General features: G+C 35.5%; 4 pseudogenes; 2 read left to right on the forward strand and 2 right to left on the reverse strand.

The window, feature by feature from the left end:
• Nucleotides 1–32,786: 32,786 nt before the first annotated feature.
• Nucleotides 32,787–33,857, reverse strand: LOC126001176 (charged multivesicular body protein 5-like; annotated as a pseudogene).
• Nucleotides 33,858–40,865: 7,008 nt separating this feature from the next.
• LOC126002309 (uncharacterized) lies at nt 40,866–40,965 on the reverse strand (annotated as a pseudogene).
• A 5,691-nt stretch (nt 40,966–46,656) lies between these two features.
• LOC126002476 (uncharacterized) lies at nt 46,657–46,781 on the forward strand (annotated as a pseudogene).
• Nucleotides 46,782–61,390: 14,609 nt separating this feature from the next.
• On the forward strand, nt 61,391–67,043 carry LOC126001787 (serine palmitoyltransferase 1-like; annotated as a pseudogene).
• The last annotated feature ends 5,046 nt before the right edge of the window (nt 67,044–72,089 follow it).

The following is a 72,089-nucleotide window of genomic DNA, read 5'->3' on the forward strand; positions in this document are numbered from 1 at the left end:
GGCTTGTTCTATAAATAGTTCCCAAACAACCAGGGATGGCAGGGATATAGAGACTAATGAACTCTTATTTATTACTGGTGGAAAAATAATCTGACTAAGCCTCTGTAGAAACAATCTAGAGAATTTGATCCCTGGCCTCCCATATGGTCCGCCTAAGCCAGGAATGATTTCTAAGTGCATACCCAGTAGTAACCCCTAGTGTGAACCGAAGTCCCCTTCCCCCCCCAAAAAAAACATTAAAATTAGAGCTTAAAAAAGTCCCTTAGGCACCTATTCTTGGCATCTAATCTCGGAATTTATTTTATAATTTATAAAGAGATGCACACCTGTTTTTGCTTAAGCACTATTCACAGTAATACAGGTCTGGAAATAACCTAAGTACACCAACACAAGAATAAATAAGGAAACCATAACTTACCATTCATAATAGCAAAATGGAATGTTACAAGAAAAGACCACCATAAAAATCATACTACACTTTGCCATAGTTAGAATTGAAGGATATTATACTATGTGTATCTAAAATACAATATAAATATGGATTTTCTCATTCTTTTATGGGGTATAAGAGAACAAAGCAAGGGGCCACTTTCCTTTAATTTGGGACTTAAGAGTCATTTGTGGTAGTGCTCAGAGGATTCTACAAAATGGAAATTAAACTCAAGCATTGTTTTTGAAAAACATTTACTTCAGCACATTATATAAGACTCATTGGTGAATTCCATGATTAAGTTGATAGTAAATATAAGAAATTAAGTTAAATTCTGTGTGATTGTTTTTCTACTGTGTAAAACCAAATTTTTGTGAAGACAGAAACTAAACAATATATTTCATTGCATTCTATCAGAATCATTAACAGACTATGAACCATAGAGCTAATTTCAGAGATGTTATTTTTCTTTTATGGAAACACAAGCTATTTCTTATTAACCTATGTTGTCTACCACCAATTATAAAATGACTAAACCAAGTTTAGAAAATCTGTGGACATCCAGAAAGAGAGGGATGATTGGATTTATATTTCAAATAATATGGAGATAGGCCATGATTAGAGCTGGATTTCTATTCTGATGAGAAAAGGGTGGACTAACCAATATGAAAACAATGTTAGATTTATAAACTTTACTGGAACAAGCTTGATGTCAAAATGCATTAATTACTTGCAAATGTATATACATTCCCATTGATATTGATTTTTTAATAAAATAATATTCGGGGAGTTGGGAAGATCATAAAGAGAATATAGTGTTGGCCTTGCATGAAGTTAACTGGAAATTCAATACCCATGTACCTTATAGGATTTCCTTGAACTCCACCAGTAATGATCCCTCAGTGCATAGTCAGTTTTACCATATGTGGCCCCCATTTAAAATATATTGTTTTATAGCAAGTAGAGTGAATAACTTAGTTTCATTGTATCATTTGAAAACATTTTATAAGCATAAAATTATTTTCTGTTTCAATCTTTGCATCACCTTTTCTATTTTTATATAAATTTGTCTCCAATAATTCTAGAATCAGTGGGAAAATCTAAGTTCCATTTATTTTTTGGGAATATAAAGCAAGTATTGATTGATTAACCTACACTCATTCTTCCTCCCCCCTTCTCAATTTCTCTTTCTCTATTAAAATGCTCAAGAACAATTTTCTCTCACAAACACATGTATATACATATTGGGTTCTGTAATATAACAATTAATATAATATAAAATAATATAACATAATAAATATAATATATAGTACAATATAAATAAAATATAAATTTAGTCAACAAATTCTTTGAAAATTGACAGGATCAGTGGGTAGTAATAATATTTTAATATAAGGTTCATAAAAATTTGATCAATTTAAAAACAGTAGCAATAGAAATTGCTTCATTCTGTCTTAAATATCATATTACCAAGTCCACACATAAAGATATAAACAAAATAATAGATATCAGTGCTATGTTATTTTACTTTTGGTACTATTATTTTACATAAATATTTATTTGTTTAGGAAGTAAGACAGAGGAGGACAGAGAAAGCATAGTAGGTAGGGCATTTTCTTTGCATGCATCCAACCTGGGTTCAGACTTCAGTATCCCATAATTTTTGAACCAGGAATAGAGACTGAAAATTTACCAGGTGTAGCCCAAGAAAACAAAAACAAAAAATAAGATAAAAAACTTATTAAGGCAAAGACTCTTTCAAAACTGTATACATATAAATAAGTTCACCTATATAAAATTCCATTAATAATTAAAGTGTAAGGGCCAGAGAGATAGCATGGAGGTAAGGCATTTGCCTTTCATGCAGAAGGTCATTGGTTCGAATCCCAACATCCCATATGGTCCCCCAAGCCTGGAACGAGTGATTTCTGAGGATGGAGACAGGAGTAACTGCTGAGCGCTGCCAGGTGTAACCGAAAAACCAAAACAAAAAAAACAAAAAAACAAAAAAATTAAAGACTAAATCTATCTCGAAAGAAATAAAAACAAATCTAAGTAAATTGCTATATTCACCTAATAATACTATTATGGTATCATTCACAGGATTATAAATTCTTGAATATACATTGAAAAATTAGTAAGATGTCTTGAATTACATTTTATTATTTTTCACTATTAAATTTATATACTTATTATTAAGTTGAATTTATTTTCATGCAGAATAGTTTATGTGCATGTAGATAGTATGAAACATTAAAATACTCAATAATATTAGTATTTTTGGAGAATATTTGTCCATATGCCAAAATATGTTTTTTATTTTACTATTAAAAGCTTACATGTATATAAGTATTTTATTTTGCAACTTCATATTTAAATATTTCTAAATTATATATTTAAATAGACAGTAAGTTGGTGCTTACAGAATATGAGTGTTTCTTTTCATGAAATACTACATAGGTAAAGATAGAGGAAGTTAAATGCAACATTACACAGACTGTATTTTGTCTCTATTTTATTTGTGTTGAATTTTTTCTTTATTTTTTATTTAATAGTATGCACTATGATTTTCAATATATATATAATGACAAGATTTTATGTATTTCCAGCAACAACACTAGTATTTTGTTTCTTTAATAAAATAACAGAGGACATTTTTTTACTTTGAATGAAATTTGAGTCAAAAGTCCACTGAGAATGGTTGCATGCAAGAAGTAGGCATTGGCATGAATTTCAGCAATAGAAGATTCTAGAAAATGACCTACTTTAGAAAAGGGTGAATGTATACTTATAAATTAATCATGTGAAAGAATAAACTGAAAAGGTCTAGAAATTATTTTAATGTAAGATACATTTATATACAAGTTAAAGAATATAGTTTCATGAATTACCATCTATATACATGCTTCAAAATATAGTTGCTATTTTAAACTCAATTTAGTTGCTATTTTCTATGCCAACATATTCTCTTACTTTTTCTCATGGGCATACCTGTGTGGAATTTCATTTTCACTAAATCTTTTAAAACATATTTTTTTCTGAAACAGTTCTGTACAATTTCACAAATTGCCATAGTACAGCAATTAGAAAATTAAAGTGACTAAAAATGTGTTCAATTTCTCTTTAAGTACAATTAAATAGGGCCAGAGATTGGACTTCTCTTGAACATATTCTGCATTCTAAATTTAACCTGCTAGGATTATACCTGAATATTACCATCCTATTTAACCTTTTGAGGTATGGAACTTGCCAGTTGGTCAGAATTTGGATTTCCATTATAAAAAATATCCATTACAGTTTTTTATTTATATTACAGACTGCATATATAAGGATATACTTTCAGCCTAATTTCTTTCAGACATAAAGGTAAAATAAATTCAAGAAAGAAAATCAGGCTTTACTTCAGATTTAATAAAGAAGCAATACACACTTAATTTTTGATAAATTTCTAATTCATTCTAAAGAATAAATTCATTAGAAATTGCAAAATCAAAGTCTCATCTTTTTCATTCAAAACTACCTCCTGCTTAAAATGTATACAGCATATTAAAAACTAAGTAGACTATTAATATGTAATGCAGTTTTGATGGGAATTTTAATATCCAAATAGATAAATTGTGTTTATTCAAATTTATAAGTTGATATGTGTTGAAACAGAGTGCCCAATCAGTAGAATTGTTCAGTATGAAATGCAGTTTAGAGATGGCATAATAAAAAAAGTGGATGAGGAAGAATGAGGAAAAAAGGCAGCTCTTGAAGAGAGAGAAAAAAATAAGAGATAAATATATTTTATGGAGGACCATACCTGGCAGTATTTGGGAGCTATTCACAAAGATGCTATAAGAACTCTGTGTAATATATTTGATGAAAACTAGACCTCACACATTCATAGAATTCACAACAACCCTTTTATTTATCTCCCTGACTAGCATAAAATATTTTATGGTAATAATTGAAATAATTTAAATACATATATATATATATATATATATTTACGAAACAGTTAAAACTATTAAGTTGTCTAACTCATGGCCTATAATACTCTTTGTTCACATATTTGACTTGAAATATTAAGTGTTTAAAGTCAATTATTTATTTAATACATTAAAGATAATAACTTATTTATTTAATTAGGAAAGCAAAAGTCAGTGAAAGGCTTTTTTCTGATAACAACTTATTAAAATTACATGATGTATCAATTATTAAAGGTTAATTAGGTCATTGTTTTTATTAGATAACAGCATAGTAGAAGAGTTAAGACTGATTTGTAGTACTTTGGGTTTATGTTAAGTTTACTTAAAAATTGTTAGGTGACAATGGCTTATATTATTGAAAAAGTTAAAAGCACTACAAATGATATTTTACTAATTGAAATTTACCCTGTAGGTACTTTTGAACTTATTATTTTTCTTGAATGCACCAGAAAGTATAAGAACAGTTTTGTATACCTTATATCATCTTTGAAATAGAAATATAAAATTATATAAGACATTGTAAAAATGTTGAAAATTGTTGATGCTGGGTCGATATATTATCAAAAATGTATAGGAGACTAAAATTTCTCCACCTTAATCATATATATTAGAACTAGGATCATTATATAAAATTAGCAGTCTATGCTACACTTTCTATAATTAAAAGCTTGGGAGATGAGAAGAACTTCAAAAAACCCATGATCTGTTTTAGTGTTTGATATATATCTTGTAGTATTATAGAATGTTTCTTTAGTAAAAACACTGTTTAGAGAAGAAATGTTAAGTACATTTTCAGATCAAAGGTCCCATTTAGCTTCTGGTTGTTCATAAGGGAAAAATTGAGGGAATTGGACAAGGAGGTAATAACCAGTGATAAAGAAAAAAGCTCTACAAACAAAAACATAATCATGCATTCATGCATACAAACTCTTCGCTATTATGTTAAAAACAATAAATTTTTTTTTGAAAAATAAAATTAAAATAGCAACCACAAAATCAACAAGATGTTAAATGTATTGCCTAAAATTATCTGTAAATAATATGTAGCAAGATGTTTAATTATATTCAAAATGTAATTTAAAGAAAGTGTAAGAATAAAATGGATCAAAAATAAATATTAGTGATTACATTTATATTGTGAATGTAAATATATTTAACTGTATAAAATGATGTGCTGTACAACATAAAATTACCTTAATACAGTGTAAATTAATTCATAACACAGCAGATAGGGAGTTTGCCTTGCCCGTGGCCAAACCAGGTTAAATCTCCAGTATCCCATATGGTCTCTGGTGCCTTGCAACAGTGAGCCATGAGTAATTCCTGAGTGTTGCTGGGTGTGGTCAAGAAACAAAACAAAACAAAAATTATAATTATAAACAAAAATACAGAAATTACACTCTGGATTTAAACTGTTTTTACAATTATGACACTAAATAGCATAAAATAATAGACCCAGAAACTAGTGAAACAGAACAGTCAACTAAAATTTAATTTCCTGAATATGTGGGCAACTAATATTTGATATTGTGCCTAGTACATCTATTGGAAAATTATAAACTGTTAAATGTTGCTGGGGAAATTGGATAAGCATAGGTAGAAGAATGAAATATTTTGTATATATATATATATTTTTTTGGTTTTTGGGCCACACCCTGTGACGCTCAGGGGTTACTCCTGGCTATGTGCTCAGAAGTTGCTCCTGGCTTGGGGGACCATATGGGATGCCGGGGGATGGAACCGCGGTCCTGTCCAAGACTAGCGCAGGTAAGGCAGGCACCTTACCTCTTGCGCCACCGCCCGGCCCCATATTTTGTATATTTTTAAATAAAAATCCCAAATGTAATATAAAATGTAAAAGAATAAACAGAAACCAGAGGTTCATAAATATATCTATGGAAATCATTTATTGATATGACAAAATAACTAAAAGTAACAAGTGGTAATATATTACAGTTAAAAACTTTTGCATAATCATGGAAATGACAAAACCCAAAATTAAAAGTCAACTTACAGAATGGAAAAATATTTGAAACCCATAGCAGATAAGATTTTAATATTTATTTTATGTAAATAATCATTAAGACACAAAATGCAATAACAAAAGACACTGATCAAAACAAACAGAATATAGTTTTGAGATATGATGCTTTCTAGCAAGCTCTTCACTTTACTTTAATCCCCAGAATATCATATGCACTCTTCTCCTCCAGGAGTGATCCCTAAGATCAGAAGTCTGAAGTGAAGGTCTGGGTAATATCAGGCATGACTCGCCCCCCACACACACAAATCACAAAACAAAACAACAACCACCAAAAACCAAACAAACTAAAGGAAGAATAATTATGGCATAATTTTCCAAAGACAGTATCTAAGTGCCCCAAAAGGAAAATCAAATATGTTCACCCGTAAGAATTACAAAATTTTTAAGTCTCTATTAGATCATGAGATGTGTTGGAATTGTTAACATCAAAAATAAAAACAGCAATAAATGATTAGGTGGATACCGGGATAGGGAAAAGTTTATCACATTTTGATAAGAGGATTAATTGGTTCAGCACATATTAAATATGGTGCAGCTTTTCTTAATCTATGTAAATCAAAATAGATTTTTTTTAATTTTTATTTTGATCATAATGGCTTACATATCTTTCACAGTAGTATTTTAGGTACATATGAACACTGAATGAGGGGAATACCCACCACCAAATTTGTCCTCCCCCCATTCCAGTTCCCTTTCTGCAATCCCCCCCCCTCACCACCACCACCCCCCCCAGGCTGCTAGATTTTAAAAAGCATCTGTATTGTTGTGTTTACTACAGTGTTCACAAGACACAAGATACAAAATATCATATGAAATGAATGGATAAAGGATGTGTAACTTCCCCTGTTTACCAAACACACAAAGACACACACACACACACACACACACACACACACACAAAGCCAACAGTTGATCAAGAAAGTATAGGAATCTAACACATAGCCAAATACCAGTGGAAGAAGAGGGAAGGAATAACAGGTAATCTAGTTTATTTAATTAGCTATTTCAAATCTAGCTGTAAAGATATCCAATGAAAATTGATTATGGGAATCCTGGCATAGGAGATAAACAGAAATCCCCAGCTAGGAATCTTTACTTTTCTCTAGTGTTGCACTTACATTATTCATTGTAGTTTTCTTTTCTTTTCTTTTGAGAAATTTTTATTTTTATTTATAACATAGTGGATTAAAAATCTTTCACAGTAATATCTTAGGTACATAGTGACATTGAATCAGGGGTATTCCCACCACCAATGTTGTCCTCCCTCCACCCCTGTTCCCAGTATGCATCTCATCTCACCTCTTTTGACCCCCAGCAAAGGACAAACAGTGGTCCCCTCTGTGTCTAGCTTGTTGTAGATTGGGTATTGATTCTGTTGTCGTTGGCTTTAGATGTTTAAGTCTGATCATTTTTTATTTCTACTTGATGTTCATAAGACTGTTTGGTCTTTAACATTTGAAACTTTCTTGCACATCTATTAGACTCAAATTTATAAGACATTAAGAAGTAGAAGCCTCTGCAATGAATATAGGTGTAAGGAAGGGATTTTTGTGTTGTATTTTTGTGTTCCTAGGGTATATTCCTAGGAGTGGTATAGCTGGATCGTATGGGAGCTCGATTTCCAGTTTTTGGAGGAATCTCCATATCGCTTTCCATAAAGGTTGAACAAGATGGCATTCCCACCAGCAGTGGATAAGAGTTCCTTTCTTTCCACATCCCCTATTTACCATAGAAAGACTCTGGAAACAACCAAGATACCCTTCAACAGACGAATGGCTAAAGAAACTGTGGTACATATACACAATGGAATATTACGCAGCTGTCAGAAGAGATGAAGTCATGAAATTCTCCTATACATGGATGTACATGGAATCTATTATGCTGAGTGAAATACATCAGAGAGAGAGAGAGAGAGAGAGGAAAAATGCAGAATGGTCTCACTCATCTATGGGTTTTAAGAAAAATGAAAGACATTCTTGAAATAATAATTTTCAGACACAAAAGAGAGAAGGACTTAGCTCACCTCATGAAGCTCACCACAAACAGGGATGAGTCTTATTAGAGAAATAACTACATTTCGAACTATCCTAATAATGAGAATGTATGAAGGAAATAGAAAGCCTGTCTAGAGTACAGGCGGGGGTTGGGTGGGGAGCAGGGAGACTTGGGACATTGGTGATGGGAATGTTGCACTGGTGATGGGTGGTGTTCTTTATATGACTGAAACCCAAACAACACAATCATGTATGTAATCAGGGTGTTTTAATAAAAAATATATTAAAAAAAAGAAGTAGAAGCCTCTTAAACTCCTGCTTGCATTTTTCATTTTCTCTGTACCAAAAAATTTAGTCTTTGTGTTGTCTATAATCCTCATCAGTTTCTATTATGTAATAATGTTTAGAAATGGAACCATTTTTTTTCTTTTTGCAGTTTGAGAGGCTATTGAGAAATTTCATATGGTCAACCTAGTTAAACCTAGGTTTGGCATCCAATATGATGGCTGGCATCCAATATGATCCCCACAACTTAGCTGGAAGTGATCTTTGAGAATTAAAAAAATTCCCATCATTCTAACATCAGTACATTTTTATACATCATTCCTTCAATTACATGAGAATTAAAATATAGAAAAATGCTTTAGAATTTTAAAGTTGTTCTGGAACTCTCTAACTTGTCAGAAAATACATTTGAATAACTTAAGCTTTGATCATAAAATATATGAACACACAGATGGTAAAAGCACATCTGTATCAACAAAGTGATGTTTATTTGATCTCAGATCTTGCATGTCCAGAAACTAATTACTGGTTCTATAATTTAAATATTTTATAATGCAATACATTAGGCATTTAAATACTGAACTATTATCAATGATTAAATTATATTTTATTTAGTCACTGATTTATCATACTGCTGCTTCTAAGGTTTCACTGATATAATGTTCCAACACCCACTCTCCTCTCTATCACTTTCTTCTTTTTTCCAATAGTATCCAGTGATTTGCACGTTGGCCCCCTCCTCACTACACTGTCTCCCCATCATAGTAAACTCAGTTTTGTGAACCAATTTATCAATTCTGATTTAATTATAATAACTACTTACTGGTATGGTCTATATATGGATATATATTAATTTAAAGAAACATGTATTTAGATATATGTATTTGAAGTAGTAATAAAACCAAAATAGTTACAAGAAATTATGACTATTTTCACTGATTCATTACCAGCTGTAATCACTTTTTGATTTTGTTACTTTATTTAAAGAAGGTGCATCAGAGTTGACATAGTTGACAACACATTTGCTTTCAGATAAGCGAGAACAAAACTATTTAAAAATAATAGAAAGAAAAAAGAAAAAAAGAGTAAAAAGACCATTTAAAAAAGGAAAGTAAAAAGAAAAAGTACAGAAGCAAGCACGTACATTGTGAAAATGATTACAGCTCTAATGAAGTAATTAATACAATGGTAAGGTTTATTAAGATTTTGTTAGCTTTTCATTGTGTTAAACTGGTGTGTTCCTATAGGGATGACAGCATCAAGCAAATAAAGTTGTCCAGCAAGTTAAAGCACAATTACTATACTGAGGCTTTTAGGTGCATCTTCTCAGCTGCCAGGCCTCCCAAAAGAAGGAGGACTTGGGGAGGGGAGGAGTATGCCTGCACTCACTCCAAAAATTCTTGGCGATATCAGCCCAAATACCAGACTACCTGGAGTTTGGTCAGATTGATGTCCCTGAAGAGAATAGTAGGGGAGTTAGAAGCAGAGCCATTGGCAAAACTGTGACTCAGAATTGGATGCAATAGGAGTGGCTTCAGCAGGGCTGGGGCTGACCCACAATTCCCTCCTGAGTTGGTCAGTTTTCTGCCTCATGGCCAGTGTACCCATGATTTATAAAAGAGTCAGTCTATGAAGTTTGCCCAGTGTGAATATCTCTAGTCACCTTTTTAAAATTATTAGTCATCTGTCCTCTACTATTTACAATATATGTGAATAATTATATTTCATAAACTAACCAGTTGAAGGTCATAGTTACACACTGTGTGACTTCATCTAGGGTCTCTAATTTTAGTTTAATTGATTTATTTGTTAATTGCTTGGTTGGTTGATTTTGGGGGCTACATCCAAATGTTCTTAGTTATGACTCTTAATTTTGCACTTAGGGATCACTTCTTGTGGGCCCTGGAACAAGATAGAGTGCAGAAGTGCTGTGTGCAAGGCAAGTTCACCTGGGTATATTGTAATTCCAGCCTCTAAACTAGACTTTCTTAAACCTTTTCTTAAACTTTTCCTGTGTCATTTTTGCTTGAGAAAGTATTAATTCCATTAGAAGGGTCAGCCTTCATGACTCTATAGAAGAACAATAAACTTTAAAAGGTCCCACTCTAAATAACATCAGATTTAGGTGAGATTTTATCATATGAATTCAGAAAGACATAACCCATTATATAGACAATAAACCTTCTATACCATAAGAGATATGTCTGTAAGACTATGGCCATTCACTTAAATTCATTTTTCAGCCATTATGATCAAATTATTGTCCTTCAGTGGCCTTCACATAATTCTCATGATTCTTTGCTCAGTTTTTTTCTCCAAATGGATAGATAATGTAGAGCAGATTCCAACATTGCATGAGACTCATATAGATCTTCTAATTATATATGCTGACTCTTGCAGTCTGTATACATTATTAATTTTTTCTTTTTAGTAAGAAATGCATTGTTAACTCAGTTAAAATTTTTTATTGTACCACTTAAATGGTACAACATATGTTAAGATATATACAATATATATTATATATACAATAATATATACAATATATATTAAGATATATTCCCATGAACTGTATTTCCCCAAAAGTTTTAATTAAATTATATTTTAATCTTAAGAAAATCATTATTTTAACTAAACCTCAGTAGATTATTAAATATCTTTTCAATATTAGAAAATATCTTTGGACTTTACTTGTGAACAATAGTGAATGAGATCAATAATATTTCTATTCTTCTTCTTACTGTTGAGTTTAATTCCCTTTGGTCTTTACTTCCAATGTTAGATCGTGGTCTGAGTTCTACAATTGACATATAATTCAGTTGTAGAAAAACTCTGGCTATTTTCCTATGTTATTAGTTGGTTCTGTAGCTTTGAATTTATTTCTTTCTTTGAGTAGAATAATGCTCTCTTTTCTTTTTTAAGTAGGTTTCTCATGGCATTTAATCTGCTTTTCAGTCAGTCCATATAATATGTATCCAAGAGTCTTAGATCTAGAGTGCCAGTATATTAACATGGATTGATCACAAATATCATTTAACTAGAAGCATAAAATCTTAGAAATGGTGAATTAAGAGGAAGATTTCCTTCATTCCATGTCTCAGATAATGAGTTGTAAAATATATTTGACATTAATAATGGAGAAAATCTATTTAAGGCTATATAATTTAATTGTTAATTTGACAGAAATATGATAAGTATATTTTTCATATATATCATCTATTCTATACATTTATTCTTATTTTATTTTATTTAAACACCTTGATTACATACATGATTGTGTTTGGGTTTCAATCATGTAAAGAACACCACCCATCACCAGTGCAACATTCCCATCACCAATGTCCCAAGTCTCCCTGCTCCCCACCCAACCCCTGCCTGTACTCTAAACAGGCTCTCCATTTCCCTCACACATTCTCATTATTAGGACAGTTCAAAAAGTAGTTATTTTTTTAACTAAACTCATCACTCTTTGTGGTGAGCTTCCTGAGGTGAGCTGGAACTTCCAGCTCTTTTCTCTTTTGTGTCTGAAAATTATTATTGCAAGAATATCTTTCATTTTTCTTAAAACACATAAATGAGTGAGACCATTCTGCATTTTTTTTCTCTCTCTCTGACTTATTTCACTCAGCATAATAGATTCCGTGTACATCCATGTATAGGAAAATTTCACGACTTCATTTCTCCTGGCAGCTGCATAATATTCCATTGTGTATGTGTACCACAGTTTCTTTAGCCATTCGTCTGTTGAAGGGCATCTTGATTGTTTCCATAGTCTTGCTATGGTAAATAGTGCTGCAATGAATATAGGTGTAAGGAAGGGGTTTTTGTATTGTATTTTTGTGTTCCTAGGGTATATTCCTAGGAGTGGTATAGCTGGATCGTATGGGAGCTCGATTTCCAGTTTTTGGAGGAATCTCCATATCGCTTTCCATAAAGGTTGAACTAGACGGCATTCCCACCAGTAGTGGATAAGAGTTCCTCTCTCTCCACATCCCTGTCAACACTGTTTATTCTCATTCTTTGTGATGTGTGCCATTCTCTGTGGTGTGAGGTGGTATCTCATCGTTGTTTTGATTTGCATCTCCCTGATGATTAGTGATGTGGAGCACTTTTTCATGTGTCTTTTGGCCATTTGTATTTCTTCTTTATCGAAGTGTCTGTTCATTTCTTTTCCCCATTTTTTGATGGGATTAGATGTTTTTTTCTTGTAAAGTTCTGTCAGTGCCTTGATATACATTTATTCTTTTCTTTTCTAGGAGTCATGGCCATTCTTGTCACATTTAAAATAGTATTAGAAGAAAACTTATAACAGTTTCTCTGTTGAGTACACACCAAATTCTACATGAAAACCTGTATAAAGTTATGAGAATACTAATTTATCATTTTGAAAAGAACATTTCTTTCAAAGAACTATGTTTGTTATGATTGATGTTATGTTTTATTTTTATACTTTGATATTTGGTTTGGATGAACATTAAGCTGATTTCAGGATTTGAACCTGGATCTGTACTCTGAGATCTCTTCCAGTGATGCTCAGAGAACTATGTATGGTGCTAGAGATTGAATTGCAATGAGCGTTATATAAAGCAAATACCATATTAGTCTATTCTACTATTCCTTCAGCCCCCATATGGCATGCCATGTTTTAAAAGGCAGATTTATTCTGTTTAATTCTCTAAGTAATAAAGCAATAAAAATTGTAATGTTTATGAAGAACAATTTCATTTCATTTTCAGGTATTATTTGTTTCTTTGTTTTTTTTTGTTTTTTTTTTTTGGCTTTTGGCTTTTGGGTCACACCCAGAAGTGTGCAGGGGTTACTCCTGACTATCTTCTCAGAAATAGCTCCTGGCAGGCATGGGGGACCATATGGGACACCGGGATTTGAACCAACCACCTTAGGTCCTGGATCTGCTGCTTGCAAGGCAAACGCTGCTGTGCTATCTCTTCGGCTCCTATTTGTTTCTTAATAGGCCCAATTATTTGTCATATTCTATAGCTGTAAACATAATTGCTTATAATTTGAAGAACCTAAATAGTTCAAAAGAACTAAATTTGTATTTCAATGCTGATAGTATGATGAGAGAAATCAAACTCTTAATTATATACTACTAACTACTCACTTAATTAGAACCTTGGGCAATAAACTTTTACACATACCAATTCTTGATTGCTTTGCTTAAATACTTGGGTGTAGAATCTAATAATTTCCATATATAAATGTTGATCATATAATTTTGTTGACTGCTGAGTGTTAGGATTCTGATTTATGAGATCTAAACTTTTCAGTTGCAATTCCCTGATGGGCATGTGCTTCCAGATTATTGAAGCCTCAGTCTCATTAAAATTTATTGTTTTATATTATTCTTATTTATCACATCTGAATATTATAAATCTTCTTTAGATATGTCATGGGAAGAATCCTTGTTCCTAAAGGTTGACAAAGTTTATTCTTTTAAAAAGCAGTAAAATATTTTTTAGGTGAATGGCACATTCATCATCAAAAGGTCACAGCTCCAAAATGGTATGGAGATGTTAAGCTTCGGGACTTTGCTAAAATATTGCTCTCTATGGTAATACAGGAGTGTCACTGCAGAAAACAGTAAACATGTTTTGTTCTGTTTTGTGACTCTTATGTCAGTAAATGCTGAAAAGGACATTTAAATATATATATATATATATATATATTTAATAAAAACCTTTAGAATCAAAGAAAAATACATGATCTAAGAAACATTAAAATAAAGGTTTTAGAAATTTAGTAAATTTATGGTAGTAAATATAAAATATAGTGCTGGTTAATTAATCTTTATGTATACCAATATATTTATCATGTGATGTCCTAAATATGCGACTACATGAGTAAGTATTGACAAAAGCACTATTATTTTTATTAAGAACTGGCTTTTGTTTTTTTTCCAATTTTTTTATTTTATTAATAATTTTTATTGTTACCAAGGTCAATTACATGTCTTTCACAGTAATATGTTAGGTACATAGCAGCATTGAACCCAGGGCATTCCCACCACCAGCGTTGTCCTCCATCCAACTCTGTTCCCAGCATGCATCCCATATCCCTCTCCTTTGCCCCACTGGGCTGCTAGTATAATTGGTCCCCTCTGTGTCTAGCTTGTTGTAGAATGTGTATCGATTCTGTTGTCGTTGGCTTTGAATTTGGTGTTTAAGACTGATTTTTTTTTATTATTTCTACTCAGTGTTCATACAACTGTTTGGTCTTGGTACTAACCATTTTTTTCCCCTCAATTTCTGAGGCAGAACAAGTTGATTCAAGTTATGTGGTTCTGTTTGAAAGAAAAAGAAAAAGAAAACAAAAACAACAAAAACCACAAAAAGCAAAAAACAAACAAACAAATCTAAGAGGGGTCCATTGAGAGGGTTATAAATATCAATTTAAAGGAAAAAAGGGAAAAGGAGAAAAACATCTCAAAAAAAAAAAACTCAAAAAGCACCACCACAATATACTTCAATATAGGCAACAATCAAGCCTGAAATAAAAAGGAAAAAAAGAAAAAGAAAAAAATGTGCTTCCTTTTTTCTCTCCTCTTTTGCATAGGCACAGTAAATATTGGGAAGATTAGAAATGGAATTCCCTTAGCCTAAGAGATACAGGGTTTCTCCACCCTTGATGCATACTGTTATGGAACTAATATAACTACTGACTCCGTACATAGTCTTTTACTCTCCCCTAGGTTTTTTGGTAGTGTCTGGAAACTTTCTGCTCAGTTGTGAATGATAATATCAGGCTTTTGTAACTAGAAGTCTTGGTATTTGCACAGGTCATAAATGGAGCCTAGGATAGAGTCTTTCTTTACGGTTCTAGAAGTACTGTTCCAACACTGTTGTTTTAATCAGTCTTCTGTAATTAGTGGTCTTGGTGTTTGTAACTACCCTAGGAGAAGCCTAGGGATAGAGTCTTTCATTATGTATCTAGAAGTTGCATTTGTCTCAGTCAGACCTCTAGAATTAGAGATTTTGGTTATTGTACAGATCAAAGGCCAAAGCGTAGGCTAGAGTCTTTCTTATTGGTCCCAGGATAAATTCTGCCCAGTCATGGTTGTCACAGTCAGTCTTCTGTAGATAGAGATCTTGATTTTTGCACAGATCAAAGGATAACATATCTTCTGATTTCATTTTATTGCTGGTGATGAGGTAAGACAACCTGCTCTTAGATCAAGTTGTTGCCATTTCCTCATTGTCAGGATGTCATATCAAAAATGGCACATGTTGGTGTCAGAGCCATTTTAAGAATGTCCCAGAGGGAGTTTGGTTCCTGAAGTTGTTGCAGAGAACTGTGTTGGTTCTATATCTGAGATCTAGGGATCAGTGTTGGATAGTCATAGTCTAATCACATAGAGTCTAAGTTGAAGCACTACTATTTTTGATAATCAATTTCTGAATCAATTTATTTGCAACCTGATGACAATTTATGTTGTCCACATTTCTGAGTTGATATGTTCTAAAACATAAATGTGATCATTTTATTACCTTTAGATTATTATAATCTACATTAATACTTTTGAAGATAAAGTTAAATTATTTGATGTTCAGATATTCTAATAAACATAAAATTATGTGAGATAAATTAAGCTGTCATAGGCAATGGTGTGAAGATACACATTTTAAAATATCCACGACATTACATATAATAGGAGTTGAAAATATGTCAGAATTATTGAATCAGAATCACCATGTGAGGACACTGGCTACAATTTCTTTTCTTTTTTGTGGGGTGGGGGGAATCACACCCAGCTGCACTCAGTGGTTACTTCTGGCTCTGTGCTCAGATATCGCTGCTGGCAGGCTTGGAGGACCCATATGGCATGCCAGAAAATCCAACCCAGGTCCGTCTGGGATTGACTGCGAGCAAGGCAAAAACCCTATTGCTGTGCTATCACTCCAGCACCAGGAGAACAATTCTCATCTTCGAAACACTTGCACTCCTTTATGATCCAAGTCTAGTTTTCTTCATTTAACACAAATTATTTACATGAAACTTTTATGGCTAATGGGAACTTTCATATGTATCATGACATCATGTTTCCATAACATTTCTTCATGTCCTTTGGACTATTTTGGTTACCTTGATGAAAGATGACTATTTTTGTGAGAAACCCAAGATCCTAAATAAAATATCTGGGGAATCTGATTTAGGTCTATAATATTTCAATATTTTCTGTAAGTTTAGATGTCATATACTATTTCTTGACTAAGAAGAGGGTTATCTTTTAATTTTAAAAATAAAATCTCCTGGGGGCCATAGAGATAACATGGAGGTAGGACATTTGACTTGCATGCAGAAGGATGGTGGTTCAAATTCCGGCATCCCATATGGTCCCCTGAACCTGCCAGGAGCAATTTCTAAGCATAGAGCCAAGAGTGCTGGCATAAAGCACTGAGTGCTGCCAGGTATGACCCAAAATCCAACCAACCAACCAACCAAACAAACAAAAACAAATCTCCTAAGAAAATCTTTAAGCAAAAAAAAAGGTAGAGGAATACAGGGCCAATTTAGGAAATGTTTGACCAGATGGTACAGGCCTTATAAAGGCCTTTTAGGGCCTTGGAGAAATTCAGGGAACTTTAGGATAATACCCATTATTGTTTTACCTCAAGGTGATGCTAGGGATAAAATTTAAGTCATGTATTCTATTTCATTGAGCAAACAAACCATAAAGGTATCTTTATATGGCTCTTATATCTTATTAAAATTAAATATGTATTATGGAGTTGAAATAATCCTGTTTTCATGATGGGAAAACTGTGACTATGTGATTTTGCTAACAGAAAAAACTTTGCATTTATTATTTATGTTATAGTTATTGAGCTAATTTTATCTGAGATAATCTAAGTGATTTTAAGATAAGTACTTGAGTATTGACAAGTAGAGTCTATATACTAGGACCTGCTTAGAGAACAACCAGAGAGTAAGAAAAGAGTGGAAAAAAGAAAAGTAAATCTGCAAAACTTATACAGGATACAATATGGTTTGTGTTTTGTAGATGAACAGCATTCAGCTAAAAACTCTAACAGTGTAATAAAAAAATCTCTAAGTTATGAGAAAGATGAAGTTTAAAACATTTCTCTCTCAGCTCTAACACACTGATGAGGAGTTTTTCTGCTGTTGAGTTATGCTTGAATGGGCACGAAGGAGTATCATTGGTGAGAGCAGTTTCCAGAGGACAAAGGACACTGTTTCCTAGTGAGTGAGAGATATGCTTGTGAGGAGGGTCCCAGGCTGCACAGAACCATTTTGCTAATGGAATCACGCTAAAAACATCATAGAGCCAGAGGACTTGTGTTGTTATATAATGGAAGGTCTTCATCTAACTGATTCATACTACTTCCATTTTTCTGGGAAGGCAGACATGAAAGGGATTACAATTTTGGGAATTTTTATGTTCTGAGTAGATATTCAATATGAATAATGATATAAATATTGTGTAAGGACATACATTTAATAAAAATAAGAATCTGAACCATTATTGTTTAAAATAAGTTGATAAAACATGATCTTTCCCAGCTTTTTTTTAAATGCTTATTTAGAAGGGGAAAAGTTATATGTTACCATATTTGACGGCATATAAGACAACCCTTCAACCCATGAAAAACTTCCTAAAAGTCTTAAAAGTAAATTAATTCTTAAAAGTAAGAGGAGTGTGGATCACTTGTCCCTGAAGCTGGAACAAGTTTCAGCATGGCATGCCGTATACCAGCATTTAATACAACTCCCAACATTAGGAAGTTTTTTATGGGTTGAAGGGTCACTTTATACGCTGGCAAATATGGTAAGTTTTTATTTGCTTTGATACCAAATCATTTTTTTTAAGGAGAATTACTTTTTTAGTCTGTAAATTCAGCAGTGTCATTGCTTTGGTGAAGGGGGAATGTCCTTTTTATGATTGAAATTCAACTGCAAACATGTTTAAAATCATGGTGATTAAATAAATATATTAATAACAATTAAAAATATAATTTTTGTAATCTTGTAAGAAGGTAAACAAAATTTTTGTAAGTAAAAAAATCTTTGGAGTCATTTACATGTTATTTTTGTTTTGTTTTGTTTTGTTTTGTTTTTGAGCTTCACTCAGTTGCACTGAGGGGTTACTCCTGGCTCTGCACTCAGAAATCGCTCCTGGCAGGTTCCAGGGATTCCAGGGATCAAACCTGCATCTGTCCTCAGTCATCAGAGTGCAAGACAAATACCCTAACTCTGTGCTATCACTCCAGCCTGGAGTCATTTACTTGAAATACATGCAGGTGTCATGAAATAAAAACCCTTACATGCTGAGGGCCCTTGTAACAAGCAGAAAACTTAACTAAAAACAGGCTCTTGTGACAAGCACAAAGCTTTGCTAAAAGCAGGTCTTTGCAAAAGGCAGGAAACCCTGAGCAATAAATGTAACCATTTAAAGCTTGCACAGAGATAATAAAGGTATAGAATTTTAGTCCTGGGAAACTGAGTCTAACTTATCTGAAGGACCCATTATCTGTACATTCTGACCCACTAGCCGATGCATCCCATTATCTGGGTATTCTGGCCTGCTCAGTGTATCTATCCCCTATTCACATGTGTATGTATAGATCTGTGCCTGTGAAAAGTGTATAAGACGGGCCTTGTGTTTCATTAAAAGAATTTGGATCTAGAATCCTTTTCCCACTCTTGTCTGTCTCAGTGTCTGTTATTTGTTCTCTGTGTGTCTGTCTTTGTCTGTCTGTCTCTGTGTCTATTTGTTCTGTATGTGCAAGCTCCCTCCAAGAAAGAATAACCCATGTCTTGACTGGTGTCCCCCGCAGACAGGGGCACCCACACTTACATTGTTCTATCTATAGTAATGTATATATTTAAATTCTAGAAAATACTTTTCTCCACGTTATAAAATTACCATTTTCTCTAAAGAGATGAGATGTTTACTTTTATTTTTGACAAAGCCAATTCACTTACATAGAGGTTGACCCCACATAGCAGGATAAGTTAGGATGAACATTTATATGACAAATGATGCTGTCAATTCCTCTAAATCAGGACCAGTTTCAGTTTCTATCTTTATAACATGGATGTGATGGACTGTACTTACTTAATCAAATGGTGAGATTTTATTTTAGCTATGCACTACATTCAAAAGATTTTCTGCAATGCTCATCACATTTCTGTTTGATGTTGATTCAATAATAAAACAGGTTACTTCTCTTCTGTCATTGTGATAGGTTTACTGAGTAGGCATATTATTTAAAAAATCATTTCATCAGCAACATATAGTTCATTCTTAAATGCATAATTGAAAATAAATTGCTTTAAGATATTCACAATCAACTTTATTTCTCTCAAGGTTAGTGTGAGAACCTCAATTATCCATTTAGAGATAATAAAGACATATTTATGGAGATTTATGTTACTTCCTTGTTCAGTGAAAAGTATGAGTTTATATGTTAAGGTAAACATTAAGAATTCATGACACCTAAGCAATTGCAGAAGTTTGGTGCTTGAAACTTTCAGGTACTAGATATGGTTTCTCAGATTAAAAGCCTATTTTAACATATTTGATGCTATTGTTTTAGCTTATTGGATGTCAGTTACAATAAAATAGGGTATAATAAATCATTGTTATGATGAGTTATGGGCACTCACATGTTTGAGGTGAAAGCAGAGAAAAGTAGAGGTTTCAAAAAAACCTTAATAGAGCCTTCATCACGCAATGCCAACATTTGATGAGACCACATTAGAGTTCGAAAAATAGCATATCCAGTGGAATGAACATCTTAGATGGCTGGTTAAATGGTACAAGAGAATATTTGTTTAACTTCAACTATTGCTCTGTAGAACAATCAGAATAGGAGGTGAAACCTTTGTCAACAGGTGTCATTATCATAGAGTTGTAGAGTTTAACACTTGAGCTCAAACAAGATTTGTCAATTGGGGTTCACCAACAAGTAAATGTGTCACTAAAGGGAAAAGAATATTTTAATTATTATTTTTCCTATTAATTTAAACCCTAAAATATGTATTATAGTTAAGAATGAACTAGATAAGAACAAAGAAATAGGGTAATATGTTAAATATAATATAGACTAGGAAAATCTTCATGAAAATAAACAAACATACATAGATACTTCTCTCTGGGTAATAAGATGAATCATATAATTCACTTGAAAGAAAATATTTTAGTATTATTTACATGTAATACTATATTTATACCTCAAATATCATGTTTTAAAAATATTCTCACCTTTCTCTTGGCTGGAACCCCAGGGTCTATCACAGCTTCCAGGGCCTAGTAAGCATCGGTTTCTGCTTACGTCTGCCCATTCTCAGCCCAAGAAACTGCTAAGCTAAACTGAAGGAAAACAGGAAGTTTTAATTTTCTCTTGAACAGGCCACAAGGACATCTTCCCAATAATATTTAAAAAACAAGAGCAAGGACTGGAGTGGTAGCTCAATGGTAAGGTGTTGCCTTGCACTCAGCTGACCCAGAATGCATGCAGGTTTGATCCCCTGTCATCACATATGGTCCCCTGAGCCGAGTGATTTCTGAGCACAGAGCAAGGAGTAACCCTTAATGCTAGCGGATGTGGCCCAAAAATTAAAAAAAAAAGATAATGATAAAATAAAATAAAAAACAAGAGCTATCTAGGAATCAACTTTATGAAATATATGAATGATCTATACCATAAAAACTATGTCACCAAAGAAACTAATAGAAGATAAATTTAAGAAATGGAAAAAATTGGCTTCTTATGAGAAAACTGAGGACCTGAAGGAAGCTCTGCCCTGTGCTACTCTGTCTTTCCTGAATTCTTGAAGCTATCTTCACAGCCCTGGGAAGCGAACCCCCCAAAAACTGCATTCTGAAGCTGCCCAGCGAGCAAGGAAATGAGTAAGAATTGGCTGGCTGTGGGGGTTGCCAGGTGTAGTGTTAATTGCTCTACTGCGGAGACTCCGCCCTGCTGTGCTTCTTCTGAGGAAACTAAGGACCTAAAGGGAGCTCTGTCCTTTGATTCTCTGTCTTTCCTGAATTCTTGAAGCTCTCCTCAGAGCCCTGGAAAGTGAACCCCAAAAACTATCACCTAGAGGACCCAGAAGAGCGAGGCCTGTGAAGCTTTGCTTCGCAGGCCCTGCACTCTTTCTAACCAATAAACCCCACCACAACAAGCAGAAAAAAACTACACTACTAGCATAACATCATGCACAGAGAATGAAGACAAAAGCTCGGATGACATAATAAATTTCAACCACCTGATTAAAATCTCAGATAAGTAACTTAAAATAGCAATATGGAAGATGTTTGTAGAACTCAAAGAAAGCATAGATCAATCTGAACAAAACACAAAGACAGAAATCTGAAAACTCCAAATTGAAATAGCAGATCTGAAAAACACAGTAGCTCAATAGAAAACCTCAGTGGGTGGCCTCGACAGCAGGGTAAAAGCAGCTGAGGACAGAATCAGAGTACTGGAAGATGAGATGCAGAAAAACTCAACACAGCAGAAGAAATTGGAAAAGAACCTTAGGAAAAATGATCAGACAATGGAAATAGTACTAAAGGAATGCGAACAGATAAAAATAGAAGTCTTTGGGCCCGGAGAGATAGCACAGCGGTGTTTGCCTTGCAAGCAGCCGATCCAGGACCAAAGGTGGTTGGTTCAAATCCCGGTGTCCCATGTGGTCCCCTGAGCCTGCCAGGAGCTATTTCTGAGCAGACAGCCAGGAGTAACCCCTGAGCACCGCCGGGTGTGACCCAAAAAACCAAAAAAAAAAAAAAAAATAGAAGTCTTTGATAAACTCAACAGAAACAACATAAGAATCATGGGAGTCCCAGAGACCCAGGTAGGAGATCTCCAGAAAGAATCAACTGTCAAAGACATCATCAAAGAGATACTCCCAGAGTTAAAGACTACATGCAATCAAATCCTGCATGCCTGAAAGTACCAGCTAAAAGAGACCCAAAGAGAAACACCCCAAGACACATCCTCGTTACAATGACAAATCCCACAGATAGAGATAGAATACTGAAAGCAGCAAGATCAAAAAGTGAAATTACATTCAAAGGAGCATCCCTAAGAATTACAGCAGACATGTCACAAGAAACTCTCAAGGCCAGAAGATAGTGGTGGGATATTGTGACAAGACTGAATGAAATGAATGCCTCACCGAGAATACTGCACCCAGCCCAACTCACGTTCAGATTTGAAGGAAGGATACATAGCTTCATGGATAAACAACAGCTCAGAAACTTCACAGATGAAAAAACAGCCTTAAAGGAAAAACTGACAGGTCTACTTTAAGACAAAAGAGATCAACAAACACAGCAAACTTATCTTCAAAGATGACATTAAATCCTATGACAATCATCTCCCTCAATGTCAATGGACTAAATTCACCAACTAAAACACACAGAGTGGCAAAATTGGTCAAAAAGGTGAATCCAACCTTCTGCTGCCTACAAGAAACACACCTGAATAGTCAGAACAAACATAGAGTCAAAAATCAAAGGCTGGAGGAAAAGCACCCTTAAAAATGCTGGGGTGGCCATTAATATCTGATGACACCAACTTTATACTCAGAAAAGTGGAAAGAGACAAATATGGACACTATGTACTAATCAAGGGATATGTGCAACAGGAAGAAATCAGACAACTAAACATATATGCACCCAATGAGAGACCAAAAAATTATCTAATACAGTTACTGACAACTCTAAAAGAAGACATCAATAATAACACAATAATTGTGGGAGACCTCAACACGGCCCTATCAACACTTGATAGGTCAACCAGACTGAAATCTAACAAAAAAAAAACTAGCCCTGAAAAGAGAAATGGAAGAATGAGAACTAGTAGATATATATAGGACACTCCATCCGAAAAAATCTGAATACACATTCTTCTCCAATGTACATGGGTCATTCTCCAGGATAGACTACATGCTGACACATAAAACATACATCCATAAAATCAAGAGGTTAGAAATCTTGAAGGCTAACTTTGCTGACCACAAGGCTCAGAAAATTAGATGTTAACTACAAAGGCACACAAAAGAAAAACTTTAACAATTGGAAATTAAATACCCTGATACTGAACAAACAGTGGGTCCAAGATGAAATCAAAAAGAAAATAAAAACTTTCCTGGAAATAAATGACAAAGAATACACAAACTGCCAGTATCTATGGACACAGCAAAAGCAGTCCTGAGAGGAAAATTTATAGCTCCACAAGCATACATCAGGAAGGAAGAAGGGGCATAACTGAATAAATTAATGACACAGCTCATAAAATTAGGAAATGACTAAAAAAAGGAACCAAAACTAGGGAGACAGAGGAAATAACAAAGCTGAAAGCAGAACTCAATGAAGTGGAAAACCAAAAAGCATCCAAAAGATCAACAAAAGCAGAAGTTGGTTCTTTGAAAAACTAAACAAGATTAATAGATCATTGGCAAAACTCACAAAGAGAGAGTGAGAGAAACCTGATAACCCATGTTAGAAATGAAAAGGTATTATTAGAAATGACATATTAGAAATGACAGATATTGCAGAGATCCAAAGGGTAATCAGAGACTTCTTTGAGAAAATTTATACTACTAAACATGAGAACCTAGAAGAAATGGAAAAATTCTTAGACACTTATAACTTCCACAGTTAAGTAAGGAGGATCTAGCATATCTAAACACCCCCATCACTATTGAGGAAATTGAAACTGTAATCAAACATCTGCCCCAAAAGAAAAGCCCAGGCCCAGATGGATTTCCAAATGTATTTTTTCAAATCTTTCAAGAGGAGCTACTACCAATCCTAGCCAGGCTCTTCCATAAAATTGAAAAAAATTGGTAACACTCCCAATCAGCTTTTATGAAGCCAACATCACTTTGATACCAAAACCAGCCAGAGATGCTGCCAAAAAAGAAAATTACAGCCAATATGTATGATCTTCTTGATTCATCAGGGGATGAATGCAGATGCAAAAATCTTCAACAAAATCCTGGCAAATAGGATCCAATCCGTCATCAAGAAGATCATACACTACAACCAATGGGTTTCATTCCAGTAATGCAAGGATGGTTTAACATCCATAAATCTATCAACATCATACACAACATCAACAACAAGAAAAATAAAAATCACACGATCATATCAATAGACAAAGGGAAAGCATTTGATAAGGTCCAACACCCATTCTTGATCAAAACTCTCAGCAAAATGGGAATGGAAGGAACCCTTCTCAATCTAGTTGAAGCCATCTACCATGATCCAATGGCAAATATCCTCAATGGAGAAAAACTAAAAGCCTTTCCTCTAAATTCTGGTACAAGACAAGGCTGTCTGCTCCACCACTCCTCTTCAACATAGTACTGGAAGTTCTTGCTATAGCGATCAGGCAACAATAAGATATCAAGGGAATCCAGATAGGAAAGGAAAAAGTCAAGCTCTCATTGTTTGCAGATGACATGATACTCTACTTAGAAAACCCTAAAGACTCAACCAAAAAGCTTCTAGAATCAATAGACTCATATAGCAAGGTGGCAGGCTACAAAATTAACACACAGAAATCAATGGCCTTTTTATACACCAATAATGATAGGGAAGAGAAGGAAGTCAAGAAGGCAATCCCATTCACATTAGTGCCACACAAACTAAAATACCTTGGAGTCAACTTGACCAAAGACGTGAAGGACCTATACAAAGAAAACTATAAAACCTTGCTCCAAGAAATAAGAGAGGACACACAGAAATGGAAACACATACCCTGCTCATGGATTGGCAGGATTAACATCATTAAAATGGCAATACTCCCCAAAGCATTATACAGATTTAATGCGATCCCCTTAAAAATACCCATGACATTCTTCAAAGAAATGGATCAAACACTCATGAAGTTCATCTGGAGCAAAAAACATCCGCAAATAGCTAAAGCACTCCTAAAGAAAAAGAAAAGAGAAGGCATTATTTTCCCCAACTTTAAACTGTACTAAAAAGCAATAGTTATCATAACAGTATAGTATTGGAATAAAGACAGACCCTCAAATCAGTGGAATAGGCTTGAGTTCTCAGACAATGTTCCCCAGACATAAAATCACCTAATTTTTGACAAAGGAGTAAGAAATCCTAAGTGGAGCAGGGAAAACATCTTCAATAAGTGGTGCTGGCAGAACTGGTTAGCCACTTGCAAAAAAGCGAACATAGACCCCCAGTTAACATCATGTATGAAGGTAAATTCCAAATGAATGAAAGACCTTGATATCAGACCTGATACTATAAGGTATATGGAACGACACGTCGGTAAAATACTCCATGACATTGAGACTAAAGGCATCTTCAAGGAGGAAATTGCACTTTCCCAACAAGTGGAAGCAGAGATAAACAGATGTGAATACATCAAGCTTAGAAGCTTCTGCACCTTAAAAGAAATAGTGCCCAGGATACAAGAGCCACCCACCATGTTGGAGAAACTATTCACCCAGCACCCATCAGATAAGGGGCTAATATCCAAAATATACATGGCACTGACAGAACTTTATAAGAAAAAAAATCTAATCCCATCAGAAAATGGGGAGAAGAAATGAATAGACACTTTGATAAACAAAAGAAATACAAATGGCCAAAAGCACATGAAAAAAATGCTCCTCGTCACTAATCATCAGGGAGATGCATATCAAAACAATGATGAGATACCATCTCACACCACAGGGATTTGCACACATCACAAAGAATGAGAACAATCAGTACTGGCGGGATGTGCAGAGAAAGGAACTCTTATCCACTATTGGTGAGAATGCCATCTAGTCCAACCTTTATGGAAAGCGATATGGAGATTCCTCCAAAATATGGAAATTGGGCTCCCATTGATCCAGCTATTCCACTCCTAGGAATATACTCTAAGAACACAAGAATACAACACAAAAACCCCTTCATCACACCTATATTTATTGCAGCACTATTCACAATAGCCAGGCTCTGGAACAGATTAGCCCTTCAACAGATGAATGGCTAAAGAAACTATAGTACAAATATACAATAGAATATTATGCAGCTGTCAGGGGAGATGAAGTCATGAAATTTTCCTATACATGGATGTACATGAAATTTATCGTGCTGAGTGAAATAAGTCAAAAGGAGAGAGATGCAGAATAGTCTCACTCATCTATGGGTTTTAAGAAAAATAAAAGTCATTTTTGCAACAATCCTCAGAGACAATACGAGGAGGGCTGGAACTTCTAGCTCACTTCATGAAGCTCACCACAAAGGGTGGTGAGTGCAGTTATAGAAATAACAGAGAACTACCATAATCATGTGAATAAATGAGGGAACTGGAAAGCCTGTCTGGAGTACAGGTGGGGGTGGGGTGAAATGGAGGGAGATTTGGGATATTGGTGGTGGGAATGTTGCACTGTGAAGGGGGTGTTCTTTACATGATTGAAACCTAATCACAATCATATTTGTAATCAAGATGTTTAAATAAAGAAAAGAAAGAAATGGAAAAAATTGTTCCAAATTATTGACTAGGAAAAACTGATAATTTAAAAATGAACACCTTATTTAATTTGCAATATAGATGAAATGCAATCCCTATACATATTCTGATGACACTCTTAATGATTAAGGAAAATGAATGATAGTGTTTGAAAATATAAAACCCTTAGTAGCGAAAGCCTGAGAAATCAGAAATTGGTATATTTCTTTACTCCTTAAAGTTTTCTTATAAGATACATAAATTAAAACATCATGGTTCTGGAATAAGTATAGATTCTCTGAACAATATTTAAGGACTATGTACCCTAGGAACAATACCAAGATTTACTGTCTACTGATTTTTTACAAGAACTTGGATACATAAATTGGCATTAAAATAGCATCACCAGGGCCGGAGCGCTGGCGCACCATATGTGTTTGCCTTGTACATGGCTAACCTAGGACAGACTACGGTTTGATCCCCAGTTGTTCCATATAATCCCCCAAGGCAGGAGCGATTTCTGGGTGCATAGCCAGAAGTAACCCCTGAGCATCACTGAGTGTGGCCCCAAAACAAACAAACAACAACAAAACAATAACATCAATTATAGCATCTTCAACAAATGGTGCTGACAAAAGGAAATAACTATTTTTCAAAGAATAAAATTGATCCACATCTCACACCTTATAAAATAGTCGATTCAAAATGCATTAAAGACCATGAAACCATACAAATATCCATAAATTATAAAAAAGTATAATACTGTAAAGCAATACACTTTGAAAATAAAAACTCTGAAACAGTTTAGGATACTTTCTTTGCATGTGGCCAATTGAGTTTTCTCACAGTATCATATATGGTCCCCTAATCCATGAGTGCAGAACCAGAGTAAATGCTGAGTACAGAGCAAGATGAATCCTGAGTCTACTAGAATCATGGATGTGGTTCTAACATCTAAATAAATGCCTCTTTTGCTTCAATAGTCAAATACATCATTAATTCTGTCTGCTCTCATATTCCTTTAATTACTCATCCATTTTTAATACACTAACCATAATTATTACACCAATCCCTATTTGGGCTTTTAAGGTTTCTAAAACAAATCCATATCTTGGCACTCATTTTACTAAGCATCTTGGCATGATTTCTTAGTGCTGGACACAAACTAAAACATGAAGAATTTCCTTTTTTTTCTTCCTCTGAGCTTCTAACCACCTCTTTCTATTTGGTGTGTTGGTTTCTTCGTCTTATTTTCCTTCTACATTTCTGTTTCTTATGTAGATTTATGCTTTTATGAGCATTACATCATCAAATTTGTTCTTTAGTACTTTCTACTTAATGTACACCATATGAAATCTCAAGAACTTTGATGTTAGTCTATTTAATGTAACAAAATTAAATCATCAGGACAGCATACTAAATGATTCTGATCCCAGACCCCTTTATAAAATCGCCTTTGTATCAACCCTTTATCTAATCTTAAGAGTCTTTTTAAACACACTCGCAGAAAATTAAGCTTATCACATCACCTTTTGTAATAAGTCACTTTTAAGCATTCATTTACTGGCTAAACTGCACCATAGCCATTCCAACAAGCAAATTAATATGGATTTATTTTTCTTTTTGATATAAAGCAATTTTCGATTAAATAGAAATGGAGTCAATGGGGAAATGGGAAAATCAAATGGAACAGTTCTTAGGTTTTAATCCCATCTGCTCTCAGAGATGCACCATTTGTGATGTCAAAAATTCAACAGCAATTATGCAAGGCAACAGTCTTTTTTTTTAGCTATTTTCTTTCTTATTTTTTATATAAAATCTTTATTTAAGCTCCATGATTACAAGCCTGATTGTAGTTGGGTTTCAATCATAAATAGAACACTTCCCTTCACCAGTGCAACATTCCCACAACCAATGAATGCCCCCTTTCTCCTTCCCCACCTCTGCCTGTATTTGAGACAGGCATTCTACTTCTCTCATTCATTAAAGTTGCCATGACAGTTTTTAGTGTAGTAATCTCTTTCCTTCCTTCCTTTCTTTTTCTTCCTTCCTTTTCCTTCCTTCCTTCCTTCCTTCCTTCTTTTTCTTCTTTTTCTTCTCTTCTTTCTTTCTTTCTTTCTTTCTTTCTTTCTTTCTTTCTTTCTTTCTTTCTTTCTTTCTTTCTGTCTTTCTTCCTTCCTTCCTTCCTGCCTTCCTTCCTTCCTTCCTTCCTTCCTTCCTTCCTTCCTTCCTTCCTTCCTTCCTTCCTTCCTTCCTTCTTCCTTTCTTTCTTTCTTTCTTTCTTTCTTTCTTTCTTTCTTTCTTTCTTTCTTTTTCTTTCACTCTTCAACTTTGCTACAGTCTTTGTTTCTTCCTTTCTTCTTTTTTACTTATTTTTTATTTCTTTAATTTTGGGGGGGGGGTCACACCCAGCAGCGCTTCTGGCTCTATGCTCAGAAATTGCCCCTGGCAGGCTCGGGGGACCATATGGAATGCCGGGATTCGAACCACCGTCCTTCTGCATGAAAGGCAAACGCCTTACCTCCATGCTATCTCTCTGGCCCCTCTTTCTTTCTTCTTTATCTTTCTTCCTTCCTCCCTCCCTCCTTTCTTCATTTCTTTCTTTTAATTCTTTCTTTCTGTTTTCTTTTGCTCTCTTTCTTCCTTTCTGCTACAGTCTTTGTTTCTTCCATTCTTCTTTAATCCTTCCTAGCCTTTCTTCCTCCCTCCCTCCATTCTTCCTTCCTTCCTTCCTTTCTTTCTTTCTTTCTTTCTTTCTTTCTTTCTTTCTTTCTTTCTTTCTTTCTTTCTTTCTTTCTTTCTTTCATCATTTCTTTCTTTCTTCTTTCTTCCTCCTTTCTTTATTTCTTTCTTTCTTTGTCTCTTTCTTTCTTTCTTTCCTTTCTTTCTTTCTTCCTTCCTTTCTTTCTTTCTTTCTTTCTCTCTTTCTTTTTTTCTTCTTCCTTCCTTCCTTCCTTCCTTCCATTCTTCCTTCCTTCCTCCATTCCTTTCTTTCCTTATCTGTCCATCTATCTCTATCATCTATCTATATCTATCATTTATCCTCTATCTATCAATATCTATCATCTATCCCCTATCTATCTTTCTATGTTTCTGGGCCACATCTGTCAGAGTTTGGGGATTATACTGTCTTTGTGCTCAGAAATCACTTCTGGAAGGCTCAGGGGACCACATGGGATGCCAGAGATCAAGTCTCTACCTGCCTGTGCTATTGCTCAGGCCCTATCCTATCGTTTATTTTGAGATTTCTCCTACTTCGACTTTTTCTTCTCTCTGCTCTTTCTAACAATGCAGATATGCTTTTCTGTGGTAATATGGATCAGAAATAAAGTGGGGAAATGGGAGGAAAGAGATGAGAAGAAAATAAGGAGTTAGGGAAAGAAAACTGCAGGAGTAAGAGAGATATTTTAACAAAAAGAAAGAAGATGGAAGAAATAGGGAAAACTGTTCTTTGAGGAAAAAGGATGCTAGGTACTAAATAGCTAGACTTGTATAACCTTATATCAAAAGTGACATTACAATTCCTCTATGACTTTTTATTCAGTAAAAGTGATCCTTAAATCCAGTCTAAATTCAAAGGGAGTGCTCTATATAATTCATATTTCTCCAATAAGTGTTTATGCTTAATAGCATATTCAAGTGAACAGATAATTTCTCAGCCATGTACAAAGGAAAGTTTATTGTTAAGCCCATCACACATACATATACAAACATATAATTTATGAATACACACAATCCAGTATGTGACCTTCATGCATAAAGTTTTGTCAGAGGAACAATGCTTGACTTTTCAAAAAGATTCACTCATTAAAAACAAAATTAACTTTGTGTTCATTTTAGCTGTAACCTTTAAGCAATCAATGGCTTTAGAGTTGCTGTAATCATTCTTTAATATTAGAACTATTGAAAAGCTTTATGATCACTGATGAATGAAGGGAAGCAATATTGATTTCTGACCAGGAATGATGATCTCTGGCAATATAGAGGCATAGTTCAAAGGGAAAAAATAAACAAAAGCACGCCACTAGTTTTGGTAGGTCAATCTAAATCTACACTTTAAAGTTTCATTATCCTCAATATATGATAATTTAGATGACATTTTAGGAAGTTATAGAATCATTGATAAATTATGCTTATTAAAGAAAAATATCTACATCTTTGTAAACATAGAGACATGCATGTAAACATAGAGAATGCCATTTGTTTCTATTTTGTTTTGGGAACTCCTGGTTTTTGCTAAGGGACTAGAGGTAATGTTGGTGATAGAAGTGTGGTCAGCTGTAAACAAATGCTTATTTGATCACACTCATTCAAGACCAACTTTAGAAACATAGAACTGTGTTATTATTATGATTTGGATACCTGCTGCAGACAGGTTAGTGTTGCTAAGCAGAACTTTTGTGGAGTCCGGAAAACCTTTCACGCGAGAGAAGTGTGAGCACGAGTGGACGAATATGAAATATGAAATAAATGAGACCACACAAAATATATTGTATGGGGACCCTCGCCCAAGGGATGAGAGACAAATTTATTTTTCAGCCGATGACATTTTATAAGGACAGGCTTTGGAATGCAGGGTGTTCTCAAAGAGCAGGAGAGCTAAACAAGCCTTAATAAACATATTAAAAGACCATTCTTCAGGTGAGAAAGAACTCTGCTGGAGGTCAGTGAAATCAGAGCTGGGGATGTTTATGGTTAGCAAAAAGCAGGTTTTTTAAGATACCAGGAGGAGAGAGACAGATATTTTTGATGTCAATGTAGTAGCTGCAAAATAGATTTTATGGGGGACGGAAATAATTGTTTACCATCATAGAGCTAGACTCAGAAAAACAAACTGTTGGTGCCAGGTTATACGAACTAGCCAGAAGGAGACTTTTGGTGGGCTTTTGGCACTGACATTTCTTTGTCTGTAGGAGAGCTGAGGCTAGATTCCTATAGTGGCCAAATAGAGAGAAAAATGTAATGTTACAACCATGTTGGAATTACTGCCAATGATCCACGCAAAGGGTCAAATGATTGACTTCGCTAAGCGGGCCTTTTGGCAAATAATTCTTTTAGAGGAAAGCACTGCACCAGGGATGGGGAAAAACCACGTCTGGTGCGTGCTTTCCTTAAATGGGAAGTAACAGGTATCTGCCCAGGTTTGATGGATCATGCCTCATGAAATATTACTGTTATTTGTAGGGGGGCATTTCTGGCTCTGTGCTAATAAATTACTTCTAGCAAGCTCATGGGATCATATGGGACTGAGGGAATAGAGCTGAGATCAGTTTCATGTGCAGTTCAAAGGCCCTACCTGCTGTGCTATAGCTCCACACCCAAAAGTGTTAACTCATACTACATAGTTCCAACTGTAAAAATTATTTTACAGCTATAATGAAACGGTATATTTTTATTTTGACAAATATTTATTGAGTATAAATAAATGTCCTGCACATTAAATATCAAGAAATATGCATTATTAATTACACCTTAGGCTGAAATACTGAGGGAATTATAGAGTAAAAATAACCACTCATGATACAGTAGCGATGATTCCATTCCAATACTGGACACAGTACTGATTTACTCACAAGACACAGTAAAATCCATCAAAAAAAAGGGTGCCACTTTCGCCAACCTAGAATACCACAATAAAAAATAGTTTATCTAAGTCCCAGTAATCTCACTTTTGTCATCAATTTATCAGCTCAATTTGAGATTACTGTTATAGAATTTCAAGATTCCCATTTTCCTGGTTTTATTTTAAATTATTAGTAATGCAAGAAAAAAAGATATACAGAACCACTGATACTTTTAAGTAAATTAGTCTTTCATAGGAAGTGGGTAAAATTTTAATATGAAGAAAACATCTCACAAGTATTAAGTCTCTTAATGAATAAAAGAAAAAAGAAAGATCCTGTCCTTCAAAGAAAGAAAACAAAATTAAATCTGTTTATAAATTTGTAAAGGTAAATGTTTCCTAGTCCTAGATAAGTGTTTATTTTACATGATATACTTGAAAGATACAAGTCTATGAAGCAGGAATCTGTGGCAATCCAAATTCATCGACCAGGACTCCATCCTTATTCTTTGTGTCAGTAGGAACGCCTTCTGGAATAGCTGGTGCAGATGCAGCTTCATCCAGGTAAGAACTGTCTTCATCAGCCAGTAGCTCGTCACCCAGGGCATCCATCTCTGCTTCTAGGTCATCTTCATCTAATTCTGGGGTGCCATAACTAAGACTCAGTGACTCCTGAATTTCATTTGCTTCTTCCATCATATCCTCTAGCTGGTTTTGTAAATCCTCAATTTGATCGATTTTCACTTGCTTATATGCATTTTACATTTCCTTGACTCCCACTTTAATAGCATCAACCGTGGTCTTGGTGTCCTTCAGTGACTGGATGGTATAATTAGCTTGTTCCATGTTAAAGGACTGCTGGGTGAGATTGTCACGCTGCTGCTCATACATCCTCTTTTGCTTTAAAACCCACAAAGCTTTCTGCTTGACCATATTCTTTGCCGGACCTTCTCTCGTCTTCTTGATTTGATCCTTATACTTTACTAGCTCAGCATCCAGGCGAGAAATCTTTTTGTCAATGGACTCTGCCCTGCTGTCACAGTGCCTATGCAGTCAGTCAGGCTGGGTGATGGAGCCTTCGGTTTGACTTTGCCGAAAAATGGGTTCATCTTGACTGGCCTCACAAAGACAACCCAAACAAACACTGGAGCAAAATCCCAAACGGAAGAAGAACCCCACCACCTCCCGCTCCCATGAAATGATATCTTATAATTTCAGTAATAGCACATTTCTCTTTGTTACAAAAATAATTTAGAAATGAGAAAATTTACTAATTACAATTTGAAAAAAATGTATACAAAAGACACGTTTCCCATTTAAGGCTATGATATTATCCTATATGTATTTGCTCTCCATTTCAAAATTCAGTCCTAATTTTAAGTTGGTCTATATTTTGTAAGATACTCTCAGTTTATTCCGAGTGAAAGATTTTAATTAAGATGCACAAAGAATCAAATCTAAATTGAGTCAAATGTCTCCATATTATTTTAGAGTCTCTGTTACTTTCACTCAGTTCCCAATTATTTTTGTTTGTTGTTTTTTAGGGGGGAGGGAAGACACACTGAGTGGTGCTCAGGAGTTACTCCAGACTCAGAGCTCAGAGTCAGTAGCGTGTAAGGCAAATACCCTAACCTCTATGCTATCACTGTGCCCCCCAATATATTATTTTCCTTTTTAAAAAAAAATCTGTTTTTGACAACCCCTTCTTTTACCTTCCCCATGCAATATAGCATTTTTGCTGTCAATTCATTGTCATTTAATATTTATTCTCATCAATATGAAAGGTCCGAAAGTCCTAATTTTAGCTGCCCGGCGCAAAGAAATGAAGAGGCTTATGAGTTCCAGCAGATGCTTTAAAAAGTGCTTTTAATACTGACCATTATGAATGGTCAGGGTCTATGAATTCCCACCAGAACCAAAGACCTCGTGGGTCCCTCGTTACCCCCTTATATAGGATGGGAAGTGGGAGGGGAAGAAGAGTCCTTGAGGGCTGGACTTCCGCTACGATAACACCAATGATTCGTGAGGTAGGGGTAGAGGTGGGGCCGAGGCAGTGACGACTTCCTTAAGGGTGGAGCCAAGGTAGTGACGACTTCCTTAAGGGGCAGGACACCCGCCAAGGTTGGTGGGGGGGGGCTAATTTCCCTTTTCAATCCCCACTTCTTGTACTGGAGGCTTCTAATCCTAGAAGCCAATGTGATTTGGGGCCTTTACTTTTTGATATTACTGGTTATAATTATTTGCATGAGCTAACCCTGCATGGGCCAATGGCTACCAGAAGTAAAAAGGCTTAGGAGGGGCCCCAGTAGGGGTATTAGATAGGGGAGAATTACATTTCATAAAGACCATAAGGGACCATTTAATAGCTTTTTATCTTGGCCAGCTACTCTTGATGGTGCTTGATTCTGTCCCACACATTTGAAATTAACTTTTGTGAGAGTTTGTTATTTCTGTTTAGCCCTGCTAGTTCTAGTTACCAATTTACCTGCAACTTCTGAGCCCTAGCAGTAGAGTGCTCAGACCTAGGAGTGCCTAAGAAATGTATGCTAGGCAGAGGGATGGGCTCTGTTCCTGGGATGATGTTAATGTTGGGGAGCACTAATGCTGGGATGCATAAGCCAAATTTTTACCACATATTTATACCCGTTCCGGAGGTAAATACCCTGGGCTAGAGGGAGCAGGCAGGACTTCTAAGCACTGAGTACCTTTTACCTGACCCAGGTTTACAGATTTGGTGCTGTTATGAATAGCAAACAGAAGATTTGAAGCTAAACGGGATTACCTTTTGACATAAGTACAGCTAGAAGAAGCAAAGGTTAGATTACCTAGTCAGACAGGGACAGCCAGAGGCCAATTTTCCCCCCACCCCCAAGAGGGAGGCAAAGGCTGAGGTTTTGCTTTACACACCCATTCTGGCCCCCCAAACACACACATGGGAAGTAGAGGACCGGAGGTAAGCAGTTCGAGCCCTTCCTTAGCAAGTGCCAGGGAGAGCATTTTCAGAGTTAGTGAGTGCATTAGGGCTGAAGTGTGCCCGCCGGACCCGTATCTTGAGAGGATCCTCAGTGTGCTTCACTTTTCAGGTTTTAGATGGAAGGCGTGAACCCAGGAAGCATGCAGTTCACCTTGACAGCAGTTCTTTTCACATAGGCTGTGAATTCCACAACGAAAATAAGGAGGTTTCTGCTTTTTTTTTTCATTTCTGCAACTTAAACAGCTGTTGGGGTAGAGAGCCCTAAACTCCAGTTGCCTTTCCTGCACTGGGTTAGACAGAGATGAAGAAATTTTATTTTTATTAATGACTGTTTTACTTTTTAACATTACCAAGAGAAGCATAATTTTTGCTACCTGCTTTAACCTCTGGGATAGATAGGCATAATGTTATTTTTAGTTGTTAACTTGGCTTATTAATTCCTGCGGCCTTTATTTTCCCCTTATAGTTTTTTTTTTTGATGACCATTTTGCTTTAGAGATTTCATTACCCTAGAAGTTATTAGAGGGAACGTGGTCGAAGATCAATCTTCTGTAGCTACTTCAGGCTGACAGGGGACTGCAGTTTCAATCACTAGATAGGGTGAAATCTCATATTTCCCTAAAGGAGCAGTTAACTGGTTCACTTTTGCAGTTTTAACACCTGAAAAGAATTAGATTAATTATACAGGGGAATATTACTTAACCCACTCAGGCCTTGGAGCAGTAAATAGCACAACTTGAATGGCACAGCTGTTCTTATTGTCTGTAATGATAGCACAAATTAATCAACAGAAAACAAAGCATTATAGCATTATGAATAAACACAGTTTTGAGTTACTTCAGTTAGACTAACATTTGCATTTACAATTTATGATTTGGTTTAATACAACTAGTAAGAGCATTTTTACATAAGTTACTTCAAAGAAGTGGGTTTTAAATTAGGCCCACTAGAATTTTAATTAGCTACCAAAAATGGTTTTTCTCTCCACCTTTACCTTGTACCTTACCCGGTATTTGAATAACTTGGCTTTTTCCTTTGCACATATACAGCACTGTTGGAGAAATCTCCATCTGGGGCACCCCCATTACTTACAGAACTTTTCTGAGGATAGGTTGTGGACACTGCAGGTTTTTCACAGTTACTCAGGTTTGGCTGATGAGTTGGTCGGTTCAGCATGAGGTTCTTCTGGCTGGGCATCTCACCCTCTGCAGGAATTTTTAGAGGTGATTCGTCTGTTCCACTCCTCTCCAGGTTTGGAAGAGACTGACCTCGAATTCTCTTCTGAGCTTGAGGGAGAGAGCAGGCTGTGATGATCTTCTAGGAAAATCTTCAATTTCCTTACTCAGGCCATTTATTTCAGTTTTTCGCCGGTGCCTGCTTGTCACACCGCCTCAACTCCAATTATTCCTCTAAAAGAGGTTTTTGGGGTTCCCTCACTAATTTTTTGATTTTCTGTTTGCATGAGGACTACTCCTCATGCAGAGAGAAAAGCCATTTGCTTGTATTCTGTGCAAAGCAACATGATGCCATGACATAAATAGTACTAAAAGGTTCTGGGAGAAGAGAAAAAGCAAATATTACTTAAATTACTTAGATAATTCTAGAAAATTTTTTCTGCAACGAAACATTTTATACATTTTTAAATAAAACCATGACCAATTTTATAAAACCTCCTGTGATACAAATATTAATGTTCTTGGTAACATATAATGAAAAATTGCAAAATAATATTTTAATTATGCTTAATTCTAAATATAGAAATTCACTTAGTTTTCTAAACAGAAAACACCAGGAATTTACGTTACACAAATTAATGTTGAAAACCAGAAAGAATGAATACTTACTACTTTTGGTAGAACATGCTTAAAAACACTTACACTTTTTTTTTTAACCTAGAGACATATTAATAATTATTTAGATTGATTATACACATTTTTTATTACACATTTTTAATTTCTTTTACACCACTTTTCTTTTTGCATGCAAGGCAAACGCCCTACCATTCGGCTTCTTCTCTTTTTCCTCCCTTTTTTTTTTTTTTTTTTTTTAAGCTTCGCCACTCATTCTTTTGCAGTGGTTCTGTTGCAAAAAAAAAAAAACTCCACGTGCACCGAAAAACAAACAAACAAAAATAACAACAGTAATTTGCAACATCCTCTTATTAATTTTTTTTTAAGAAACCTTTAAGTTAGAAAAAAAATTTTTGACTTCCAAACCATTTGCTAGATTCTTCTTTGATATGTAAATGACCTACATTTCCCAGCCAGGTGAGGCTAGGAGGACAATAGTTTGCCCTGGGGCGTGGTGAATTTCTTCACCACGTGGTGAGTTTAAAAAGCATTTTTTTTTTCTTTCGGCTAGAAAAAAACGGCCAGTTGCTTTTTTTTTTTTTTTTTTTTTTAGCCTGAACGCATGGCAGGATAGTTGGGGAATTGCAAAGTTCAGAAATTCTCCAGGAAAATTTATTCCCGATGGCCATTTGAGAAATCTGGGATTTGCAATTTCCAACACCCCCCGCCAAGTCCCTAGCGTGGACCTTGCATGCGCCAGCTTCCTGGTTGGGTGGGGAGCGGGTTAGGCGGGTTTCGGGCGCCCTCTCGCTGCGGGCGGCGGGGGTTGCGCGTTTCACTGCTGGGACGACTGACGGGCGAGGGAGACGCGGGCTCACCGGCGGTCGGCCCCTTTTCCCAGGGGTCGGCCCTTGAGAGGGGGTCGGGCGTCCCGTGGTCAGACCAAAAAAACATAGAACACACAGACAAGAAACAAACAGACAGACAGACAGACATTGGCGCCACAAATAACCAAGCAAAATGCGTTTAAGTAATCTCTGCAGCCCACAATAAATTCTAGACAGACAACTATGCCAATGACCAAGTTCTTGAGCTCCACAAATCACAGGCAGACAACCTCTCCAGCAGCCCGGAAACGTCTTTCCGCTGCTTTTACTGAACCCCTGGGGTACCACCAGGGTTGTGACCTAAGCAGCCAGAGTTCGTCAACTCACTGTCACCTGGAAATACGCGTCAGGTGGGGACTCCAATCCCGGAAACACATCAGGTGGAAGATCCCTAAGTCACGCGAGGGACTCGAACCCTCCTATTATACAAAGTCTGCTATCACTCACTCGGTTTCCACATCGAGCAAAAAGCTCATAACATTAGCCAAGCCACCACAAAGCTAGCTTCCCACTGGACACAGAATACAACATAATCTCAGACTAAGACAGACACGAAGCAAAGCGTGCTCACACACACACATACACACATCAGAACTCACCAGACACCTTTTCATAGCTTTGTGCCGGGCAGAATGAGTGAGGACTCCTGGTGGCTCGCCAAAATGAAAGGTCCGAAAGTCCTAATTTTAGCTGCCCGGCGCAAAGAAATGAAGAGGCTTATGAGTTCCAGCAGATGCTTTAAAAAGTGCTTTTAATACTGACCATTATGAATGGTCAGGGTCTATGAATTCCCACCAGAACCAAAGACCTCGTGGGTCCCTCGTTACCCCCTTATATAGGATGGGAAGTGGGAGGGGAAGAAGAGTCCTTGAGGGCTGGACTTCCGCTACGATAACACCAATGATTCGTGAGGTAGGGGTAGAGGTGGGGCCGAGGCAGTGACGACTTCCTTAAGGGTGGAGCCAAGGTAGTGACGACTTCCTTAAGGGGCAGGACACCCGCCAAGGTTGGTGGGGGGGGGGCTAATTTCCCTTTTCAAATATGCCATCCATAAACTTCTCACTATCACTAGGACTAGTCTAAGCCACATCATTAATTTTTATTTATTTATTTATTTAACTATTTATTTACTTATTTGGTCTTTGTCCCACATCTGGTAGTGGGCAAGAATTTCTTCTGGCTCTATGCTCAGGAAATAAATCTAGAAAGCTTTAGGGATACCAACCATATAGGATCCTGGAATTTGAAGGTGGGTTGGCTATGTGCAAGGAAAAAGTGCTCTTGTATAATTGCTCTGGCCTCATTCACTTTAATTAACTTCACTGTATTTTAATATTTTAAATAACTACCCTCCATTTTTCTTTAGTTGTTTTTACTCCTTTCTACTTTACTCAAATCAGTCTAAAAACTAAAATAATATGATTTTTAACATTTTATAACTTTGATTTCTCATACTTAAAAATATGTATAGATATGAAAATTCAATTCATCCTATAGGCTAAGTTTACTATTCCAAATTATTTCTTATTCTCAAAATCTCTATACTAATAAACCAATCCTATTATTTCATCTGAAATATTTTTTATCTTATCTTAAGCTCTTTGCACATGTCTATTTTCTTATCTGAAGCCCTTTGGTATTCAGATGGTATTTTCATAGAGATTTAACAGCTCTCAGCTGAAATCTTTCTCTTTCAAATATATATTTTAAACATCAAACCTTAAAATATAGTCAGGTGAGGGCCAAAGAGATAGCATGGAGGTAGGGCCTTTGCCTTGCATGCAGAAGGAAGGTGTTTCAAATCCCGGCATCCTAGATGGTCCCCTGTGCCTGACAGGAGTAATTTCTGAGCAGAGAGCCAGGAGTAGTTCCTGAGCACTACTGGATGAGACCCAAAAACCAAAACCAAACCAAACCAAAACAAAACAAAACACCATATATATATAGTCAGTTTATATAATATTTTTATATTTTCATTATGTGATCATTACATATGACTTTAAATATTAACATGTTTTATTCTTTTATGGATCTAATTATAAAGGTTCTCTTATTGATGATAAATTTCCTGCAATTTGGTATATGATCTATCTCAATCCTCAATCTTTCATACATTACATGGTACCGGTATTTTGAAAGTTTAATATACATTTTAAGGCTGTAAATGATTACAAATTTATATTTATTTATGTGTTTATTTTTATTTTGAATAGAAAATATAAAGTTTTGAGCTACAGGAAACTATAAATACAAATACCTGGGGCTTGCAAATTGGCAAACCGTGCTGCACTGATTAGTTTTCTTCTTTTATTTAAAACTTGAAAATTGTACTATGTGATAAATCGTGCAACTACACATTTAGTTTTATATCCATATAAACTCACAATGATGTTATAAAAAATATACCTATAACATATTTGTTAATTTTCACTTATTTTCACTATTTTTTATTTTTTTAAATATTTTTTAAATATGGAATGCTTCACGATTTGCATGTAATCCTTGTTCAGGGGCCATGCTAATCTTCTCTGTATCATTCCAATATATGTGCTGTCGAAGCGAGTACTATTTTCACTATTAATAACTGTAATAATCATGCTTTATTGTTTATCAGCATCATGGTTTACAAAGATAGTAATAGTCATGTTCTAGAAATGTACGTTACAGTGTATTTTTACACCACCACCAGTGACTTCTTTTTTCCCCTCCAGAAGGGTTCCCTGGATTCCCCACTACTTGTACCAAGTTCCACCCATCCCTAGTCCCACCACATTAGCAGGCACTTTTTTGGGGGATGGAGTTGGGGAGAGGGACAACACCCGGCAGCGCTCAGGGACTTTCCCTGACTGCACTCAGAAATCAGTCCTGGCTGGCTCAGTGAAACATATGGGATGCCAGGTATCGAACCTGGGTCTGTCCCAGGTCAGTCGCATGCAATGCAAATACCCTACAACTGTGCTATCACTCCGGTCCCTAGCAGGCACTCTTTTTAAGTCTGGTTGTTGAAGTTGCATCTATTGTTTCCTGTGTGTTTACACTGTGATTTGAATATAAGCTCTCTCACTTCATTAAATGAATATATTCTCTGATCCCCTGGACTCCTACTTCCTCGTTTTCCCATCTATAGCTTCTTCCCACACACCCTAAAATTCTTTCTTTCACTGTTCTCACTGTTCTTTGGGGCCAAGGATAATTTAGGATGCAGGGTTTTTTTTTTATTTTTAATGTAAAATTTTATTCTATATTAACTTAAAGAGATAGAAGTAAGCATTTTTAATTAAACATTTTGAGATACAGTTAAAAATTTATCTATAGTTGAATTTCAAGCAATGATCTAATACTCAAACTCAATTTACCTGGGGGCCGCAGGAGGAAAGTCGGGGTGATCCTCGAGTGCAAAGTCAGTAGTAAGCCTTGAACATTGGGGAGTGTGACCCAAACAACTAAAAAAGAACAAAACAAAAAAAGATTCCTCTAGGGCAGGGCCACAAAATGTTGTATGGAGGGCCGTTTGCAGCCCGCGGGCTTCGAGTTTGAGAATACAGGCTGCCTGTATTAATTTCCCACTACCAATCTTGTCTCTATGGTAGAAACTTAATTGTCCCCCTTTACTCATTCTCTCTCTGTCTCTCTCTGTCTCTCTTTGTCTCTCTGTCTCTGTCTGTCTCTCTGTCTCTCTCTCCCTCTCTCTCTCTCTCTCTCTCTCTCTCTCTCTCTCTCTCTCTCTCTTTGTGTGTGTGTGTGTGTGTGTGTGTGTCTCAATCTCTATCTTCCCTGTTTTCTTTTTATGCATCACAGTTTACAATACTTGTTTCTGATGGGTCATCAGAAACTGTCTTTCAGTTCCTATTTCTTGCCCAGTGTTCATTTTCATCCCAACAACATCCCCCACACACCATGATTTCTATTTTCTTTAGGTGCTATTCTCATATGTTTTTATTGTCAAACTATCTTCCTCAGAAAACTGAGATCTTTGGAATATTATTGATGTCTGAGTGATCTATCTGTTATACAGTCTTCTAAATGCTAGGTTCTCAATACATTTAAAATGATTAAATACTTGAATGAATAATCAACTACCTAACTCATAACCTAAATTGCATGAACCTAAAGCTTCTTGTCAAGCTGTATTTCATAAATTTAACAGGAAAAATATTTGGTAATTTCTGCATGAAAAAAATTCCTATCAACTTCAGTGAATCCAAATGTGTTTCCTTTAAAAATAAGAATTATAGGGGCTGGTAAGATGTTTGACTGTTGACTTTCACACATCTGTATAATCATGGTTTGATCTCCAACACCTCATATGATCACTCTAGCATGACAGTAGTGATACTTGAGTATAAAACCAGAAATAAGTCCTGTGTAGCACTGGGTATTACCCCCTAAAAATCCAAGAAGTCAAAAGATAATTAAGGTTCATAAAAATTTCAGTAATCAAAAAAAAATTCAGTAATCATACTTAAATATTAAGTATCAATATAACTATAATTTTGTACCTCTGGCTTCTATAGGAACACACTAAACATTTATACATATTAAATTAATTAAGGAGTGTGTAATTGAATTCAATGACTTGAAATAAGTATCTATTTTCTGTTCATTTTACTTATTAGTTATGTCCCAAAGTCCTTGAATTTTTTTATTTGTATTATAAAGTATAATGTATATTTAATTTGAAGTAGAGTATAATTGGATCTCAAATATGGAATATAATATACCAGATCATTAAATCCAAATTTGTTTAGGTGAATTAGTAAAGATAACTTCAGTGATTTTATACAGGAACAAAACAATTATGAATCAATTCAAGGTAATATTTGACAAACATTTATATATCATTTTTTGTTTCAAGTATTATATAAAGCAACTTGTGAACATTAACTTCTTGATTATTTTAAAATTCCTTCTATTATTTCTATAAAATGAAAAGAAACCAAAGCCGTTTATGTAACTTAAGATCAGAAGCTAGATTACTTCCCTTCCAAATAACTTGCTTTTGAATTAATTTTTGCTTACTCCTGGCTCAATGCTCACAGATCATTCATGGTTATTCTGAAGGTACCAGGCATAAAACCAGGGTCTGCCACATGTAAATCAAGCACCTAATGCCTGTACTATTTTTTTGTTTGTTTGTTTGGTTGGTTTTGAGGCCATACCCAGTGATGCTCAGGGGTTACTCCTGACTTTATGCTCAGAAGTCGCTCTTGGCAGGCTAGGGGGATCATATGGGATGCTGGGGATTGAACTTGCCTCAGTCCTGAGTCAGCTGCTTGCAAGTCAAATGCCCTACCACTGTGCTACCACTCCAGCCCCACATACTTCTTTATGACTTTGAAGCTCATTCTTTGAACTACCATGCCATGAATAGTTACTGAAACATCAACACTTCTTGTTTTGTTTTGTTTTGTTTGGGTCATACCAAAAATTCTCTGGTTCTAATCCTGATTCTATGTCTAGAGATCATTACTGATAGAGCTTGAAATGCTAGAGATTGAAACCTGATCAGTAGCCTTCAAGGCAAATATCCTACCAGTTTTGCTATTATTCAGACCTCTAAAAGTCATGTTGTCACAAGTGTTGTTATACATGGCTTAAATCTTTTGTGTTCATGACCATTTTTAACCCTGAAGACTCATATAACCATGCAAATAGAAGTACATATAATTGGTTTAGAAAGCAAATAAGAACTGATATTACAAAGAAATTTATTTTAAAACAAAGTTTTAAAAACTGATCTGACTCCCCAGCATTACATTTTCATGCAAAGTATAAGAAATTAAGTTTTTACAGTTCCTAAAGTGTAGAAGAGAAGAGAAAGGCCATAAAGAGAAAGAGAGAGAGAGAGATGAGAGAGAGAGAACAATAAAGAGAGAAGAAAAATGTTTACCATAAAGGTAGGCATGGGGTAAGGAGTGAAGCAGGGGACATTGGTGGTAGAAAATGTGTTCTAAGGAAGGGATGAATTCTTGGACATTGTGTGCATTAAACTCAATAATGAACAAATTTGTATCCCTGTATTTCACTATAATTCAATTAAAAATTTTATTTAAAAAGTAAAGAATATTAGATAAATTAAGCAATTTAAGCAAAAAAAGAGAATAGCTTGTTAGAGATATAACACAAAATACATTTTATTGAGTATATAATAGAATGCATTAACATATGAAAATTAACTAATAAACATAAAAATAAATAACTATAATTGGGGAAGATTAAAATAATCTCCCATACAGAAAATTTTCAAATGATTTAATAGTACATTCTCACAAACTAAAAGATATATACGTCATTTTAAAAATGTCTTATGTGATGTGATATTATAATTGAACTAGCTAGCCAAAGTAACTTCATAGTTAACATATTATTTACTATGTTTTAATATTCTCTAATAATAAATTGCATTATATAATTTAAAATATATAAGTTTAGAATATTCTCAATGGTATAATAGATTCTATTTTATTATTCAATAGTATGTCTAGCTTAAATAGTAGTATATTCACAAAGGAATAAAGTAATAGTACATTAAACAGTCTATGGACTCTTGTGTTATATTGTATTATACAGGCTATAGGATGCCAGAATACAGATTTGAAATTTTTGTAAAGTTTATGTATTACTTAGAAAGTAAGAGAAAAAAATTTCTGGGAATAGTCTCACACTTGTCTCCACAAGGAAGTAAATTCAAAGTAAATTTTGGCAAGAGGTGAAATTACTAAAGGTAGGTGGATAGAATCATGGATCTTTGAAATTTCAACATCAAAATTCAAACAGCTTTGAAGATGTGGGACTGACATGAAGAGGAACTGATCAGAGAAACCTTCTTTCTAGAACTGATCAGAGAAACCTAGAACAACAGCTGCTCTCACTTGTGTCGCAGTTGATCTGAGGAGACAAGTTACTTCTGAAGTTGTGAGCACTTCTAACCCAGCCTGTCCTAGTAAACACATTATTCTTGAGGCGTCTCCAAATGCAATGTCCAATGAACATACCAATAAATAGTTACAGCGTTAGAATTAAGATTCCAACACTTTAGAGTTCATAAGATATTGTAGCTGCTGTTTTCACTATAGCGACAATTATGTCTCTCTATTCAGTTAATTATCAGCACAACTAAAAACAATTTTGACATGTTTGGATTTTTAATTCACTTATTTGTAAATTTGTACGTTAATAAAAAGAATGTATACCTCTGTATATTGATTTTTATAGACACATGATTTATATTTTACTTTTATGCATGTGAGTCTCACCTGGTACTGTTCAGACAGTACTCCTGGATTTGTACTCAGGAATTACTCCTGGCAGTCTCAGGGGTCCATATGAGATGCTGGGGATTGAACCTGGGTAGGCTGTGAGCAAGGCAGATACTCTATCTATTGTGCTATCATTGTGGCCCCAGGGTTTTATTTAAAAGTTTTTTTGGTTAGAGTAGAAATAAAAAAAGGTTCAAACTTAAGTACCAAATTCAAAGCCAATGACAACAGACTCGATAGCCAATTCACAATATACTAGACAGAGAGGACCACCTATACTAGCAGCCTGGGGGTTAAAAGAGGGGGGTACAAATGCATGCTGGGAACAGGGGTGAAGGGAGGACAATATTGGTGGTGGGAAAGACCCTGATTCACTATCACTATGTACCTAAAATATTACTGTGAAAGATTTGTAATCTACTTTGATTAAAATAAAATAAAAAACCTTCTAAAGATATCATTAAAAAATCTTGGTTAGAATATAAAGAAATATAATCAACTAAATATACCTGAATAGCTCAATATTAATGAAATAGAAAACATATAAATACACTTAAAAACTCTTAAAAACTAATCTCTTCAATCAAGTAAAGAGTCACATGACCAAAGAAGTCCTTGTACTTAGCTAAATCTCATCTAGTCCTTCAATATTATATTGTTTGATTTTATATAAATATGAACATAAAATATTTTCTGGATTATTGAAAATGGGATTAGTGGCCAGAGAAACCACTTAAGAGTTAAGGTATTTACCTTGCATTTGCCTGGCAAGCTAGTTCTAAACCTGAAACCACACATGGTCTCCTGCACCATTAGGAGTGATCCCAAAACACAGAGCCAGGAGTAACCTGTGAGTACATCTAGTTGTGGCTGGAAACAAAATAAAATTGAAAAATATTATGAAACTCCAGAAGTAATAGGGAATCAGACTAATAATAGAAAATGACCACTATTACCTTATAGGTTATGCATTAAACATTAATTAAAATGTTCTTTATCACTACAGCTACTGGTTTGCAACTGCTCTAAAAGTGGTTGTTGTGGCATTCCTCTGTGGGAAAGAAATTGTTACACAAGTCTTTCTTAGCCAAACAGTAGGCATAGACGTGTGTGACAAACACTGGAGATAATGGAATTTAAATAGAATTTAAACCTGCACTTGTGGCCAAGTCTTCCATCTTACTAGATGTGAAACCTTGGGACGATGAGACAGATATGGCCAAGTTGGAGGAGTGCGTCAGAAACATTCAAGCTGATGGCTTGGTTTGGGGCTCTTCGAAACTGGTACCAGTGGGATATGAAATTAAAAAACCTCAAATATAGTGTGTGGTTGAAGACGATAAAGTAAGAGCAGACATGCTGGAGGAGCAGATCACAGCTTTTGAGGATTACGTACAGTCCATGGATGTGGCTGCTTTCAACAAGATCTGAATCTTAGGGCCATGGCTCTTCAATAAATGCTTGTAAGACAAAAAAAAAAAAGTTCTTTAATATACATGAAAAAACATACTTGCCAATATGAAATATATTGTTGCTTTATTCTGACAATTTTCAACTAAAATAGCTTTATTTATGAGAGAACATTTGTTCAAAAGTCGAAAGCCTTTTCATTATTAACTGTAGGAAAAAGCATTGTGCAGCTGATATTTTATAGAGAACAAGTTGATTATTAAATATGCCATAATGCATGTCACCGACTGATTATCAAGTCCATACATCAAGCAAGGCAATGTGGAGAACTAAGGTTGACATTTCATGTTAAAATTTATTTAATATGTCACGGATGTCATTACATTTTTCTATAATGAGTACTTCAAAGTTGTCTATCCAAAAATGAAACTTTATTACTGTCAAAACATAGACATGGAAAGTTATTTAAATTTTGCAGCTGGGATTACTATAGTTGAGAAGACAGCATTTTGTGTTTACACTTTCAGTTACTGTCAAATGGAATTTTTGCACCTAAATATAATTTTTATATGTTGTACTCTAAAATAAAATAATAATCTAAGAAAATATTGAATATTAATATTACTGTTCAATTTTGGTGCTATTAGGCTAATACACTGAAGTTATATTTACTAATCTAACAATATCAATAGAAAATATAAATAAAGGATATTTGGGAAAAAATTAACATTAGGCAGGTTAATCGAGTCTTTATAATATACATTCATTGGGTTAATTAAACTAATAATATGTGAATTATATAAATCAAATTTATTGCAAGTTTACTTACATTTTGAATCTTTTTTTTTTTTTTTTTGGTTTTTGGGCCACACCCGGCAGTGCTCAGGGGTTACTCCTGGCTGTCTGCTCAGAAATAGCTCCTGGCAGGCACGGGAGACCATATGGGACACCGGGATTCGAACCAACCACCTTTGGTCCTGGATCGGCTGCTTGCAAGGCAAACACCGCTGTACTATCTCTCCAGGCCCTACTTTTTGAATCTTATGTGTAAAATTCCAAGGGCTTTTTGGCAATTAATGAATACATATTTATTTTCTTCTTTCTCTTCTCTCACCTTCTAAAGTCAAAATATGAAAAAAATTAAAAGACTAATACAGACAAAAAGAGGCAAGAAATATATAATATTAGGGGTGCTTGCCTTCTACCTTCCATTTAGCCAAACTGGGTTAAATCCTCTGAACTAGCTATGATTCACTGAGCATCATTAAAAATGTTCCTGAGTACAAAACCAGGAGTAAGTCCTAAGAATCACTAGATATGGCCCAAAAATCAAACTAAAGTAAATCAAACCAACCAAATTAAGACCTAGTCTAACTACAAGTGTCAAAATAATTAAAAGTTAGGGATTATTGGAGTATAATAGGGAAAGGAGTATGATTCTGGTAAGAGGAAGTATTCAGTCAGAAGAAAGAAGGTGGATGTTTATATAGTTATATAACACATCATATTAATCTATAATATAATATATTGTAATATATAATTAATCACATAATATACAATTTAAGAGAAGATGTTGAGAAAAAATTATCTAAACTAGTTGTTTAAATTTTTGTGCTTCCTTATCATTTTTAATTTTTATCTTTTTAGGGCAGCACCCAATAGTATTGAGTAGGCACCAGTTAGGAGTACTGCCAGTGACTCTTTGCTAACCAGAAAAGCAATTCAAAGCAAAAATGCAATGCTGGAAGTGATGTGTAAATCATTGGGCCACCAAGATCATCCCCTCAGCTATCCTTTGAGATGCCCAGGGCTATCTTCTGTGATGTTTGTGAAATCATGTACTGCCAGAGACCAAACAGAGGTTGGCTGTATTGCTAACAAACAAAGCCTCATCTACTATCTCTTTGACATCTAATTCACATTTTAAATTGAGGTTTATTTGTGTTTGTGTGTGTGTTTGTATTATGGATTTAGGGCCATACCAGCAATTCTCAGGAGTTACTCTTGGCTTTGAGACAAAAAATTACTCCTGACACGCTCAGGGGACCATAAGGAAGGTTGGAGATCAAACCCAATTCAGCCATGACCAAGCAAAAGCCCAACCTGTTGTACTATTGAGGGGTTGGGGCTGATCTATATTCTCTTTTATTTACAAGCTATTTTCCCTTTATTTAAACATCTTCATTACATATATAATTGTGATTAGGTTTCAGTCATGTAAAGAACACCCCCTTCACCAGTGCAACATTCCCCCACCAATGTTCCAAATCTCCCTCCATCCCACCCCACCCACACCTGTACTCTAGACAGGCTTTCCAGTTCCCTCATTCATTCATATAATTATGGTAGTTCACTGTGTAGTTATTTTTAAAACTGCACTCAACACTCTTTGTGGTGATCTTCATGAAGTGAGCTGGAAGTTTTAGCCCTCCTCTCATTGTCTCTGAGGATTGTTGCAAAGATGACTTTTATTTTTCTTAAAACCCATAGATGAGTGAGACTATTCTGCCTCTCTCTCTCTATCCCTCTGACTTATTTCACTCAGCATGATTAATTCCCTGTACATCTCTGTATAGAAAAATTATATGACTTCATCTCTCCTGATGGCTGCATAATATTCCATTGTGTATATGTACCACAGTTTCTTTAGCCATTCGTCTGTTGAAGGGCATCTTGGTTGCTTCCAGAGCCTGGCTATTGTGAATAGTGCTGCAATAAATATAGTTGTAAGGAAGAGTTTTTTGTATTATATTCTTGTGTTCTTAGAGTATATCCTTAGGAGTGGAATAACTGGGTCTATGGGAGCCCAATTTCCAGATTTTGGAGGAAACTCCATATAGCTTTCCATAGAGGTTGAATTGGACGGCATTCCCACCAGCAGTGGATAAGAGTTCCTTTCTCTCCACATCCCCGCCAGCACTGATTGTTCTCATTCTTTGTGATGTATGCCAATCTCTGTGGTGTGAGATGGTATCTCATCATTCTTTTTATTTTCATCTCCCTGATGATTAGTGATGAGGAGCATTTTTTCATGTGCCTTTTGGCCATTTGTATTTCTTTTTTTTATCAAAGTGTCTGTTTATTTCTTCTCCGCATTTTTTGATAGGATTAGATGTTTTTTCTTGTAAAGTTCTGTCATTGCCCTCTGTATTTTGGATATTAGTACCTTATCTGATGGGTGTTGGGTGAATAGTTTCTCCAACTTGGTGGGTAATTCTTGTATCCTGGGCACTATTTATTTTGAGGTGCAGATTCTTCTCAGCTTAATGTATCCCCATCTGTTGATCTCTGATTTAACTTGTTTGGAAAGTGCAGTTTCCTCCTTGAAGATGCCTTTAGTCTCAATGTCATGCAGTGTTTTACCGACATGTTGTTCTATATACCTTATGGTATCCGGTCTGATATCAAGGTCTTTCATCCATTTGGATTTCACCTTCATACATGATGTTAACTGGGGGTCTATGTTTGCTTTTTTGCAAGTGGCTAACCAGTTCTGCTAGCACCACTTGTTGAAGAGGTTTGCCCTGCTCCACTTAGGATTTCTTGCTCCTTTGTCAAAAATTAGGTAATTGTATGTCTGGGGGACAATGTCTGAGAATTCAAGCCTATTCCACTGATCTGAGGGTCTGTCTTTATTCCAATACCATGCTGTTTTGATAACCATTGTTTTGCACTACAGTTTAAAGTTGGGGAAAGTAATACCTCCCATTTTCCTTTTCCCTAGGAGTGCTTCAGCTACCGTGTTTTTCAGATCTGTTATTTCAGTTTGGAATTTTCTGATTTCTGTCTTTGTGTTCTGTTCAGATCAATCTATGCTTTCTCTGAGTTCTACAAACATCTTCCATATTGCTATTTTAAATTCCTTTTCTGAGACTTTAATCAGGTGGTTGGAATTTATTAGGTTATCCGAGCTTTTGTCTTCATTCTCTGTGCATGGTGTTTGCCTGCGAGGTTTCCCCATTGTCACACTTGTAGTGTTGCTTTTCCTGCGTGTTGTGGTGGAGTTCAGTGGTTAGTAAGATTGAGAGGCTGTGAATTGAAGTAGAGCCGCTCTTCTGCTGCCTCTACTTGACAGTTTTTTGGGGGTGTGCTTCCTAGGCCTCTGAGGAGACCATCAGATATTCAGAAACACAGACAGCACAGGAGAAGTTTTTCTTGAAGTTCAGAGTGAACAAAGGCACAGCAGAGCAAAGCCTTCGCAGGCCAGATAGCTCAGCTTATTGGACGGCAACCCCCACAGCCAGAGTTTACTCACTGGGCAGCTTCAAAATGCAGTTTTTAGGGGGGGGGTGCACTCCCTAGGCCTCTGAGGAGACCTTTAGGTATTCAGAAACACACTACAAGTTCTTTTTTCCATATTCTCCTTTCTTAAAACCTGCCAAACTAGTCTGGTGTAAATTGTCATTCCCATTTAATGAGATAAATACAAACATGCACACACATAAATACACATGCAACTGCCCAAGTTTAGTGCCTGCTAAGTCGGTGAGTACACATGCAGCCAATTATTCAAAATAATGATTCTTCACCATACTCCCCACACTTGAACTATTGTGAAAGTTGACAGACGCATTAAGGAGAGTTAATGAGCACATGAGCATTCAATCTGTACCTAAAGAGCAAAGACTGGGGTACTTCACATAGCGAAACCAGCAGGCAATTTTAGAATATAAAGTTGTAAAATTTCCTATTCTATTTTTATCTATGTTGCCTTCTATGTCTAAAATAACCTCAACTATTTTATTCTTTTCTTTTCTGGTTTCATAGTTTACTAATGTCAATCACATGAATTGTTTTTCCTGGGTTCCTAGATCATACTTGGTGATGTTTGTTAGAGAGGTCATTTCCTATATTATAGTATTAAAAATAATTATCTGATTATTTAGCCACAGTTATAAAGAAATATTATAATAAATTTGACAGGTTACAAGCAGCAAATAAAAATTATTTTAATATAATTAAAAAACTTATATGTGATAGTAGTAGAGATGATGCAGTACAATTTACACTATTGTAAACTATGTGATCTCAATAGCAATAAAACTTAAGAACACACACCCAGGATTGCAATAATTTGTCTCAGGTAAATAAGTTGCATAATATTTTATGAAATGGTACCAAAAATGAACTGACTAAACAAACTAAAAAATCAGTAAAATATTTAACATGTGGCCAGAGGATAGCAGATAAAATACTTGACTCTATCCCAGGCACTATATATGGCTCCCTGAACACTACCAGGAGTGATCACTGAGCACAGTGGGAGTAGTGAGCCCTACATACAGTTTTGACCCAACTCCTCCGAATCCCGCTTCCCCCCAAAATAAATCAAACATTATTGCCCAAGATATCTGGTGTGTGTGTATGCATACATGTAGCTACATCAGCTCTTACATATTGAAGTAATTATCCTGGGGCAGTAATGGACTCCATTGACTATAGTTGAGATTTAATTTGTGTCTGTAATTTACTGACTAAAAGTGAATAAAATGATACAATAGGGTGAATTTCTCAGTAAAAAATTATGATTTATATTGTGTGGTCATAATCTAAGAAAACTTCTGAGAAGAGAAAGAGCAAGCAGAGGTGAGTTAACTAGAATTGATTGAAAAATTCTTGTAATAATTTCTCTAACAGATATTACTAACTAAAAAAAATTTTACAATAATGTTAAAATTAAAACTATAAGATGATTCAGGTTTGCAGAAAAAAGTTCATATATCTGAGTAAAGAGGGATCATTAATATAACACTCATAACTCACATATGATAACATTTTAAATGGAAAATAAATGTTTTATAATGTTATAAAATTAAGAAAATATATACATTCACATGTGCTAATGATATTTTGTGTAGATCACTAGTGTTCCCTTATGTGTTCCTCTTTATTCTACATATATATTGAATATATACTATAAATAAAAAGTGCTTCAGATTATTAGTTCAAAATACCCTTATTTTTATTTTTGCTTTTAGGAAAAACATGTTATGTGCTTTCTTTACCTAATTAAGTACATTAAGGCACTATTTTTATATTACTTAATTATAAAATGATAATATATCTGTGAACAATAAAATAAGCCTTAAAATAGAGAAAACAGAGGTAACAATGTGAATATTCTACTTTACTATTTTTTTGCTATTCTTTTTAATTTAATTAAAGTAAATGCATTACACAGTTGACATAATGGACAATAATACATTTTTAGGAAGACCAAAAGCAACATTTTTTATTTAAAAAAAAAAGAAAGTTTAAAGAAAAACTAGAGATGGAAAATAAAGAATATTTTTGAAAACTATTGGCTCACAATGAATTCATTGAAGCACCAGCAGAAACTTTAGTAAGCTCTTCTTTTTTTTTTAAAAGAAAAGGATAAGAGTTGGGGGCCAGAGAGATTGCATGGAGGTAAGACGTTTGCCTTGCATGCTGAAGGTTGGTGGTTCAAATCCCGGCTTCCCATATGGTCCCCTGAGCCTTCCAGGAGCAATTTCTGAGCATAGAGCCGGAGTAACCCCTGAACACTGCCGGGTGTGACCCAAAAACCAAAAACCAAAAAAAAAGGGATAAGAGTTAAAAAGAAATATAGCACTAATAGTGTGAGAGTGGTAAGTGTTGTTTGCTTAGGCCCAGCAAAATATGGGTAAAATGAAAAAAAAAAAAAAAGAAACTTGTCCTAAATACAAAGAGACCTTATCCCTGAAATTCTCTGGCATAAGATCGACTCTGGGCTCCAGGCATCCTAGATAGTCCAACCCCTGATTCATTTTCTGTGGTCACGGCGAATTTATTTTCACACATTAGCTGTTGTTGCTGTCCTGTTTATGTTGTTAAAGATTTTGGTTTCTGTGTGAGAAGGACTTTGGTTTCTGTGTTTCATCAAAGTCAGGATGTGGAGCATCCTCCACTTTCATCTCACCATCAGATGCGAAGTATCCTGCCCTGCAAGCAAGTTGCTGCTGTCACTGAGTCATCTGGATGTCAGGGTAGTGGCAGGATCTCCCCTGGTAGAGATTAGCCTCCTGGTCATGTAGTAGACAATTATGGTTGTTTCTGTAGATGGTCAATGATTCAGGGCTGTATGGGAAGTGCCCATTCTTTAGAGACCTGAGCCAAGTCATTATGGCAGTGTTCAGGATATAATGCCTAACTGCATTACAAAATTTGTGTTCCTATCTCTGTTCAATAATAACTTATTTGCATATGTAGTATTTTCCCCATTTTTATGTGCCTATACAAAAGAGGAACAATGCCACAATTGGTGCCTCTGGGGAGCCGAGGGAACAAGTACAATAATCCCCTTAACTTGGTTCTAACATGAATTCTAAAGCATAAGACTCTTCTACCAGAATTCCTTGTTAAATAGATAGAAAGAAAGAAGAAAGAAGAAAGAAAGAAAGAAAGAAGAAAGAAAGAAAGGAAGGAAGGAAGGAAGGAAGGAAGGAAGGAGGAAGGAAGGAGGAAGGAAGGAAGGAAGGAAGGAAGGAAGGAGGAAGGAAGGAAGGAAGGAAGGAAGGAAGGAAGGAAGGAAGGAAGGAAGGAAGAAGAAGGAAGGAAGGAAGAAGGAAAAGGAAGGAAGAAGAAGAAGGAAGAAAGAAAGAAAAAGAAAGAAAGAAGAAAGAAAGAAAGAAAGAAAGAAAGAAAGAAAGAAAGAAAGAAAGAAAGAAAGAAAGAAAGAAAGAAAGAAAGAAAGAAAGAAAGAAAGAAAGAAAGAAAGAAAGAAAGAAAGAAAGAAAAGAAAGAAAGAAAGAAAGAACAGTGGGCACAATTTCACTGTATAAGGGGATATTCAATAAGAGTTACAGCTGTTAAGGGAATACATTTAGGATATTCATAAATGCATGTCCCTCTTATCATTAAAAATAGTCAGGAAGAGAGTGCTGAATCCTGGAGGCCACTTTGGTCTGTGATTTGGCCTTCTGGAGACTGCAAAATGACTCCTAGCAGTTCCATATCAGAAAATGCCTTTGAGTGGGAACTAATCAGAAACCTAGTATGGTAGCAACCACAGTTACACAGTGAAGGAAGGTGGAGAACAGGCGACTGCTGAGAGTAGATAAGAAGGAACAGAGTATTGGTTTCCTTTCAGCCTGAGAGTCTATTTTTCCACTTTGGTAGCTGGTTGGCAGGTAGCTTGGGTGGGGATAATAATGTGCTTTATGGAGAGCTAAGAACTGTGGGGTAAAAGCGGTTAAATGTGGGGTAATAGGCCTTGTGAGCGAGGTAGTAAAGGACTAAAAATGAGCTTTTGTTCGTGAGCCAAGGAGGGAAGGAAAGTATACTACATAGACATTCTGTATATGACAAACAGGTGAAACACACTGGTATCCAAATAATTGTATTTTTCGTGTTGGGACATGCAGTTTCAGATGGACAGGGGTAGGAAGGAAAAGTGCCTATGCCTTCCTCAAACCAGCACCTCTTGTGCTCTTGTCCTGCCATTTTCCATGCTGGCAAACACTCCCAGCTCCCAGGAAGGATCCTCCAAGAGCTGGAACCCTGGAAGTTCACCCCCTCCACCCAAACCCTCCCTCCAGAGCCCGGGTAGGAAATGGGGAGAGCCTGGGATCCTCCTTAAGCTCCTCTTAGGGACCCATCTCACTGGGCCCTGGGCATGTGGCCCAAGGGGTATCCCTGGAGTTCCAGAGGGAGGAGGTGGAAGGGTGCTGGGGTGTCCCAAGCCCCGCACCCCTCATAGGCCTGGTTAAAATGGCCTTTGGCATGGCAGAGGCCCGCCATTGCCATGCAGGCAAATACTCCCCAACTTTACTTTTTCAAGATGTCCCATTAGATTGCTAAAACACTAAAATAGAAATACTGTTATTCAGCAACTAACATAATGATAATAAAATCCTGTACTAATTTTTGAATATAATACTAAATATTATGGCTATTATACTAGTTCAAAAATCATATTTTATATATGAAGATTAGGTTTAATCCTGATTAAATAAATTGTCAAATAGAACAGCATAATTATATGAAACTCCCATTTTTCTACTAGTTGAATTTATATGTTATACATATTTAAGAAACACATTTGATTGTGTAGGTTTAACATTTGTTTTCTTCTATTTTTATAGTCTCCATGTGCTCATTGATTTTAGCTATGTACTATGAATCTTCTACTACTAGGTCATTGTAAGAATTGCCAGATATTCTGTAGAAAAAACATTGTAGGAAAACTACATATAATGTGGATATTTTACAACTATGTACATAGTTAAGCAATGATTGTACACAGATAAGACTGATGGTGTTGAATGCCATAGTTTAACTGTTAGTAATAATGGAACTAAGTAATTAGACAAATTAAATGAAATAATTTAAATATGTAAGTTAATGGCATTTGCTTAGCAATAATAAATGCTGAATGTTGGCAATATCTTAATTAAGATGTATATGTATAAGATAATAAGAAATAGTATTCTAAAAAGAATTTTAATAAAAAACATTGCTTTACTTATTCTGAGCAAAAATGTTACAAACTATCTCTAGCAAGAGCAAGCAGAATGAGATTTATAAACTCTAGTGAGTCATTTTTCATGTCAATGTCACTTTAGAATAAATTGATGGTTGCTAAAAATTAATTTACTTTGAGTCTCTTCTGATCATATTTATAGTTTTACAGACAGCTGTGTTCAGTGCAATTATGTTACATATTACCTGAAACATGTCAGTTTTAAAGAATCTATTTTAAATTCCTTGAGACTGAAAAACTTCTATCAAATTTTCAAGACCAAGGGATTAAAATTTTTCAATAAAGTGATTGATCTCAATATTAAATTATGCATATGAATCTTTATATCCACATGTGTTTTCTGATTTTTTTGTTGTTTTTGAGAGCACATCTGGAAGCTGCTAAAAACTACCACTTTATTAAGATAGAACATCCAGCATACAAAACTGATAAGAGAAGAAAAGCTTTCAGTATAGAGGAATAATATGTATGCACAGGAAAATAAATCAAATTTATGTTGAGAAAGTACATAGCTTACAAAGTAAATAAAATTTGCAAACGCATTTTATAAATTGATGCTTTGGATTATATTAGTGTCATTATATAGTTTTTGTATACTCATGCCATAATTATTTTAAATTTCTTTTAGATAATCAAATATGAAAATAATTAGCTATTTCAGCAACAACAGGAAAAATATATACTTATATATCATAAAATGTAATATTTCCTATGAAAAGATAATGATTTTACTTATAGTTAACTAATTTGTATTCTATTTGAGCCACACTTAATATAAAAATATTTAAGTTACACATAAAGGTTACAATTATTTATTTCAAGTTATCATATAAATTTGTTTTGCTTTAAGAAAGCCTCTTCAACAAATGGTGTTGGCACAACTGGCTAGTCACTTGCAAAAAAGTGAACTTAGACCTTCAGCTAACATTATGTATGAGGGTAAAATCCAAATGGATTAAAAACCTTGATATCAGACCTGAAACCATAAGGTATATAGAACAACACGTAGGTAAAACACTCCAAGACATTGAAACTAAATGCACCTTCAAGGAGGAAACTGTACTCTCCAAGCAAGTGAAAGCAGAGATTAACAGATGGGAATATATTAAGCTGAGAAGCTTCTGCACCTTGAAGAATATAGTGCCCAGAATACAAGAGCCACCCACTGATTGAGAGAAACTATTCACCCAATACCCATCAAATAAGGGGCTAATATCCAAAATATACAGGGCACTGACAGAACTCTACAAGAAAAAAACATCTAATCCCTGCAAAAAAAAATGGGGAGAAGAAATGGACAGACACTTTGATAAAGAAGAAATACAAATGGCCAAAAGACACAAGAAAAAATGCTCCACATCACTAATCATCAGGGAGATGCAAATCAAAACAACTATGAGGTACCACCTCACACCACAGAGACTGGCACACATCACAAAGAATGAGAACAAGCAGTGTTGGTGGGGATGTGGAGAGAAAGGAACTCTTATTCACTGCTGTTGGGAAAGCCATCTAGTCCAACCTTTCTGGAGAGCGATTTGGAGATTCCTCCAAAAACTGGAAATTGAGCTCCCATACGATCCAGCTATACCACTCCTAGGAATATACCCTAGGAACACAAAAATACAGAAACCCCTTCCTTACACCTATAATTATTGCAGCACTATTTACCATAGCAAGTCTCTGGAAACAACCAAGATGCCCTTCAAGAGATGAATGGCTAAAGAAACAGTGTTACATATACACGATGGAATATTATGCAGCCGTCAGGAGAGATGAAGTCATGACATTTTCCTATACATGGATGTACATGGAATCTATTATGCTGAGTGAAATAAGTCAGAGAGAGAGAGAGAGAGAGAGAGAGAGAGAGAGAGATGCAGAATGATCTCACTCATCTATGGGTTTTAAGGAAAATGAAAGACATTTCTCAACAATTTTCAGAGACAAAAGACAAGAGGACTGGACATTACAGCCCACCTCATGAACCTCACCACAAGGAGTGATGAGTTTAGTTAGAGAAATAACAACATTGCGAACTATCCAAATAATGAGAATATATGAGGGAAATAGAAAGCCTGTCTAGAGTACAGGTGGGGGTGGGGAGGGGAGGAGGAATATTTGGGATATTGGTGGTGAGTACGTTGCACTGGTGATGGGGAGGTGTCATCTTATATGACTGAAACCCAACCACAATCTGTTTGTAACCAAGGTGTTTAAATAAAAAATATTAAAAAAATAAATTAATTAAAAATTTTGTTTTGCTATAGCTTCTTGAAATAGCACTCTAAGTTAAAACAATAAAACTATAACACTGTTAGCAATTTCAAATGAAAAATATATCTAATAATATAATTAGAAAAACTAAAAACTTCAAAAATAAGTTGTTTTAATTTTGTTACCTTTATTTATTTTGGATCACACCTGGTTTTGCTTGGAGGTTACTCCTCACTCTATGCTTAGCAAACACTCTTAGCAATGTTCATGGATGATATATAGTATTAGATATTAACCTAGGGCTGCCATGTGTAAGGTGGATGCCTTAAATGCTGTACAATCATATCAGTTCCCCTAATATCAGTTATAGGGGCCAGAGAGCTAGCTATGAGGGCTCTTGTATTGCACATGGTAGACCTTGTAAGATCCCTGGCACTCCCGAAGGGTCACTGACACAAGCCAGGAATGATTACGAAGCAAAGAGCAAAAAGTTAGCCCTGAAAAAAAGCAATGTGTAGTCAAAAAAAACCCCAACAAATTAATAAAACATAATTAAGAAACCCCCGAAATATAATTATACAGCTTTTCCTAAATTATGTGTATTAGTAGGTAATAGAGTTGCTTTGCTTTTGCATTTTATCAGTCTAATACAATTTATTTCTTAACCAAGTTTGATGATCTACTCATATGAAAAAAGAAAATCTGTTATTACCATAATACAGAATTTTCCATGCCCCCGAGACCCAAGAGGATTTTCAATTGAACATAGAGTCAGAAGTAAGTTTTTTAGAAAACACTAAGTATGGTCCAAAGAAAAACACAAAACTAACAACAAAACAAAGAAATAAATAATATTAATTTATAATAAATGTTGAAAATGACAAAATCCATAGCCAAATAGCTTTTATTTCATTATATACAAGTTAATTTTTAATTCATGTGATATAATTATTTCTGTCTTCAATGTACTTTTGGTTTTTATGAAGTGTCCAGGAAGATAAAAACTAAATCTGAACTCAACCAGGAAAGAATGAGAATAAACCAACATCTGGGCCAAAAACTTTCAATACAAAATAGCTGACGCAAAGAAATTTATATATTTGATATTTATAGAAAAATGTGAAATGGGCAGCATAAGATCCAGAAATTATTTGTCATAACTCTCAGTTCTAAAAATTTATTGATGTACTGGAAAAAGCTACAGATGGCAGTGTGCTGGTCTTGCAAAAGGGTCAATGTAGGTTTGAATTCCTGGCTTCCTGTATGGTCTCTGAGTCTGCCGGAGTAAATCTTCTTAGTGCAGAGCCCTGAGAATAAGTGGTTGTAAAACAAGGAACAAATAACAACAGAAAGGTTTAAAAATAAATGTTTTATGGAATAGTCAGATATTTCAGGAATAAGAAGCAATAAAAAAATTTCAAAAAATGAGTTTAAGTAACTTAACTTTCATAAAGTTTCCCTTATGGAAACTTGTCTAGGATGGCATATTTTGGTCTAGGAACACTTTCAAACATTCGATTATATAAAAGGAAATAATATCTAGCCATTTGTGATATGTATAACAATCTCTCTAAGTTCATCTATACATGTACTTCTATCATCGGTTTATTAGACCATTGTCAGTTATAGTACCATGTGCCAGCCATATACCCTTTGTCTAATATCTGGTTTTCTACCTTTATTAATGGCCTTCAAATAAGATATCCTGAATGATACTGGGCAGCAGATTAGTATATTCCATAAAATTAAAACTTTGGCAATTTAATAAGAATGCATTTATTTTTTCATAAGTATTTGTAGCTTCAAACAAATTAATTCAAGACAAAGGTACACAGAAAATATATGTTGAAATAGAAAAAGGTAAAAGTATAGAGAGAATCCTTAAAAATTAAACAATGTCAAGTCACATATATGGAATACACCCATAAGATCATTAAGAGATTCTCTCACAGCAAACCCACAGAGCCAGAATAAAGTGGCATGATGTACATAAATCATGTTGAGTTGACAATTTGTCCAACCAATAATATTGTATCCAGAAATTGGTCACCCACATATAATGAAAAATGGGAGCTTCTAAGACCAAATAAAATTTAAAGGAATTCCATTGTATCTAAACAAGTTTCTCTAAGAAAACCTTCAATGACTCTTGTAAAGGTAAACTGAATTGCATTTAGTAGATCTCTTAAAATATCTAATTTGAGGAACCAAAAAGAGGCCAAACAAGGCTACTTTATTCATGTCTCTATGGTTCTCCTAGAACTACTAGGAGCACATTCTGAGCTCAGAATGAAAAGTAAGTCTGAAGTGAGGGTGTGACTCAATCTCACACACTCTTGCAGTAAATAAAATATAATGAGCTAAAGATTGTGAGAGCAAGTCTCTTCAGACAAGAATCAGCCTCCAAAGCTAACACCAAAGCAGCAGAAAGAGCAGAGTAGCCCAATGGAGTTGCAGGCACATGTCTGTATTTTTGCTAATACTTGGACAAAGACTTAAGCACTCAGCTGGTGTCTGGCCAATCCAAAACAAAATACCCTTGCCCTAAGATCCATTTCTCAAGAATAGTATCATATCCTAATTACAAAAATAAACTGTTCAGAAGAAAAAAGAAAAATAGAAAGATGGATGTTGCTGAACCTGGTGTCCAAATTCAGGGACTGAGAAACAGAATCAGAGCAAGTCACCCACAACTCCATTATAAAAGAACTAAAGAAAACATATTCATGTTGAAGGGTCCTCAGCACCAGGGTGCGGCACAGACATAGCAGCATAGACTATGGATAATTAAGTGCAAAGGCCTTAGATCACTAGCTGGGCCAACAACAAAATCAGCTCTCAACCAGATACCCTCCTCCTATTTTTGCTTTTGTTTTGTTTATAATTTATATAGAAAAAACCTATCGTACAGGCCAGTCCAATAGTACATTTGAGAAACATGCTTTCTTGCATGCAGACAAAATGGGTCCAATCTCTGACTACATATCTTGATGGTGATATATCAACATTGATAGCTCAGTATGAGCTTTGATTTCTTTCCAGGTAGCCCAAAACTTTTCAAAAGAAAAAGACCATTTAGAAACGAAAGTTGCACTAATTTTCACTTTGTCTCTCTTTGTCAACTCTTATCCTTCAAACATTCATCCTCACATATTTCCTTCTTTAAAAAAAATCCTTAGAACAACTAAGAAATGTAAATATATTACAACTAAAATATATATATTCTTCAAAGAATCAGTTAATAGACTTAGGAATAATAATATCTGACAACTATTACACAAATACTGACAGAAAAATTGTTGCATAAAATCATGTCATTTTCCTACAAATAAAAATAAATTTTAGATGCCAGTCAAATAAACATGCAATTATTATCCTTCTAATCCATAAACATTTCTGCTCTGTTCTTTAATCTCATTTTTCACTGAGAAAAACACCTAATTAAAACAATAATAATGGTAAAAGTTTTTAAGTGAATACTGAATTTTGTGCACATGGTTGGTAGAAATAAGAATAATATAGTATTTGGTTATTTATTTATGCAAAATTATGAGAATAAACACTGGCCTAGGGTGGAGCTCAAATCCCTGTCCTTCGGGCTTGGGAGGGTCCTCTCCTTCCTGGAGCAGGATTTTTAGCCGGCACGGTACGGGCAGCTGGCAGGTCCCCCCGATGTGCCAGCCGGCCTCTTAGTCCGGCCTAGGGTAGGGGGGCCTGGGTCTTGGGTCACCCCGACCCCCGCGTCTCCCCATTCCTCCGGATCTCCAGGTGGGCTTTCCGGGGAGGAGCTGACGGGCACCCTGGGTTTTCCCCCACTCCCCAGGCCGGCCCGGACACTGGCCTAGGGTGGGGCTTAGGGGGTGGATTTGGATCTGGTGGGTGGCAGATAGCTGCTCAGCTATACTCAGGCTGTCACTGGCAATTTTCATACCAGTCTACATTTTGCAAACCCCCCGCGCAAAACATTTGCTCCTCCCAACCATCAGTACCCCAGATTTACCCTTCTTAACTTCAGTAACACATAGTTCTAATCTCTGACCTAAGACATACACTAGATCTAACAAATCCCAGAACTATTTAGAAGGACATAAATTGAACACATATATTTGTTGAATATTTTATGGGTATTTTCTTTAGCTGGTATAACTCTCTATATATTCTTCTACCATGATGTTTCTATCCACTTTTCATCTTGTCTTTTCTTTGTAAGCTGTTCAGTAAGGATTGTTGGTGGAACTGTCCCTCAGTTTGATGCCTATGATTGAACTATGTCATGGAAATTGCTGGTCTTGTTCCTATTGCCTCCAGATGCACCAATAACGCTTCATGGCATTGATCCTTGTTTGCATAGACACATTAAAATGGGAAAACACCATACATACAGATAAGTTTTTATCTAATAAATCTCAGTACAATGTACCTTACACCCTGAACATTGATATAATGACCTGGCACAGGCCTCAGAAGAATGGGCATTCTCCATTCACGCCGGAACCAGGCAAGCTATCTACGAAACATCCAAGGTCTTTTATAGCAACAACTGGAAGCAGTCCTCTACCAGGAAAGACACTACCAAGGGTCTGACATCGACCTCCTAAAAAGAGACTTCCGTTTACACTGAGAAGACTTGACAGCAACAATGACCTGCTCTACAGGTCATGGTTCTCTCTAGTGCTCCTTAAGTGTCAGGTGAAACGAGAGGACTCTCTGCATCATCCTGACTGCAATATGGGATATGCAGACTCCAGGATCTTTAATACAGAAGCATGATACCAACAACAGAGACTATGGGAGGAATGGAGGTGTATTGCCACTACAGACGATGACTTGAAGTGGACAAACTAATTTGCCTGGAGCCTAGAGTCAGTCCTGTGCCAGGAAACTTCAGGGGTAGGGTCTCCTTATATTTAGACCATAATTTGTCTTTCCATATCCCTTATGTTTTGGTGGGCCTATGCAAACAAATGCCACTTTAATACCGTTTTTTACTATGTTCCCTTGACTCCAATCCTTAAGAAAAACAACGCACTAAAACTTTTGAGGTTAACTTAAACTAGTTAGCATGTGCATGGAACTAGAGAAATGTACTTTGCCCTCAATGTTTAAGGAGTTACATAAACCTAATGTCTTTAGATTATATTGTGTGCTGCTAAGAAATAGTATGTACTACAACTGGGGATTTGAGGGACAAAGCAATTGTATTGTACATGGGTTCAGTTTTGTTTTTCTTAATATTCTCTGGCTGAAAGTTCAAGGCTGAGATATCATCGATGGGACTACCGAGAATTCTGTTTATGGATGATTGGGCTTCCACTGTAACTTTACCCTGTCCTCTTTCTTTTCATCTTTGTTGTCATAATTAAAATAAAAAAAAATTATGAGAATAAAACACCACATTTTCTTCACCATAAACTTTAGCAAACATTTTCCCATGTTCTAATAATTAGACATTGAACTCTGTGTCCTATGAGCTAGATTAAATAAGGAAGTATTAAAACCTTTCATCAACCTAAATATGTCTTTAAAAACATGTTTTGTGGACAAATTTGATTTGGTAAAGAACAAATTTTTAACAAAATTGTCTCAAAAATTCTTGACTGTTAACTATCTCTTATATAAGGCTCTTATTAAAAATATGTAAACAACACAGTCCTTCAAAATAGTGTTGCTTAAATTGATATAGCTAATGAATGTAATAAAGAACAGAAAATATTTTGAGACTGTGAGTTATCTATATAGGGGCCAGAGTGATAACACAGCAGTATGGTGTTTGCCTTGCATGAGGCTGACCTAGGCTGGATAAGGGTTTGATCCCGGGCTTCCCACCAGGAGCGATTTCTGAAGGCATAGCCAGGAATAACCCCTGAGTGTCATTGGGTATGTCCCAAAATATAAGAACAAAAAAAAAAGTTAATAAGGTTAGCAATGAATAATAGTGTTAACCTTCATACTGAATTTTCATATCCTGAATTAGGCGTAAGAAGCCTTTTGTCATGCTCTCAAAGGAATTCAACAAGCTTCTCATAGTAGACTATAGTCTACACTATTCAATGTATTCAATTCTATCATTTTATATCTCCCTTCTCACTTTCAAAATTTAACCCTAAAATAAAGCATTCACGTAGATGTATTGTCAAAAAATCTCATAAAATATTGCTATGAGGGAGAGAGATAAACACAGAATAGTCACCATCATCTGTAGGACTTAAAAAAAAAAGACAGTATAGTAATAATACCCAGAGACAATAAAAATGAGGACTGGAGGGAACAACCATAATATGAAGCTTACCACAAAGAGTGGTGTGTGCAGCTAGAGAAATAACTACATTAACAACTACCATGACAATATATAGAGAGAAATACAATGTCTATCTCAAAGACAGGCCCATGGATAGGGAATGGAGAAAAATAGGGAACATTGGAAGTGGGAAAGTTTCACTGTTGAAGGGTGGTGTGCCTTTTATGACAGAAAGCCAATCACAAACATGTTTGTTACCATAGTGCTTAAATAAAGAAATTACTATCATTATGTATTTATTTATTTTTGATTTTTGGATCTCTCCCAGCAATGCTCAGGGGATTCTCCTGGCTCTACGCTCAGAAATCGCCCCTGGCAGGCACAGGAGACCATATGGAATGCCAAGATTGGAACCCCTGTCCTTCTGCTTGGAAGGCAGACACCTTACCACCAGGCTATCTCTCTGGCCCCAAGAAATTATTTTTAAAAAATAAAAATTATACCAGATTACTAAAATATAGGAAAGAGAGGAAGAAATGAATAAGCATTTATCCCTAAGAAAAGAAATATTTCAATGAACAAATATTTCAGAGGTGACAATAATCTATAGTTAACATTCATCTCTGAATCTTTGAAATATCTATCATATTAGCTCTGTTATATATAAAAGAGGAACATACCTTAGATATATGCTGTCAAAAATGTGCAGCATTATATCCTCCTTTTCTGCAAAAAAATGCTAATTATGAGTACCCTTTTTATCAGCATATGTGATGAGTTGCAGCTCCCAGTTCTGTAGGAATAAACAAATTTCTGAAATGATTCCATCAGTTCAGGTATTTATTATAAATAGTTTAAAATATTTTCTCTGGCAGATGAATTATAATTCTGATTATTTTTCCTAAAAGATAAAAATTATCCTCGTAGAGAGCCTGAACCATCTCCACCAATCCCCACTGCTCCGCGGGGATTGGTGGAGATGGTTCAGGCTCTCTACGAGGATTAGAGTCAAAGGAGCACAGTAAAAACGGCGTTAAAGTGGCAGTGGTTGTTTGCATTAGCCCACCAAAATATGAGAGGCATGGAAAGAAATAACCTTGGCCTAAATACAAAGAGATCCTACCCCTGAAGTTTCCTGGCATAAGACAAACTCTAGGCTCCAGATCCTGGAATCTGCATATCCTACATTGAAGTCATGATGTGGAGCATCTTCTCGTTTCACCTTACCATTAAAGGGCAATGCAGGAAGCTCTGTCCTGCTCCTGCTTACCATCTTATTTTGGAAGGAATTCTGATACTCTGGATAATCAGACTTCTTTTTTCTAAAACTTACAAATTCCAAGAACGATCTGACCTTACACTCAAGGAAAAGGAAGAATTAATTGAAGAGTGGCAACCAGAACCTCTTGTTGTTCCTGTTTCCAAAGACCATCCTGCATTCAACTACAACATCTTTTCAGGTCAATGTGGAGCGTCCTTCAGTTTTATCAATCACCATCAGATGCGGAGCATCCTGCCCTGCAAGCAAGTTGCTGCTGTCGCTGAGTCATCTGGGTGTCAAGGGGACACTCCTTGGAGCCTCCAAGTCACAAAATTGTGGTGAATGGAAAAACGTGTGTAAACTTTGCCTCATTTAATTTTCTTGGATTGTTGGATAACCCTAGAGTCAAGGCAGCAGCTTTGACATCTCTAAAGAAGTATGGCGTGGGGACGTGCGGACCTCGAGGATTTTATGGCACATTGATGTGCACTTGGATCTTGAGGACCACCTGGCCAAATTCATGAAGACAGAAAAAGCCATTATCTACTCCAATGGATTTGCCACCATAGCCAGTGCTATTCCTCCCTACTCCAAGAGAGGGGACATTGTGTTTGTGAATAGAGCTGCCTGCTTTGCCATTCAGAAAGGATTACAGGCATCATGAAGTGACATTAAGTTATTTAACCATAATGATATGGGTGACCTGGAGCGACTACTAAAAGAACAAGAGATTGAAGATCGAAAGGAAAGAGAAAGGAAGAACAGAAGTAAGAAGTAAGGAAATAAGCTTTAGAAATACAGCTTAAAAGAAGAGTTCATTCTGAATTATTTTCTAAAATATACCCTTCTCCCCCATCCTTGAACTTATTTTATCAACTTGGACTCTTCAGATTGCTAAATAAATAAAAGTTTTATTCAAAAAAAATTATATAAAGGTAGTTCCACTTGATGGACCACACTGGATAGACTCAGAATACATAGCACTTTAAGGAAGAGAATCTCAGGATCAGAAAGATTGTATTGAGGGAAAGCACTTGCCTTGTACATGGACCACACTAGTTTAATCACCCCTCTACATATGTTCCTCTGTCATCCCTGAGCACAAAGCCAAAAGTAAGCCCTGAACACCACTGAACACTCAACCCTACTACCCCAAAAAAGAAAAATTAGTTCTTATTAAATGTCAGAAGAACATATTCTGGTCCCCTTTAAATAAATATATTAATATATGTCTTTAAAATATTTAAAACTTTTTACTGTTTTCACTCTTTGGTGGCCACCACCTTCATATAGGATCACAATCCATAATTTAAGAAAGTAGATTCTTGGGACTAGAGGGGTATTTTAATATTTAGGGAAGTTGTCCTGCAGGTTTAATTCCCATCACTCCAAAAGACTCCTGAGCACTTGGGGGAGTGATTCCTGAGCTCAGAGTTAGGAGTACACTCTGATTACTGCCTAGTGTAACCAATAACTCTCTCCTGAAAAATTAACAAAGCAAAACCAAATCATATATGCAAAACATTGTAGCAGCAGATTGTCATGTTGAAGAATCTAGGCATTGATGAGTACAATTCCTTATCTATTCTAAAATTTCTCCAGCAGAAGGAATAGATTACTATTTGACTTGTGTTTTGCTTTGCTAATCAAAATAACAAAGGAAATAGAGATAACAAAAGATGCAATTAAAGTGATGTGATTTTGGAAATGCAGTGAATATTTTTGATATTTGTAATGAAAAGAAAAAAATATTGTTTCTATTATCTCAATGGAGTGTAAACAGAACTATTCATTTATACATTTAAAAAAACTCGTATAAAGCTTTTGTGCCTATGGAAATGGTATCTTGCCAGAAAGAATTAAAATAACATGTAGAACCATAATAATTCTTAACTTAGATATTTCCTATGAATAGAAAACTTCTCTGACATAGATTGTATCCCCTAGAAGAGGAATTCTTAAAATGTTTTCACATTTAACCCAAATGGCAGATCTGATGCATTACAATTTATTACATGTTTGATATTAAATTAATTTTTATGACTAATACTTAAAAATCTTTTACTGTTTCCACTTTTTGGTGATTACCACATTTATATAGCATCATATTCTTATAAGATCACAATCCACAATGTAAGAAAGTAGACCATTGGGTTAGAAGGATATTGCAACATTTAGGGCAGTAATCCTGCAGATTCAATTCCCATTACCCCAAAAGTCTCCTGAGCACTAGTGGGAATGCTTGCCTAATAAAAATTACATCTTTTTTTTTGTTTGTTTTCGGGTCACACTCAGTGGTGCTCAGGGGTTAATTCTAGCTCTGCACTCAGAAATTGCTCTTGGGAGGATCAGGGAACCATATGGGATTCCAGAGATAAAACCTTGTCTGTCCTGGGTTGGCTGCATGCAAAGAAAATGCCTTATCGCTGTGCTATCACTCTGGCCTCTTCAAATTACATTTATAGTCAATGTATATAAGATCAATGTTGCTCCCAGTCCAAGACTAATAGCTAAAATATATGATTAAAAAATAGAAGCATATTTCCCTGTTGGGTGAACTGTATTAAATGCATCATCTCTTACACCTTAAACAACAAATTTAAATGTACCATCACTTACACCTTAAACAATACATGTGCTTCTAAAAAAAAAATAGGTCAAATATTGGGACTGTGGCAATGAATTCAATTAAAATTGGAATTCTGATACTTGGAATTGCATCATAACTACTAGAGAGTAAACAACAATTTCTAGGACACATAATAAGGATTTGGATTTGGGAAGGTTTCCCAAGTAGTGTTCATGATGCCTGAGATCTTTATAAGAAATTTCCCATCAACTGGGGCTGATGGCTCAATGAGAGGATCCAAGGCTGGAGTGTTGCTCTGACATCCTGACAATGCCTGCGAACCTTTATTGCAGTACTAGTACTGCTTGAGGAAAAATCCACGTGGTGCAGAAAGTTTAACCTTGTTTAGCTGCACAAAAATCATGCCTTCACCTGTGTACTATCTGTGAATAATTTAGTTTATTATTTAAAGAATGATATATGCCCATGAAATATTAACAGAAAAATGCAGCAAGATTAATTTTTTCTGTGAATAAGTAATAAATTTGTTATCACATGTTTTTATGTTGAAAAGAAAATACTAATCACTATTAAATGTATAAACATAGATTACAATTAGCTATCAACATCCCATTTTATGGAGCTTACACCTTCTAAAATTAAGCTATAAGGATTGATATTTCCATTAACCCTGTTTATCATAACCCTGTATGATATATTTAAAAGATAGAAAAGTACACAGATTTAATGCAATCCCTATAAGAATATCTATAACCTTTTTCAAAAAAGTGAATCAAATGTATGAAGTTTATGTTGTCTGATATTAGTTTGGCCACCCAGGCTTTTATAAAGGAGTTATTTTTGCTAGAAAGATTGACTTTCAACCTAGAACTTCGAGTCTATGTTTGCTTTGACTAAAATGTGTTTCTTGGATTAAATTTTCTGATCCATTTTATGGTTTGTGTTTCTCAACTTGTTCACTAAACCCAGTTACCTTGAGAAAGATGATTATCTTGAGATTTTGTGCTATGTTGCTATGTTTTTGTGAAAATTTTGTGTGTTTTTTAGGATCCCTCTTGCCTTAAATTTGACACTTTATTTCTTCTTTTTAGGTTAGTTCTGAGTCTATAAATATTTTGGGCACTTGTTTATTCTTAAAGTTGTGTATCTTTCTTGGAACGTGAATGAAATCCTGGTAGGGTGAAGTATTATTGATGGTGTGGTATTTCTGGAGATTTTTTACTATAGATTACCACTGCCTTTAGGCCTATAGAGTTGCTTGTGATAATTTTTTTGTAAATCTTAAAGATGATCCTTTGTGTACAATTTCCCTTTATATCTTGCTGCTTTAAGTATTCTATTTTTATCTGTGATTTTTATTCTTTTGACTAGGATGTGCTTTTGGGTGCTTGTAACTGGTACTCTTTGGCCATCCAGAATGTGGGTAAATGCACACTTCACCCTTGGGAACTTCTCAGCAATGATGACTTTGATTATTATATCTTCATAGGGTATTTCTTCCTGTCTCTCTGGAGGCCCAAGGATTCTTATGCTGTTTCTGTTGAATTTATCCCAAAGGTCTATTGTCATCAGCTCACTTATTTTGAGGATTTTTTTCCATTTCCTTTTATTTATCTTAAGGCTCTCTTCCAACTTCTTCTATTGAATGGGACTGTTATGCATCTCATGTTCCAGCTCACTGATTGTATACTTATTAACTGTTGTTCTTTGGATGAGGGTTTTCAGTGAGTTTTTTATACTGCCTACCAAGTTTTTCGACTCTGTTATTTCTGTTTGAAGTTTTCTCATTTCTACTCGCATATCCTCTTGTGTCTTATTGGCTGTTCCTCCCATGATTAATTTGAGTTTATTAAACATACTCCACAAGTCATCTCCAATACCTTGATCAAAGAGGATTTATAAGTGATTGATGTTAGTTAGGTCCTCAGAATTACATTCTTTGTTCACTAAATTTGTGGCTTTCTGTATTGTTTTCCCATTATGATCTTTGTAGTGTGTTTATATTTTATATGTATTGTGGTGGAACTTCTTGACTAGATAAAATATATGGCCCAGAGCAAAATGTTTTCTTGGTGCACTTTCCTGAGTTCAGAATGGCCCTTTTGAATCTAAATGCTGTCCATTGTCACCAGAGATGATGGTCTCTGGTCTTTCTGTCTCAAGGCCACACTCTGGGTGCAGGAACCTTTTTTCAAGATGTAGGCTGCTGAGCAAAAAGCCATGCCAAAATCAACTGGAAAAGGGGGCTGGGGCAATGCCAAACGAGATCCATAAGTAGAGTGGCTCCCCAGCATCAGTCACTACTGATCTTTCTCAAAGCTTCCCTGCCACACTTGTTTTGCCAGAATACAGGGTCCTCCTGCTTTGTTTCTACTGCATATCGTAGGAGCAAATGTCCCTGTCCTGTGAGCTTGGATGCACAGATGAGCCTCCATCAAGTTCCACAGCTGCCATCACTGTGTGGGACCAAGCCAGGGTTTACTTATTCACTGTCAGTGTCTACCTCTGGAAACACTGTTTTCCAGTCTCACTGACACTGCTGGCCATTTAATCCTTAGGAGCTTAATGTTTTATCTGGTGACTGGTTGCTGCTTTATCTTCAGAAGTCAGGTGTCCTATTTCTTAGCTCAGGATTGTTTGGGGTTACACACTCAGGAACACACAGGGATGAACTGCTTTTGGCCTCTCCAGACTCTTTCACTGCTGCCATTGCTGCCATGGTTTATATACCATTCTTTATATCCAGGCCTTTCTTCCAGAAAATCCACTAGTTTTATAAGTGTATATACATGTCCCTGAAATACGCAGTAAAAGAGAAGTACCGAAATTTTGTTTGTATTATTATAAACATTTTAATTAGAAATAGTAATCTTTTGGCTGTTTCCAGAGTCTTGCTATGGTAATGGCTAAAGAAACTGTGGTACATATGTGGTACATAATGGAATATTATGCAGTTGTCAGGAGAGATGAAGTCCTGAAGTTTTCCTATACATGGATGTACATAGAATCTATTATGCTGAGTGAAATAAGTCAGAGGGAGAGAGAGAAAGACACAGAATGGTCTCACTCATCTATGGGTTTTAAGAAAAATAAAAGACATTCTTGCAATACTAACTTTCAGACACAAAAGAGAAAAGAGCTGGAAGTTCCAGCTCACCTCATGAAGCTCACCACAAACAGGGATGAGTTTAGTTAGAGAAATAACTACGTTTTGAACTATCCTAAAAATGAGAA

Source organism: Suncus etruscus, chromosome 2 (assembly GCF_024139225.1).
Source record: "Suncus etruscus isolate mSunEtr1 chromosome 2, mSunEtr1.pri.cur, whole genome shotgun sequence".
In the NCBI taxonomy this organism is placed as follows: Eukaryota; Metazoa; Chordata; class Mammalia; order Eulipotyphla; family Soricidae; genus Suncus; species Suncus etruscus.